The sequence below is a fragment of the Athene noctua genome, chromosome 2, assembly GCF_965140245.1.
Source record: "Athene noctua chromosome 2, bAthNoc1.hap1.1, whole genome shotgun sequence".
NCBI lineage: Eukaryota > Metazoa > Chordata > Aves > Strigiformes > Strigidae > Athene > Athene noctua.
The window spans coordinates 74,754,133-74,826,221 of NC_134038.1; positions in this window are offsets into that span (position 1 = coordinate 74,754,133).

The following is a 72,089-nucleotide window of genomic DNA, read 5'->3' on the forward strand; positions in this document are numbered from 1 at the left end:
GGACTCCATTAAAACCCTCTGGGGACATCAGCCACTGCCCCAGCGATGCTGCACCAGGGCCGGTCTCCAGTTCCCTGCAGCCCTGCCCTGCCCAGCCATGGGCACCACTGAGGCAGGCCCACTGGTGGGCCCACATTTCAGCCTGATCTTGGCCCAACCCTGTCACCAGGGAGAAAAAGAGATAGAGAGCTCTGCAGCTGACGCAACTTCAGGAAAGGCAGGAAACTCAGACTCACAGGGAAGCACTGGCCCATCAGAGAAGACAGTCTCCTCTACAGTGCTAATGGCAAATTCTGTCCAACAGCCAACATCTGTTTCCCATGAGTGAAAAGGGGTCATGGTCACAGTAGTGAAGAGTATTTTATGTTCTGGTTCCTCCCTTGTGTGTTGTTTCTTAAAGACAAACAGGTCAGGTGGACTGCTGTAGGCAGAGGCAGAGATTGCTGCTCCCATGGGAGCAACCAAGCATGTAAAGGCAAAAGAACATTCCAGGAATGGTCTAAAGGGGATGCAATCCTTTTCCCAAGGGATCAAAGGACTACCAAGGGATTTTGTGGGGTTTGGTGCCACTCAGAAAACTATTAAGTAGACTGAAATTGTTCCTGGAAGCAAAGACATACCTTCATTGACACAATGAATTGGTTATAAAACATTCTTAATTCTACTCCATGTGACATAATCATTTTGAAATTTCTCTGTTTAAAAGTGAAATACTTTATTTATATTTCAATCAGTCCAGTCTTTTTCTAAGTTTAAAGGCCTTGTGCTCTTTTGGAGGGGTTTTTTGGTATGAAAAGTCCTAGAAATATCTACCTCAAAGCTTTGACTGACTAAAACATCCTGTCAAAGTTACCAAGGCAGAAAAGGAGTTTTGACCTAAGTGCAAGACTACTGGGAATGAACCTGACTAATTTTTGCCCTTTTACTTGAAATGTAGTGGCACAGGAGGGGGTGACTTCCTCTGGATCAGAACCAAGGTATAGGTGCTACATACTCTTGACACATTCTTCCCAGAAAAAATTCTAAAGCGCAAAGAACTTTTTTTAAAAAAAAAAAAAAATCCAATTTTGCACCATTTCTTTTTTCTGCCTTTGCTAATTTTGCAATATGTTCCTTGTTTTCTCCTAATATTTCCCATGTCTTCTGTTTCAGAAGTCTATGCATAGGTCACTTCTTCTTTAGGTATATGAACAGCTACTCATTAACATCTTCTGTCTCTGGTGATCCTAATGGGCCAATGGGTTATTTCCTCTTATATACACTCTTAGGAAAAGTAGATTCCATCTACTGTCCATCACTGTCACAATGGTGAAGGTCCCAGTGGGACTCCTAATTTTTGCTAATGTTTTCTTCTTCCTCCTGGCTAGGTGGTTGCACCTTTTTATTGGATTTTTGGGAGTGGCAGATTTTAAGAGACATCTATATTTTGGAGAATGCAGAAGGACAACAGACTTTCCAGGAGATATCTTAGAAGGTTCCTAGACTGAAACTTCTGCCACTGAAGTGTGAGATCTCCAGAGGCCTGAAGTCTTAGAGGTACCTGTAGTAACTGCAGTCGAAGGACTCATTTTCAGATGTCTGGAGGCATGTGTCAGAAATGAGGAGTGAGTGTGAAGGAAGATGATTGAAGTCTCTTGTGAAGAGAAAAATTAATTTTCAGTTAGTGTTCAGGAATGCAGAGGAGGTACATAGGGGAGTGTGTATGTGGAGAAGGACAGGTGGGACACACTATCTGCTGAATCCAGTCAATTTCAAATACTTGTCGCAAAAGCAGAGGAGTTAGCTGTTGGACGGTTTGTTTTGGCTGAGGCATCAGCAGAAGCTGAGCTGGTACATGATTTTGGTGCTGGGAACAGGCCCTGGAAACTTGTCAAGAGCATTGATGAATCCTGCATTATTGTTACAGATGGCCATCAGATTCATTGCATAGACCTTCTGTCAGCTGACACTACAATGTTCCATTAGCTACCCGCAGCCTTCTAGAAATTCTGTCTTTTCAGACAAATTCACATCTGGTCCAGCTCTCAGCTTTCTGATCTGTGAGGAAAATAATGACCATCTCTGTTCAGTTGCAAACTACCTTCATGAATTTGCACAGGGTCTGCTTTGTGTGGACTGGCTGCCCATGCATGGAGAGAAGTTAGTGGGTCTTCAAGAGGTATATTTACATGTTTTGCATGGTTTCTGCACCAATGAAGACATACCAAAGCAATAGTACTGTAAAGCTTTGGATTTGGGACAGTATTTCTTGCTGCTGGCTTCATCTAGGAAGCTGAAGCACTGTCAGAGGGATGCGGTTCCTAGGACAAGGTAGCTTCTGCCTAACCATGCCCCTGCACATCTACTTATGAAAAGCCATATTCTTGACTGGCAACTTGCCCCAGTGACTAAGGCAGGCACTCAAGCCAACAGTCTTGAGTCTCCCCTCCTTCCCATATGTTCTTGGCTCCTCCCTGATCTCTAGCCTATGCTCCAGCTTTCTCCTGCATCTCCACACTTGCTGACTCTTAATTCTAATGTCCCTGTCCCTCATTCTGATCATCTAGTCTCATTTTAACACTTGTTATAATCTTAATATCTATTGGAAAACACACTGGAGACTCTCTCAAGGACAAGAACAAGTGACAAGGGACTGAAAGTTTTTATATAGAGAGGTGTTATCCAGGAGCCTTGGGTTGGGTTTTACTGAATGAGATTAGATTTGGCTGCCTGATTTATTTGGTCAAGGAATTAGGCTTCTGTCATAATTCTGTTGTAGCACTGAAATGGGGTTTGGGTAAAGTTTCAGAGGGGAAGACCTCTGCATCTGTGAGAGAAATAGCTTTAAGTTCTTATAAAATGAATAAAGAAAGAAGATCTAGCTCCTAACTAGGCAAATAAATTAGGGATATGAAGCTGACCAATAAAGTTTAAAGTTATATAGGTTTTTCAACAGTTTGTGGAAGATGTATGTCTCTGAACTCTAGATCTGTTCTTTGAATATATACCTAATGAACTAATTAAGTCAAGTAATTAATTTAACTACAACTCAATTCTACCATATCCTTAGATATTAAGAGTACTTTCTCCAACTGATACAGGATCTCTTGGTAATTACTGAGAAGTGTTGTAGTTTAAGCCCAGAGGGCAACTGAGCACCACACAGCGGCTCAATCACTGCTTCCCCCTCAGGAGTGGGGAGAAGAAAATACATCAAAAGGCCTGGGAATCGAGATAAGGACAGGGAGTCATGATTCACCAGTTATGGGCATGAACAAAAGACAGACTCCATTGGGGAAGAAGAACATCAATTTAATTTGTTGGAAATATATGACACACCTGACAATTTATTTTATTCCTGAGACTCCAAAAGAGTCTAAACTCCACTTCTTACACAAATGGAACAAATGCAAGATACAGCTAACATGTAGTCCTACCAAAAAGATAAGTTCAAGGTCTATCTCTATAAAAAGAGAGAATTCTCTTAGGTTTGGTTCTTAATGTACAATCAAAGTGTGTTCGGTTTTTTTGGTATTTTGTGGTTTTTTTTTTTTTGTTTTTTTTTGTTTTAAAAAAAATAAGGAAAAAAGAGACAAAACCAAGCAGTTAGACTTAGGTCATACGGTAGGTTTTGATTCCTTTTTATTTCCTTTAGATTTTCTTAGCTGTGCCAAAAATGGTTGAATAATTTCCCTAAATGATATTGTCTTAATGATGAACTGTTATATAATGTTACTTCTCACTAATGAGTTTAAAATATGAAATTTTCTGGAGCTGAATGGTATATACATCCTCTGATGTAACTTCAGCAATGACTCCTAACCTTTAAAGCCAGGAAATCATGCAGTGAGTGGAAGCTCCCATATTCTCTTCAATTTAAGTAATTTGACTGTAAGTTTGGTTATTACAAGATCTTATTTGGTGTATTACAGACCTGCCTCTAGGATCAGCCATGTTGCCACAGGCTTCCTACATTTTTATTTAGGATGGGTGAATCTTGGTGGCCATGGCATTTTTCTAGCATCACCTTGTCAGGAGACTATGACCAGTGCATCATTAGAACCTCAAAGAGTTAATATATATTATTGTCTGCAAACAAGGCTTCTTATAAATACCAAATTGTCAAAGTGCCACAACTCTCTCCTATTGTACTAAGTCTGTGGTTTAGATTTGTCAGAAATGGCTTATCTGCAAACATAGCCTGTACCAAGATATTTTACCCACTCAGCTGTAGATAATTATATTTAGTGGAAAGAATAGTGTTTGGAACAGCATTTTTTGCAAGCACCTTATTTTCATAAATTTCTGCTCTCTGATATTATTGCTTAGTCCTTGAAATCAAACAATGAGAAGCTTGAGAGGCCAAGTCAAAACAAATATGTGATGACAGAATATTAGTGTCTGTCAGTGTACACAAGTGAGATGGAAAATCAGAAAGCTGAGAACTTCAAGAGACAAGTAAAGTCTATGGAATAAAGGACACATTCAGAGTCTACTGTCGTTGTCTTTAGAAAGTTGTGTAGATCTTGGAAATGACAGGAAAAACAATGTGATGATGTTTTCTTATTTAATAATCAGTATATGTGTTTGACATAAATGAGTTATGTCGCTATGCAAAAGGCTGTGTAGCTAGCCTTTTGCTAAAATGTCTGTGGCCATCATATTATAAAACTCAAAAGTTTTATAATAGCTTTTCTTCTGACCTTCCATTTATTTGGTTACTCATCCACTGTTCGGCCTAGTTTTGCCAAATAAGTCTTGCAGATATTCCACAATGACCAATGTAATTACTATATATCTATATAGATAGAGATCTGTCTCTTGCCTTTAAAAGGATGGTTCAGTGAAAGAAGGAAATCTCTTATCTAACCAGCTGCCAAAACTTTTTTGTTTAAACTCCATTTGTATTGCACTGATATGAATCTGGATTTCTGTTGGGGTTAGCTTCTTTACCCGGAGAGGTCAGATTGTGACTCTTCAAACATAAGATAGCAATTTAATCTATTGATGAACTAACTGCTTGGTTTTCAATATACATTTTTAACATTCATTTAAGGATGATCAAAATCACATCTGAATTTATTTTAAAGACCCTGTGTATATATTTGCTACTTTAAAAAATAGATGCAGTATTTGAAGTCTGTCAGCTGATGATGCTTGAATGTAACTGCGTGTTATGCAACAAAACACCAAATATGCAGTGCACATGGAATTTTATGACAGTCTGTAACAAAACATCATTCTTTTGGTGAACTTAAAAAAATTCATTGCAAAAATACATTGCCATTGAAGTGACTTTCAATTCTATCACACAACTTCAAAGACAAGTCTAACTGGAGGATATATTTGACTGTACAGTAAGGAAGAATAGATATGGTAAAATAAACAAGACTTGTCACATTATATTTTCCACAAATAAATCACAATAATGAAGGCTTTTCTTTCCTGTTCTCACACCCAGGAAAAGGTTCACTTGGAGAGGTATTCATCAACAGTGAATGCCTAAATAACTATATAAATGCATAAACATTTTCTTTTTGATCTGTGTAAGATCAAGGAGGATTTTCCATACCTGCTGTAGCTACTTTCACTCTTAATAAAACTCTCTGACTCACTGTTGTTGTGGAAAGAGTAAATGTTCAGGACATGATTTTGGCTAATAGGCTTAGAAAGTGTTCTGTTTCTCTGATAAAATAGAGCTGGATGATTCTACTCATTTTGTACTTATGCAGCAGTAGGTAAGCTCTGTAATAGTTGGTAAGATATCTTTACTCTAAGCTAATGGGTATGAGTTTTATGGTCACCTTTTCCTCTATGTTTAAATCATAGTCTGCAGTAAGACATTAATATGACTTGCATTGTGTTCCTTCTGGATTTTTAGCTGTAAAACCATTTGTATTTTATTTGAAAAGTTATTTTTCAGGGTGCAGTCGAGCCACAATGTACTGCGGTTAACCTAATTCTACTCTCACCCACACCATCCCCCCTGAGCCAAAGAAAAATTTCAATATTTTGTGTCTTCTCTTAGATAATATTTCTAGTCATGAATATTAGTGCATGTTATATCAGTTAATAAGTCAAAGATCTCTGATACAATGGGATCCATGAGATGACCTTACTCCATATTTTCTACAAGACTCAATTTAAACATGCTTCTATTTTTTGACAAACATCTAAATTCAGCTGAGATAGGAACTTGTCAAAGGATTTACTATATAAATATGTTAATCCTGGGCAATTAATCTAATTTTCTGTAGGTGGCATGGTGACTCTTCCCTTTGGTCAGGCACCATACTAATAGAACTAGCTGCCCTAGCCCTTCAGCAATGAATGCAGCTCAAGGAAGTGAGAGTCAAAGTTAAGGGAGATATTCTGGGCTAAATGTATAATGGTTTCAGGGAAATTAAAAACATTATAAAGTATGTCCCCACATGAGTAAATATATTTGCATCGGCTGCTTTTCCGGACTTATTCTCTTAGAAATCTTATTTGATCTTAAAAAAAAAAAAAAAAAAAGTAATTGAAAAATATACAACTATTGGATTCTATTATTATAGTCATTTCCTCATTTTGGCCTAATCAGGATGAGAGTAAAAAGTGTATATCTCATTTTTGCAGTCTGACAAAACAAAGTGTAGTGATAGATCCCAGAAGAGCTTCATATATTTGAAATTGCTAAAAATACAATTTTTAGCAGTAAGCATGGGTCTGGATTTTTTTTGTTTGAAATTTTGAGGTGGCTTATGCACTTTGTGGGGTTGCTTAAATGGAAGAAGACAGAGCTTAAGTATTTACTTAATAGAAATCATAATTTCTTGAGTACACAGGTATCATTTAGTCAGTATTACTCTCTCCTTGAATAGAGCTCTGGAAACTACAGAACCTGCAAATACTTTATGATTTCTGTTGCTGCTTAACTATACTAATGGTAAGCATCCTGGATGATGGTTTAAAAATAAGCATCTTTACTTCTACAGATTCTAGTTTATTCAAGAAGTGATTTTAAATTCAAATAGAACCATCTATTTTACTAGGAGAGGTAAAGGATGATCAGTTCGTAACAGTGCATCGGTACACAAGTCACAGATCTGTATTGCCCAAGAGGAAGACCATCAGAGTTAGCAGCAAAAAGAGTCATAAATTAGATCTGAGCAAAGCAACTTCAATCTGTGAAAGTCACAGAAGTTTCAGAGCAATTCTGTATGTTGTCAGGCACAGCAACAGCGCCAGAAGTGCTCTGCCACTGCTGCTGATACAGCATCTCAGCAACAACACATTGCTTTCTTTAGTTTCCAAATATATTTATGGGAGAGCCCTGGAAGCCCCATGACTGCCAATGTGATGTTCCTGCAGTAATAGCAATGTCCTCATATTTACAGAAGAGATCCACCTAATGTTTTCCCGGTGGTAACTGTATAGTATGGCAATCTATTAAATCAGCTATTCCTTTCAGCTAACATATTTCAACCTCTGTTGAACCAGGGATGAGATAACTGATGGAATAGAGAAAGGTACTTGCAGAAGAAAGTCAAGAAAAGGAGCATTCACAGCAAGGGTGAGGATCTGTATACAGTAACAGACAGAATTGAAGAGACAGCAGTAGGTTAACTGTTCAATATTATACCTCATGTTAGTACTGTGGAAAATAGAGTCATGGAATAACAGAACAGAAATAATTATAATCACCCATAAGATACAGAAACTCCAGCTATTGCACTACCAGAAAAGAGAACTTGGAGGAATTATTTTTTTTAAATTACTTTTTATTATTAATCCTGTATTGATGAAGATTGCTAATGTAAAGTATTAGCTGTGGAAAACATACAGAAAGTGTGAAATTACTGATTTTAAGTAAAATTTCACTTAAATATTAAACGTTTAAAAAGATTAGTCAACTATACAGCTATTGTCATTGCTTAGATGAAGAGCATATGTTAGAATAATTAAATTAATGTTTGATTAAAATCAGTTATAGCAAGGACAGGCATTCCATGTTGGAAGAATAGTTAACATCACATTTGTTTACAGCTCCAGGTTACTGTATGTGGGGAAAATCATCTTCACTGAGTTACTGTATTTATGATAGTTTATGTAAGTGATAGCCTCTTAGCGCTACGCCAACAACAGCTTTATGATGATTTATATAATTGTTGAAGTCAGAATCTTTTCTGGCCTCATAGTGATTTCAATCCCACCTTCAATTAGAAGATTTCTGAAGACTGTGCTTGTCTTTTCTCTTGTTTTAAGGAATAAAGAGAGAGAAAATAACAAAACTTAAAGATGACCTTCTGGATGGAGAACAAATTTGATTTTCCTTCCTTTTTAAACCATAGTGGAGTGAAAAAAAAACTTGAAACTTTAGCAGTGGTGTAAATTGAAACTGTCTTTGACCAGCTTCTGTGATAATCAAATAGTAACAGGGTAGACACACTACAGCTTTAGAAACAAGTGACAAAACACCAGCATTTAGAAACTGCTAGACTTTTATTAAATCCTGGGTACCACATCAATAACATGAAGGAATGCTATGTTAGATTATTGGGAAGGGGAAACAGAAATGTGGTAAAATAAAAAAATAAAAAATTCTACCAGAAATATAATTGTTCATCTGCATAGATGACAGAACAGACTCAGCCAAGGGATGCATTTGTTCTCAGGTCTGGTTCTTCATTAAACACAGGAAGTACTGCTGTCTTTCTACACTGCTTGTGACAAAACTCTGTTGATACAGTGGCCATTACCTTAGGTATTCCCTTGTAAGAGGGCGTAAGCTATGGGTGGCTTTGCAGTAGTACATTTTAACAGATGCAGAAGTGGCTATCTTCAGTCACCTGTAACTGCACGTGATAGCTACTTTTTATAGGTATAACATCTTGCCAGTATACGTTAACTTCCTAAACTATTTATCAGCCTCAGATATTCTGGTAATGTCGGTGCTAGTCTTTCGTCATTGCCCTGATGTAAACACTGTATTTGAACTCCCCAAAAGCTGCAGGTTGGGTTCCTTATTTTAGTTTGCCGATTTCAGTCTCTTAATTTCTGCATGAACCACACAGGGCTTTTCATAAACTTACTAGCCTCAAATTAAGTACAGGTAGAATCTGAGTTGGTTTTTGTTTGGGGTTTTTTTTATTGTTTGGTTTGGTTTTTGGTTTGAAGGGGAAAGAAAATTGCTTTTCTTTTTGTCTTGAGAACATAGTCTAATGATTAATAATCATATTGTATATCTCATTCACTCTTATTGTTGTGTATCCTTCTGATGATTGTCCATATGATTCAATATTTCCCTTTCTTCTCTGGTACTCACTTCACGAGATATTTATAGTTAGGAACAGGTCCTCTTTCAGCTTTCCTCCAACTAGTTTAAACAAGCTAAACCCTTCTAATCTCTTCCTGAAAGTCAATGAATAGTATATATATGTTTATACGTCCTATAGAAATAATAGAGATGCTTGAAATCTATCTAGATTTTCAAATTGTATGAGTTAATTTTAATATTTCCTGCTTTGTAATATGAAAAAAAAAAAATTATTTGTGTTCTCTGTTGACTTTTTTTTTTTTTTAAATTCTTTTTTTGGAGGGATTCAGTATGTCTTTCCCCCTGGAATTCAGGCAACGTTGTAAGACAAATAAACAAAACAAACCTTTTAAAAATATTGAAATTCAAACAAATGTACATGGATGATTTCTGCTGGATCAGAGGAAAACAATTTGCAGTGCATGAGTTACCAAGCTAGTGAAGAAAGTCTTTCACTAGTATTGGGATATGAATTACAAATTATTTGTATCTTTTCAAATATGTGTAATAAAAATTATCCTTGAATTTTGCTTGGAGCTTTCATATTCCTGGCACAGGGCTTGTCCAGCTAGTGTTGTAATAAAAAGGAAAGTCTATTAGTATTTTTCTTACAACTGAAGATCAATTGCTAATTACTAAAGATTACACTATCATCTACCTTAATTGCCATATTGATTTTTTTGAGAGATACTTAATAAGAAATATAAATGTGTAGGTTATCTAAATAAGTGTTTGCACTCCCAAACCAGCAATTCCCAGATGCTAGTGTCTAATAATTGTAACCATTAATCTAGATTCCCTGTGAAATCACCACAGTAATAAGTTTAATTTTAACTGTCTCAGAGAAGATGAAGGCAATGCAACAGTGCACTCAAAATGACTCTTACTGCTAACATTTGAAAGCATTTTCATTTTTAGTTCTTCAAATGTATTAGCTGCTACTATTTTTAAAGATGCACACTGGATTAGAAATATCTAATACTTGCTAGAAGTAGGACAGCACCTATGTTCTTCCACAGAATTTGATTTGCTTATTATCTGTGGAGTAGTGTAGCTCAGCCTAACCATCCCAATCTGCTTTCAGATATAGAATTCAGATGAAAACATTTTTAAGTCCTTAATCTACTTTGATAGAGGAATACTCCTTGTTTAGAAATAGCATTTCTCCTCTAACATGTCAATAGGGAAGTACATATATTAGAAACTGATCCCTTCAAATTTCTGTTTGACCCTAATTTAAAGTAGGGTAGCACTAAAGTAAATGCTGCACAAAATATCTAGCCACAAATGGCACTGTCCCAGAGAACTGTCACTTTATGGTCCGTGCAATATATTTGTATCTTTTAAAAAAATCCTGTCTCTACAGAGTCTCAATGCTTCCAACAGGTGTTCAATAAAATGGTGAATATCAATAAGAAGTGTATGCTAGAACCTCACTATTTCAGTATTCTCTAATTTAGGTGACTCAGCTGACCATTAAATTGCCTTTGTCTCTGTTGCTATTGTAAGACTATTTATTGGGAACACTTTAAATATATGTGAAGTTATACTTAACTTTTCCTTTTGTCTTATACTAAAGTAGTTATTTTTCAGTAGAAAAACTCTTTCAGTAATAAAGAAAAAAACCCCAAACGACTACGAACTATCATATTGGGATGATACAAGTGTAATTAATCTAAAAAATGGTACAAATGCAAAGGATTTAGAGTAATGTGGTTTAAACACAATGTTTTTGTGTTTGGAGACAGAAAGTTGCATTTTCTTAACCTTTTTTGTATTACTGTATAAGAAAAAGTTTGTGAGACTGAATATATCTGTATTCTCTTTGTGATTTCTTTTTGTAATATGGATTTATATGATTGCCTAAGCACTTTGAGCTTAAGGTATATACGAAAGCATAGATAAGTACAAAACATTAAGTAAGACTCCATTTGTTTTCCTAGTAACCCCTTAATGAAAGATAGGTTTGCCTCACCATATACTGTGGAAGTGTTAATAACATAAGCAAAATGTAAAAAATAAAGAGAATGTTAGCATATCCCTTGATAACTAACACCAGTCAGGATGTAGTCTCTTGCCAACAATGTGTCAAGGAGTTCACATGCTCATTAAATCATATAAATGAGTAGGTTGAAAAATGGTGTGGTGTTTGGTTGTTTGTTTTGTTTTGTTTTACAGAGTAGAATCAAATAAAAAGGAATAGATTTTTTTGGTGTAAAGCTTTCAAACAGCTCTGCAAGTACTTGGATTTTTATGTGTCATTATAATTCCACTGGGAGCTATAGTTTGTGTATCTCCTTGTTCAGTTCTCTCCTATAGTCCTGGTTTTCCATGCTATACCACAGCACATCTGTCCATGAAGGGAGGCAATAATTCAAATGCCACAGTGTGTCATGAAAAACAATTATTTGATTCAGTGCAAAGAAAAGATGGCAATATGGTTTGTGGCACTCCCAGAAAGTAAGGAAATGAGCACTAGAGAATATCTGCAAGTTTAAGATTTCAGGATAATGTCCGTGTTTTCCATGGAAAGAAGACAGTGATCCACACCAGTAAAAGCAACTGTTAGAAAGCCTGCTTTTGTATGGAGGAAGAAAACACCAAGCCAAACCCAAGAAAACCTGACAAGGCTCATGAAAAAATTCAGTCGATCCTAGAAAACAAAGAGGACACTTGACCATTCACTGTTTTCTGGGAATAAAAACAGTTCATTTTCTCAGTTCCGTGTTAAACAGTTTGATTGACCATGGCATAAAAACATCAAGTCAACAGCAGGACACTTACAGAAAACACACTCTTAAGCTGCGATTACTGCATAAGTAAAGAAGGTGCTGTATTTCTACATCAGGCTCAGAACAACCTTGGGGGTGGTGAGAGGGAAGCTGCCCATCCCAGAGAATTCAGTCATTTGAGTAGACAGGAAGAAAATCAATCAAAACAAAGAAGATACTGCTGGTTTACTGTTTATATGGGATTTTATTCTCACTTTTTTTTTAGGTAAGATTACTTTGTTATAAGGTTTATGAAACAGATACAGATAAAACCTTTTGCATTCATGTGAGTTATACAACAGAAAGTTAAAGATGCTATTAGCGGCTTCTAACACTTCAGTTAAATTAAGAAACTTCTTTCTATTATAGCAACATATTCAGGACATGACCTACTACAAAGACTCAAAACATTAAATGTAATTCTTCTTACTTATACTTGGGTAAAACTGTCAATTTGGGCCATTGCTAATAAAAGCAAAATTTACACATTAATTGCATGGCTGTCAGACTTACCATGTCAGAGAATAGTTTGCTTGCCACTGAAAAACATGGACTTGAGAATATACCTATATAAGAACCAAACAGTTCTCATTTTGTGTGTTGATCAAAAGTGTCATAACACCAAGCCTGTAAGAATTTGGTATTTCTTGTTTCTAGTAAATTTAAATTATCTCCCATGGGAGCACCACGTGTCTCTTATGAGAAACAAAACTCCCACTTCCTGCAGATGAGGACAGAATCCAGCTTCCTGTGACAGATGACCAGCTTTTTTAGCATCACATTTTATTTTGGAGTCTTATTTGAGACGTGTCTTGAACCTGTTATCACTGAAGCCAGCTCCATTTTTTTTAATAGCCTTAAAGAAAACCTGATTCTTCTACTGATTTACCAATTCCCATGCCTTTTGGATAGCAGGCAGGCTGCAGCTCTGTCTCAGTTCAGTTTTCTTTTTTGTTTAATGACTAGCATGCTTTTTACTTCTTAGAAAATTGATCTTAGTCCAATCAAGCATGAGAGTAGAACAGCTTCTCTGTGCAATCTACCAACAAACTATTAAGGCTACTTTAAAAAAAAGGATAAATAATATCTTGCCTGGCTCTCTTACTCCATGATCAAACAATGATAAAAAGAATTTCATTTACAGGCTCCTTAAAGCAAGAAACCCAGCTCCCTGTCCATGGAACGTAAGTCAAAATTTGGTGAATATACTCATCAGCACTTTGGACTGTCGGTGATCAGGTGTCTAGGGAGCACTCTAGGGCTGTAATAGAGGAATGTTGAACGTTCTGAAAATAGTAGGTAATGTAAGTTATAGCAATAATATTTGCAGGGAGAATGACAAGCATGTAACTAACATATTAAATATATTTGAAAAAGATTCTACAGTATGCTGAACTAAATCTTGCCTACCAAAAAGCAGGCTTCTTCCTGTTTTGTTTCTTCATTTGTCTTTAAATGCCTGGGGCAATTAAACCTTTTTCTAAAACCTGTTTGAACAGTCTACATAAAACAATGACAACCAAAAACATAACTGAATTCTGAACAATGGAATAGTATCTGTTCATGCTTTTTTTTCCTATATTTTTCTTTTATTATATTTTTCCTACACAGAAAAGAGTGAGTTGTAATTATCTGTCTTGGCTGGACAGGAGTGCACAAAATCTTGAGTAAGGCTGTTTAACTTATTCTGCCATATGTGTGTTTTTCAAAGCAGAAAATAACACCAGTACGCCAGGAGAAGATTTTTTTATCTTGACTTTTATTTTACTTTTGTTCTATGTTAAAAGTAGATTCTGGGGAGTGTCCTACACCACATATCAAGAATTAAATAAATAACTGATGTTATAGACAAAAAGAGCTGACTAGCTTATCCCCTTGTGGAAAAGACACTAAGCAGGACTTAAAGTAGCTTTAAAAACTCACTGCACTCACTTACTAAAGGGGATAAAGCACTTGCTAGGGGCAGCAGCTTCTCAGAAAGGTTCTGCTTTACCAGTAATAACAGAATTCTTGAATGATAGCTGTGTAATTCTTGGATGTTACCTGGGTGGAATGTAGGAAAGATGTTGGAGGTTGGAACCCCATGTTTTCTTCCTGCCAGAGATGTTGAGAAGCTGCTGTAACTTTACACATGAAGGTATCTAGAAAAACAGAGTGAATGGGTGAAGAATTCAGATGGAAACTACAATCAGGAAGAACCAATGTCTGACTTAAAAAAATGTTTAGATTCTTTCTTTTGTTTCTTAGCAATGTAAAAGAGTTACATGCGTTCCACCAAATTAGTAGAGGGTTTCATCCTTTATACTGTGCTTGTATTTCTATTAATAGCAATATCAAGAATTATTGCAATATCAATTACCTTACTATCATTCTAATAGTTATGGCAGTCAGCGAAAACATTTTATGATGGAACAGCTTATCCTCTGCGTTGGAACCTGTATGACTTGCTTATCCTGGCATCTGTTATTAAAATAACTAGGTTAGTTAAATGGAATTCTTAGTTTTCTGTCTACAGTTATGGACTACAGTCTTGTTGTGGTAAGCTCTCTCTACACAACTTGAATGTAAATAGAAACAAAGCCACTCTTTCTAATGCAGCCCGCCCCCCCCCCCCCCCCCCCAATTGTTGCTGATTGATTGTTAGTGCATGCTTAAATATTGCCACCTGTTTCAAATTTTGCCATGCACTGTCAAAAAAAACCCATAGTTTTTGAAATTTTTGTTTTCATCCATCTGCTTGTCTCTTGTAGTCAACAAATATTTTAAATCTTAAAGGTGCAGTTTGTTTTCCTTTCAAAGGTACCTCAGGAATCACAGCCAGAACACATAAATGTCCAGACTATATCATCAAGAAGCTGGGTGCAAAGTGTGGTATTTCTGACCAAAGGCGACCTATGCTTGTGTGAGTGAAGCAGAGGAACTTTCTTGCCAAAGCCTTAGCTTTTCAGTATGGGTGACAGCACTGGCAAATGTTCTAGACTCACGTGCTGTGTGGGTAAGGAGCATGGACTGCCGCCGCTATGACTTTTCATTCAGAAGTCTTTACCTGACATTCTTGACCTTGTTCAGTATTACTGTTAGGCACTTTGTTGTTTGAATCTACCCCTGACAGTTTGTGAGTAAATGGTGCTTATAGAGCTTCTTAAAGGCTCTAGCTCCTAGAATTATTTTCTATCCTAGGGGCAGAGCAGTGCTCAGTGACAGATCTGAGATACCGAGAGGAATATAGAAGATCAGAAAATCCTGAAAGCAACATCAAATGGTGTTAACACAGTAACAAAACATTATCTCATACATTACAAACAAAAATGACTTTTTAAAAATCTCAAGTATCAAAAAAAGCAAAAATTGTAGTCAATAGTAACTCAGAACACTTTGTAATTAATCATCTTTTTCAGTGGTCTGTACTGTGATACAGCTATGGGCCCTGTTAAAACATTATTGAAATGGTTTAGAAACTGAACTGATAGCAGCTGATAACATTTCTTTTTAAAAGATGGATTCCAGAATTACCTAATTGAAAAGGTTTCTAAATTCAAGTCACTCATAAGGTATGTAAAGACAATGTGAAAAACAGTACGTGTATATTCTATGCTACATTTTGTTGCTGATTCTAAAACAGTAACTCCATACTACTAACATTTCTGGTGTTCTACTTGTTTTATCTGAATTGATAGCAGTGCCTTTGAATTAATTTATGAGTATTGTTGAGAGTGAATTCATCACCTTGATAACATTAAATTTATTTGGACATTCAGTAGAAAAGTTGTTTAAAGTTAATATCCCTTGAATAATTTGCTAGGGCAAGTCTTAGATGATATAGCATATCAGAAGTCATAGCTAGAAAGTATCTTTGCTTTTTCTTTATGATGTGTGCAAACTAGAACTGTGTCAAATTACTTGCCAGAGAGTAATTTCTCCATGAGACTTCCTAAGGACACCCAGGTAGTAAAGTTGTCATCTCTCTTATTTATTGATAAGTTTAGTAATGCCTCTAGCAAGAATTAAACATACTTCTCAAAAATCTTTGTGACCCACATCTTATTCCAATAAAAGAACATCTCAAACGCCACTGAAAATCATATAGCTCATTGAATTGCCTATCCTATTTTGTAAAGATCCCTTGAGATCTCCTGATTTTGATTTCCAGACCTTCCATATAAAGCAGGGTGTGATGTGCTGTCAAACATCTCAGCTCCATTGTATGAGTTTCTAATCTTTCAAATATTTACTAGGCAGATACAGACTTGATCCAAAGGAGGGCATTAGTGTACCAGCACTGGTAACAACAATGCCCAACTTCCAGGCTCCAAAATCAGAAGTAGTTGTGATGGTCTGATGTAACTATAGTTAATGTCTCAGCCATATGATAAAGAACTTTGGCAAAGGAAATGGTTTCTATGGAAACACCAGGCCTGTGCAGGTAATAGCAGGGAGGCACTGTAAGAGGAGAGGATCCTGTAGAGGTGGGACCACATTTTTTTGGAGGCTGAACCTCCCTACTGTTTTGCCAATTATCAGGCCTAGCATAAAGGACACAGACAGCACAAAGACAAACCAATAACCAGATGGTATTTGACACAAAAGAGTCAGTACACAGGTGAGCACTGAGGGTACAAACAAGTCAGTCAGCTTATACATAATTGACATCGATCCCACTGACCCCAACAATGACACCACATGACCAACAATGGGTGGAATAAACAGTGAAATACAGTCTCCCATAGAAAGGATAGTAGACAACCAGGTCAACCAGCCAAATATACAAGACCAAGGAAGCCACATAATGAATCCCTACAGAACCCATGTTTACAAGAACCAGATGTGACCAGAACCCAATTCTAGGAGGTCCTTTCCCAACAAGAAATTCTGCAAAGTGCATCCACCCCACAAACAGACACTCCTCTCTTCCTGCAAGGGGTCCCAGCTTTTATCCCTAAGTGGGACACCTGACCTTTGGTTACTTAATGCAGACGCCTGGGGCTCATTTACCTCATGGCTCTCCCTGCCAGGCCACCGCACCCTGGAGGGAAGCCTAAAGGCAAACTCACCCCCCCTTTGTGAAGGGCTGTGGGAATCACCCACATGTCAACCTTAATTTGGGGCTTGGGGTTGAAACCCTATCAATTCACCTACCTTGAGTGACTCTGTGAAGAACCAGTAGAGAAGCCACTTTCATGATGCATGTGACAAAAGGAAAGGTCAAATAACAGTCACACCTGCAGAGATGTGGGAGTAACTCCCCAATGACCCCCAAGCCCTCTGACTCATTTCCAGAAGAATCTGAAGTTACAAACTGCACGTGTACCAAAGCAAGGAGAGTTCTAGAATCATAGACTGCACATGATGCCTATTTAGCCTAATGAGTTCAAGTGTCCACCTGGAAGAGGAGCAAGGTATTATAAAAGGACACAAGTCAAAGCCCTGGGTGCCTGTGCTGCACCAGAAATGGACTTCTAAGCTGGCTGGACCCATGATGGAACCACAACTGGTGAAATCTCTCTTCTTATCTTTCTGTCTTACTCTCTTTTTTCCCTTTTATCTCTATTTCTTATTCTGTATGCAGATACGGCAAGGCTTGTTTGGCCATGTTTAAGGCTTCTTTAGGTATGTTATAAGATCTGCCACTAGTCAGTGTAAGTTTAATGCTTGTTGCAGATGTTGCAAAGATTACTGACAAAATTTCATGCTAATTATCTGTTATGAGCAAATAAAAATGGAGTTTTGTGAATTGAAGAATTCTTTGTGTTGTTTCACCTTAATCCTGACATGGGAATCAGCAAATCTGAATTGTCATCCTGAGAAATTGGGACATGACAGCAGTGCACTAGAAATAAGTCTGTATGCAGTTGACCTAACAAGGTTTTTTCATTTGCTGAGGAGCAGTCTCATCATAGCACAGCTCTGGGACTTTAGGAGCTAGCTTGTAGATTTCTACATTATGTTCCATTTGAAAATAAAAAGCTCTGTTGGGAATGGACTAGCATGTAAGCTAAGCACTGAAAAATCAGAAGTGTCTCCATGGAGAAACAAAAGGGGAGAAGACAGCCAATACAGTGGTTGAAAAATCTGACAAGTTTAAAATTTCTTTTACTGTATATGATGTATTTTTGTCGAACATCTGAAAATATAATAGATTTTACATACTAAAGGCTCTTGGGATTAATAAAACAGAAAGCAGAATCCACAGTATATTGCACTTCTAACAAAAGTTCCTAACCAAGAAGGTTGCGGTGTACAAAAAAATGAAAGACATTTTCAGTAAGAGTATATTATATCTGGTCAGTGTGTTCAGTTCACCAAACCATGTTTGTATTCCTTTATAAAATCAAGGTGTCTTTTGTTGTCATACCCTACTTCTACTCCCTATGCAGACTCTTCTTTACATGAGTTAAACCAAACATGTAACAATAAACAAAGATGTTATACTGGATAGTTCAGAAATTGCTGTCATTTATTTCCTTTTCGTTTGTTTCCTGCAGTTTCCCAGCTCATTTCCAACTGGATGTCTACATCCACAGGGAAGTGTTTCAGGCTTATATTTGCCTTTGACATTCTATTTACAGCAGAAAACCAAGGCAGAACGAGGCTGATAATAATGGTTAGGTTTTTTTTTTTTTAAAAAAAAAAGGCCTAAGAGTTAGGTGACTCGGACATTATCTGCTAGCGATCTTCACTGATCAGATAGATAAATGAGCCAATATTCCCTATTTTAGGTTGAAACAGTATTCAGCAGGCATGGAAAATCTGAGAAGGTATCTTGCAAGTTAGAATAAAATAGTGAATACCAAAACTGACAAGAAATTTTCAGCATAGCTTTAAGTCTGAGATTAATTTATATAAAGACAAACTGATGGTAAAGCGGGACCTCATAGTCAGGAAAGCTGCCCTCTTTAGAGTTTAACGAACAAAAGAGCAACATTTTCTAACAGTTGAATTGATGCAGAATTGAATGGGCCAGATTTTTACATCCTTCTTTAATCAAGTGGTTACCTACTGTTTTTCATGTCACTATGAGTGTTAGTATTTAGAAATTCCAGTAAAATATTTTTCAGAATGGAATCTTATTCCTGTGCACTTAGAAAAAGACTTAAGCCTACACTTAAATTATGTATAATTTATTACTTTGTGAATTAAGTTTATGTAGGTTTAGCCATCTTGGAATCAGACTTAGGATCTAGTGCCTCTTTAAAGCCAAACTTAAATTATTCTTCATTTTAAATGCTATATTACTCTGCAAGTTCTAACATATTTATTCACTGATGGAAAAGAGATCTAACAGGCAAAGAGTATAATTGTTAGAAAAGTGTGAAGCTGCAATTATATCTATCCATTAATTTTATATATATATATTAAAGGAAAATCTCAATTTACACATATATGCCTAAGTATAAGAATGGCTGTACGATACTGGGGGATACTAACAGTTCACCTTGTATCTTACAGATGAGCTTCCTCCATTCTGTCTTTCCAGTGCCTGATCAGTTTGTGCACTTCTACAGCCAGAAATAGTATTTTTGGATTTCCCTAAATACAACAAAATAAAATGTTAGAGTTGAATCATGTAATATCTTTGCTCTTCCCCCTCTTTTATTTCAGTGTGTTTTACAGATAAATATAAGCAAAAGGGCGCAGTTATGACAGGTCCTCCCAATAACAGCACTTTCAGAAAAATTATCTGGCTCTATATGACAGGAACCTCACCTCCAAATTTCTTTATTCTACTACAATTAAAGCATTATTCAACAGAATGCTCTGGACACATGAGTACACAGTTTCAGCAAAATTTATTTTACAGCCAAATTTGATTTTATCAATTAAGGACAAAAAAGTTTTGGAAAAGAATAAGAGTTAATGTAAAAATTTCCTACGAGAGAAAGAAACGAGGTTATCCTACCAGTGGTCAGCTCCTGGCATTCTGCAATTAATCATGTTCTCATAGGAGTGCAGGTATGCTTTACATGTCCTTTCCTTACCCATCCCTTGCTCTAAAAGGGGCAGGGATGATGGGATAAGGTTTTTTTAATACTTGTCACTTGTCCAGCTGCTTCACTCAGTTCTTTCCCGAGCTGCAGCAGTTAAGAAAGCACTGTGGTATAATAAATCATAAAGATGACTCCTGGAGTAGCTCCAAGCCCAGATGCTATTCAGTTTTTGGATGCTGGAATGATTTTAGTTTGGACTAAAATTGGGATACTTAGTTAAATAGAAGACAAGTGTGAACAGTGAGTTTCAGCCTAATGTCTGCAGTGAAGAGCAGAGCTAAGAGTAGCGCAGATCAGCAAATTTAATGACATAATGTGCTTTTTTTTTAATTGTGTAAATCCACTGTAAAATGACCAAGACACATATTATTTGGAACACAAAAGGGATTTGGTGGCAGAATATTTAGGCTAGTACTCAAACCATGTCACAAGCTAGCCCGGCTGTACTGTGATAACAGGCTTACAGGCACTTGAAGGATGGCCACCTAATGCCAGCAGATGGAAGGTTAGCTTCTTTTGCTTAACCCCGATTTTTTTTTTACAGTGTTCAACATTATCATCTCAGTGGTCCCATTTGGTAGAGGTGTTGAATTTCCAGACATGGACACTAGACAGTTTAAGTTACCCACACAGAAATATATTCACAAGGAATGACGGGAAGTTATATCACTGTCACTAGGACCTTTACTTAAGACTTCTCAAAAACATCTGTTCTCACACTAGCCCTGCCAATATCTTTGTTGATTGAAGAAACTAGTGATATGGCATGGATTCTGGTATGAACAGTTTAGGGATGACATCTTCTGTGTATTACATCCAAAATGATTGATTGCTCAAGCAAGACTGGTTCCTGGATGAGGAGCATCAAGCTGAATATTAAGTCAATACTCAGTCCAAGAAGCACATAGTTCATGACCACGAAGATGAGCTTCTTCAAAAAAGGTAAGTCCTTTAGGGGCTACCTTGAATGACAGTGGCCTGAGCAAATACAAGAAAAGAAAACTATCAAAAATTTGAGGTGCTATCCAAAGCATACTGTTATTTTGTTTTCTTTAAACCTTTGGCATGTATTTCTTTGTGTTTTGGAGGTTATACCTGTGTACATCTATTTATGGAAAAATAAAATCTTGGGCAAAGAAATAGAATAAGAAAGAATTACTTATGACAAAACTTAGCTAGATCACTTAGTGAATAACAGTGCTAATATATTATGGGAAAAGTCAATAGAAGAACCAGAATAGAACAGATAATATTTTTTTTAAAGACTGAATAATTCTATGGTTAATAGGAGCATTTATAGCAATTCAGGCAAATAAAATCACAGAATCAAAGAATGATCTAGGTTGGAAAGGACCTAGGAGATCATCTAGTCCAACCATTAACCTAACACTGAGAGTTCCCAACTACACCATATCCCTCAGCACTATGTTGACCCGAGTCTTAAACACCTCCAGGGATGGGGACTCCACCACCTCCCTGAACAGCCCATTCCAATGCCTAACAACCCGTTCTGTAAAGAAATGCTTCTTCATATCTAGTCTAAACCTTTCCTGGTGCAGCTTGAGGCCATTACCTCTTGTCCTATTGCTTATTACTTGGTTAAAGAGGCTCATCCCCAGCTCTCTGCAACCTCCTTTCAGGTAGCTGTAGAGGGCAATGAGGTCTCCCCTCAGCCTCCTCTTCTCCAGACTAAACACCCCCAGTTCCCTCAGCCGCTCCTCGTACGACCTGTGCTCCAGACCCTGCACCAGCTTCGTTGCCCTTCTCTGGACACGCTCGAGTCATTCAATGTCCTTTTTGTAGTGAGGGGCCCAAAACTGAACACAGGAATCGAGGGGCGGCCTCACCAGTGCCGAGTCCAGGGGTCAGATCCCTTCCCTGTCCCTGCTGGCCACGCTATTGCTGACACAAGCCAGGATGCCATTGGCCTTCTTGGCCACCCGGGCACACTGCTGGCTCCTGTTCATCGGGCTGTCAATCAACACCCCCAGGTCCCTCTCTGACTGGCAGCTCTCCAGCCACTCCTCCCCAAGCCTGTAGCGCTGCTGGGGGTTGTTGTGGCCCAAGGGCAGCCCCCGGCATTTGGCCTTATGGAAACTCCTCCAGTTGGCCTCAGCCCATGGCTCCAGCCTGTCCAGGTCTCTCTGCAGAGCCTCCCTACCCTCGAGCAGATCAACACTCCCACCCAACCTGGTGTCATCTGCAAACTGACTGAGGGTGCCCTCGATCCCCTCCTCTAGATCATCAATAAAGATGTTAAACAGGAGTGGCCCCAAAACCGAGCCCTGGGGGACACCACTCGTGACCGGCCGCCAAATGGATTTAACTCTCTTCACCACAACTCTCTGGGCCCGCCCATCCAGACAGTTTTTTACCCAGCAAAGCGTGTGCCCATCCAAGCCTCGAGCAGCCAGTTTTGCCAGGAGAAAGCTGTGGGAAAAGGTGTCAAAGGCCTTGCTAAATTCAAGATAGACATCATCCACAGCCTTTCCCTCATCCACTAAACAGGTCACCCTGCTGTAGAAGGAGATCAGGTTTGTCAGGCAGGACCTGCCTTTCATAAACCCATGCTGACTGGGCCTGATCACCTGGTTGTCCCCCACGTGTTGTATGATGTTGCTCAGGATGAGCTGCTCCATCAGCTTCCTGGGCACCGAAGTCAAGCTGACAGGCCTGTAACTTCCCGGATCATCCTTCTGACCCTTCTTATATATGGGCGTTACGTTGACCAATTTCCAATCTGTTGGGACCTCCCCAGTCAGCCAGGACTGATGGTAAATGATGGAAAGTGGCTTGGCGAGCACCCCAGCCAGCTCCTTTAGCACCCTCGGATGTATCCTGTCCGGTCCCATAGACTTGCGTATGTCTGTGTCATGCAGTAGGTCACTGACTGTCTCCTGGATTGCAGGGGAGTCGTTCTCCCAGTCTCTGTCTTCTGGCTGTGGAGGCTGGATTTCATCAGTACAACTAGTCTTGTTATTAAAGACTGAGGCAAAGAAGGCATTAAGCACCTCAGCCTTCTCCTCATTGCTTGTTACCATGTTTTCTCCTGCATCTAGCAGGGAATGAAGACTCTTCCTGTTTTTTCTTTTGCTACTGACATAGAAACTTTTCTTGTTTTCCTTGATTGCTGAAGCCAAATTAATTTCCAGCTGGGCTTTAGACCTCCTGATTTCCACCCTGCAGAGCCTCACAGCATCTTTGTAATCACTGTGAGTGGCTAGCCCCTTCTTCCAAAGGCTGTAATCCCCCCTTTTCTCCCTGAAATATTTATTCATCAATGATAACAGGAAAAAAGCCTCACTAGTTCCATGTTTCATTTCTTTATATAGTTCCATCATTATCTAAATATTTTGTATTTTTTGTTTTGATACTTTTTAAGATCTTATGATTGTTTTATATCTATCATTTAATCCAACAGAAGATAGGTCAAAATCAAAATGTAACATTTAGACATGGGTACTTCATGAGTCACTGAACCAGCTAATTGAATCTGAAAATAAAAGGAAGGTCCTACAGAATAGATGCTATTGCTGTCCTGAAGACGAGAGAGCTTGTATTAACATTTTCTAAGCTTATCTGAAGAAATACAAATAAGTCAAAACATTTTAGACTCTTATTTAGTTCTATTATTTCTGTGAGTATCTGTGATTTAAGGCACTGTTTCCTCTATATTTTTACTGTGTATTGATGAGAGAAAACTAATATGAAGACAGTGCTGCCAATATCTAATTATCAATCTAAGAAGAAAATATGTGTGACTTAGAGGGCACTGATATTCTGCAACCTTTATGAAAACAAAATACTAGTAACGAGTGTGACTCAACTGTAACTTCTGGGATAGATCTCACCACTAGCAATACCTCTGCTCCTGCCCTAAGTGGCTTACGTTGGAATAGGTCATGGTGGCCCGACTGGAGTCCCACCACCCCATGAATAGACACAGAAATGAACTGCAGTGGGAGAAATTTCACCCTGCTCTGACATAGAAGGAGATAAATCCCAGTTCTGTTAAAGTAAGGTGATACATAGTTCATACTGATTTCAGTAAATGTTCAGATCCTGAGTACTTTTCAGGACTGGATCTATTTGTTTTGATCTTCCTCTTCACACTTATCTTCCTTAGTACAAGGGGCAGTAGACAGAGAGCCAGAACACTTTCCATTTTGTATTCTCATGTCCTCTCTTCCTTCACATTTTCTCTCAGCTAGGAGCAGTGTTTGTTGAGTGTAATATTTCCACCCATCCCTGTTCCTGAGCTCATATAAGCAGAGAAGCAAATGCCTCAGCTCTCACATGTCTCCATGAAGGCAATTAAATCACATTCATTTTATTACCAAGGGTGAAGCTTTCTTTTTTTTTTTTTTTTTTTTTTTTTACTAGGGACATTTTTTGGCAAGATGAAAACTGTATCTTTTGCAACTTTATATATGAAGTTATGTGTTCATATATCTATATATATATATATACACACACTTGTTGGGTTAAAGAGTAATGAAACCTCTATATGGTGGCAGGGAGATCCAAGAGAAAAGAAAAAGTAAAAAATGACACAAACTCAGTGCCATTGTGTCTTAATAAAGGTGGTTATCTCTCAGACAAAATGTAACACATTGTAGAAATGAATAATGTCAAGATGAGACATGCCCATTTTAAAAAGTGCAGTTATTTTTAGCTCTGACACCAGCTATTCATTTTACAGCAAGTATCTGAACTCAGCTGAATGAAGAAAGTTATAAACACTTTGCTCTCTCAAGTTTTCAAAAGAAGCTTAAATAGGCATATTGCCTCCACTTGCTGCTGTCAGATTACCTGTGGGGCTGAGGAGCATGGGCAGTAACAGGCATAAAAATCAGGTGAGTAAGATAGAATGGTAAGAGCGTAGGGTCTGTCCTCAGCAAAACCAGCAGCGTGATACTACTGATACCATTTCTTTGATGAGTGTCGAAAGCCAGAGGCATGGGGAAGAAAGAAGCTAGAAACAGGCAAACAACTCGGTAATGGAGACATAGTGAAATAAAAAAGAGAAAGTGGACAAAGCAAATAAAGGTGTTTCCTAGATCTTAATGGCACATTTTGCACAGTGCTTTACAGTCCAAGATCTCCTTTGCAGACAGATGTGTCACAGTGATGGCCCAATGTAACCAAGATGTATGGCTTCTTCAGATGCCAACAATGGACACAGAAGGAGGGTAGCAGGGTCGGCCCAGAGCCTGGACCACCAGGCAAGTGTGGGATGATGAGGCATGCCTGAGGTCAGGCCAGGAACACGAGTCAGGATCAGGTGTTTTCCCCTCAGCCCTTGCAGTCTCTCCCTGACTGAGTCTTGCAGTTCACTCTTAAAGAGCTCTTATTAAAAACCCCAAACCTCATTTTTTTAATTTCAAAAAACTGGGTGTCAATGTCAGCTCTTAAGTTCTTCAGGCTACTTCAGTATTTTGTTCTCCATGTTAGAGTAGAAAAAAAAAAAAAGGAAACTGCCAATAAAACCCCTTGGAGTTTGAGCATTTGGGTTGGAACTGCACTAAAGTGATTCAGTCTTTGAAACACTCTAGGGAAATAAAAATTACATAGACAAAACATATTCCTTCCCACATATATAACTAACTGTTTTACACTCAGAAAGAAGATATAGTAACATGTCAAAACTACTTCCTGATCAACAAGCAGTTTAATGATCACTTTGGCAATCGAATATCTTTCCCTATGTACTATGGTAGAAATTAATGAAATAAAATTTTAAATAACTTCTATATCATTTTCCAAAATATAAAAAATCAGTAGTTGTTCTATATTCTGTGTTCCAAAGAGGAAATACCTTGATTTGCTTACAAGTTTTTGCAAATCACAAAATTTGTTGTTCAGAAGCCTGAAAGACATATTAACAAGTATAAATATTAATTAGTTTTCTGTTGAACTGTATTTCTCCTAGAATACCTTCTCTCAGACTTCTCTGACAGAGCAGGAAAAGGAGGAACAGACTTTCTTCATTTCATTGGGAACTTTGTGTTGGGTTTGTGTGTGTGTGGCAAGGGGTTTTGGTATGAGGGGAGGCGGTTACAGCAGTGGCCCCTGTGAGAAGGTTCTCGAAGAACCCTTGGTTCCAAGTTGGATCTTCTTCTGTCCAAGGCCCAGCCAATGAGTGACAGTTGCTGCATCTCTGTGATAATGTATTTAAGAAGGAGAATCTAGCAAGAGGAGTAGGAGTTATGAGGGAGATATTTATGCAAACAGTCAGGTCAGTAGAAGAAAGGAAAAGGAGGAAGAGGGGGGAGGTGCACTGTGGTGAGAGGTCAGGCTGTGCCCCTGCAGCCCATGGAGATCAACAATGGAGCAGATGCTCACATGCAGCTTGTGGAGGACCCCACACCAGAGCAGGTGACTGTGCCCAAAGAAGGCCGGGACTCTGAGGGAAGCCTGCGTTGGAGCAGTTCATCGCTGGGAGGACTGCAGCCCATGGGAGGGACCCACACTGGAGCAGTTTGGGAAGAGCTGTGGCCCTGTGGGAAGGACTGATATTTAAGAAAGTTTGTGAAGGACTGTTTCATGTGAAAGGGACCTGATACTGGAGCAGAGGAAAAGTGTGAGGAGTCCTCCCCTTGAGGAGGACCAAGTGGCAGAAACAGCAAGTGATGAACTGACTGCAACCCCTATCCCCTTACCCCCCTGCACCTCTGAGTGAGAGAAGGCAGAGAAATTGGGAGCAAAGTTGACTCCTGGAAGAAGGGAGGTTTTTTTAAGATGTGGTTATATTTTGCACAGGCCTATTCTGATTGGTAAATTAAGTGGTGTTTGTGGTTGTTTTCAAATTAAATTGATTTTTCTGTTTCTTCCCCTAAGGAATCTGCTTTTTTTTCCTGTGACCATAATGGTTGAGTCATCCCTTCCTGTCTTGTCCCTGAGACTTTTATTATATTTTCCTTTCCCCATGCCTGAGGGGGGAGTGAGTGAGCAGCTGCGTGATGCTCAGTTGCAATCTGGGCTCAAACCAGGGCAACCTGATCCTGCAAATCATTGAAGCACATAGGTGGGTCCAGAGAGATTTTAACTGCATGCCCAAAGCTGAGCATTTCCTTAAGACCTTGTTTAAGCCAGCATGATCTGATTTCCAAATACCAATCACATGCTGTTTTTCTCTGAGTTCATAGGAAACTCATATTTCATAGAGGGCAGAATATGTCATCAAGCATTCCCCCTTTATGCTAGAAGGATGTATAATGATCAGAAATGCTTCTCTGTTTAAAGTCTATTTTTGTCTGCCTCACTTTTTTATACTGCATGCACACTGTGCTCTTATAAAACCTGTTGTGTTCATCTATAGGATCAATATTCTTAAAGAAAAAAGACCCTGCTACCCTAGGGAGACTAAACCAAGTGTAGTAAAAAAAAAATACATCAAGAACTGAGGTGACTGGGAATCTCTGTGAGAAGGTAATCTTTATGCCTGATTGATTCAACTTTTCCCTGATTTAATTATGGACATTCTGAAAAGGTACAAGCAGAACATTATCTGGGCAAAGTTCAGATCAGAAGTTGCAAGAAGTCCAAGTATAGGACAATTGATGTATATTTTACATCATACTTTGGGTATGGAAATATTCCTCTATTTGTTCTGGAATACTGTTCCCAACACAATTAATTCAGGAAGGAAATAAAGGGAGACAGAAAAATAATCCCTCATATTAATTTAATGCCATGATATCTACTGTCAGAAGTATCCAGACTTCCAAACATCCTGGTCAAAGAGAGTTCAAGAATGTAAATGAGTAAAGAACAGAGGAATTTAACACAATGTTTGTCTTTCATTGAGATTCCTGCTCACTGGGACACTCAGAAACCAGGTTTAGATCTAACGGAGCAATGTCCAGCATCAAAAAAACAATAAATTACTGTTAGCAAGACATACTGTTGCTCATTCACCTGGACTTCCCAGGCATGCAGCAGACATGCCCCTTTGGGCCACCTGGACTCGTGTGTTGAGTTCCCTGCTAGTAACCAGAGCACACATGCAGCTTGTGTACCCTATGTATATGCTCGATCCATGTGTTAGCTTGACTTCTGCCTACCTTTATCTATGTTCTGTATGTTCTGACAATTCAGTCACATTATCGTCCCTTAAACTCTCTGGAGAGACCTATAAGGAGCATTCATTGGACATGAATAATTTACACTGCAAATGACCACATTAACTCTTTATGTAAAATCCAGGGACAGTGTGGAAGTAATCCAAAAATACCATAAAGATCTTTAAGAGCAGTAAAATAAGAGCTAGACATTTGCTGCTTGCTTCTTCAGGTTGACTGATACAAATATCCAGTCATTATCAATGCTCCCTCCAGTTTCCACAAATCAGAAAATGGCTTGTCAGAAAACAGCACATAGTATATGCTGTTACATTGTACTTGTAAGTATGCTGTGGTAGATATGGTCTCAAAGCTAAATTCTGTAATGGTTGCTTGGAGAATAGTCACATATATTTTTAGCAAGACTTTTTCCTGAGGAAGACTTTCATAACTAGGTCCTAACTGTCTAACTATGATCATTGTGTTTGAGAGACTCTGAGTCAATGAAGCAATCGACCCTTTCAATTCCTCTGTGATGCAGGGAAGAACAATGCCAAGAATTAGTAGATGAAGTATTTTTTCTGATAGTTGAAGTCCAAATATTTGGTATAGGAAGCTCAGTGATTCTAAATTATTTCTTTGGCAAATAAACCTGTTATATATATATATATATATATATATATATATATATATAATTTTTTTTTTTTTTTCACATTTAGATATGTTGATACCCTGGAGAAGCAACCTTGAAATTGAGCCCAGTTACATATTAACTTAATTCCCTGATAGATTATATGCCACTGCGGTAGGTTTAAAATATCCAAGAGCAGGGCCAGATGGGGTTGAAAAAGCAAAAACTCACTTGGAAGCATTGCTTGCCTTTGCTGAGCTGTTTTGGGGCACAGTGTTGCAAAATCAGGGTGTAATTAAACTTGTTTGGACAAATAGAATACTTTGTCTCTTTTTGCCCTGAGGTAAAGATGAAGATTTCAACCTCAGCAAGAGCTGAGTTAATAAGGAGTGTGCTCACTCTCTGTGTTCCTGGAGGCATTTCATCCTCCACTCAAGCACTTTCCATTTCATTTTATTCATGTCAGTGCCAAACTACTTAATGTCAGGGAGTTCAGCCAGAGATTCTGGAGCTAGGGAAACATGGCTCAGACTCCTGCTGCAAATACAGCTCTTTATAGTATTACTGCCACTGGTGCTCAAGTGCCACATCACTAGTGGCTTGGACACTTGAATGTAAAGAGATTCGCTTGTTACCTCTCACAAAAGCTGTAGATTTCCCTCTTTTATTCCAGAGCACCATAGATCTAATGACCTCAAAATCAGCAGATCCTATTGTAAAATCTGTGAACAGGTAAATTTCTGAAAAGTTACTTGGTGGGCATCCTGCTGAATATCTATGTTAGATTGATGCCTTACATCTTAACAGTGCCAAATACTTTAAAGCAAAGGTTTAATCAAAACAAGCTTTATCAGACAAGACTCAAAAATATGTTGTGGTTTTCCCTTTAGAGTTTAAAGGTCTGTAAAATCTAGGGAATCATCATACAACCAAAGTCAGTATGTCCTGATCTTGTGATATTAACCGATTAATATAGCTCTTCTTTCTGCTTAGAAAACTATGCTAATGTTTTCAATTTGACATTGATTTACAGACTCAGCAAGCATTGAAATGACAATGAACTGCACATTCCTTTCTTAGTCATATTGGTACTTTCTACAGATTCAGAAAACTATATTTTGTTGTACATCCATTGTAATATACATGTTCATAACTGTACAATAGAGCAACATGCTTTAAAAAAAAGACAGAGACTGACTCCCTAAGCTGGTGATAATTGCCACATTCTGCCTCTTACTATTATAGCACCATTAATTTACAAAGTTTTTCAAAATTTCTGTAGCACAAGAGGTAAGAAAAAAATATTCAGGTTTGAACTGGTGGATAATACAGTCATGACATAATGTGTAATATGATTCCCCCAGGCTTGGGGCTACAGACAAAAATAGGAAACACTGAGAAAAGGAGGATGTTTAAAGCTGTAATATAATCAAAGTGGAATTTGAATGCTGCATGTATTTTGCTTGAGATTGGACAAATACTAACAAAGGGGATGACGTGTTTTTTCAAGTCTCATGTTTCTTAAATAAAAAGTACCACTCCGCAGATATCAGGACACAAAGACTTTTGGTTGTTAATCTTTCCAAGGTAAATTAAATATAATGGGTTCAGTAACTTTCTTGCTATGGTCTTCCCCAATCCTTTTTCTTAAGACATATCAAAATGTTAAAGAACTCTGTCCAGCAAAGACCTAATTCTGTATGGCCCAAACATATGCACTGATAACTTGAATATTTCTAGCTCAAAGGTCACTTGAGCACACTAACAGAGTATGACAGATGATGCTTTTAAAGTTGACAAAAAATTATATTCAGCAATGGAGATGAATAAAAGAATGACAATTCCTAGGATTTTACAAAGTCCTGTTTTCAATTTCCCATCACACCCTTAGATCATAATCTCTTGTAGCATTATCTTCAGTTTTCCACCTTAGGAAGTAAAAAAAAAAAATAAATCTATTTTCTGTGCTATGTTTAGCAACACTCAGTGTTACACCACACCAACGAGTCTCTTTCTGCCCAGTCTACAGAGGCCAGGCAAATGCTTTCTGACTCTTAGTCTGACTCAAACTGCAGATAAAGTTTACAGCCATCAGGGATTAGGCAAATATTGGTCTTCTCCTGCTTATGTGCCTATCCTGATCCCTGATTCTGAGAAAATCAGTTTAATAACCTGACAGTTGGCTGAAATTTTAATTTAGTTCAGCAGCTTGAGAACTGATTGCCTGTGTTGTATGACAAAGACCAACAGCTTTTCCTGCTATTTTTTATGCGACCTTGTCATATATTCATTTTTAGAAACTTAATTCTAAACTTCAGCGCATTTGAAAGTTGTCAGCCCCTTGTACTTCCCTGTAAGAAAAATAAAAATAATGGCCAAAGAACGTTGAAAACAGGTGCCATCAATGCAAACAAGCAAACAAATTTTGTTATCCAATGTATGGAAGGATTTTCATCAGCACAAATGGTCTTGAAAACAAAATATAATTACTTCAGTAGTGTATTCATGAGAGGCTGTTATTTTGATACATCTTAGCACTTGTCAGCCTCCATATGTGTATTTTGTTTATTTTTAATTCCTTTTTAATCAGTTTGGTACCAAACTGCAGGAATTTTAAGTTGATGCTGAATGTGTGTCTTTTGTTTTGAGAGCCCACTGTTCACAAACACATAGGAAAAGTCCTATGAAACCCACTGTAAGGAATACATTATTACCCTCATTAAGCAATACCCTTCAGAAATATTGCTCTTTGCCAAGTACCTGCATGAGTTCCAGCATCTTAACCCCCAACACATAACAATGGCTCTTCTTCCCCTCTAGAGCGTAGCTGCACAGTGCTTTGGATAGAGTCAGCAAGCTTCAGCATTGCTCTGGGGGAAAACCCCTGGAGAAAGTTAAACACTAGTTAGAAAGTGTAAAAAAAAAAAAAAAAATCACTCATGTCAAAGCAATGAAGTTCAGTCTGTTTCTTAACAGTCAATACAAGTGCGCCAAAGACATCTGAAGGTAAAACTGGAGTCACAAATGCTTTTGGGAAAAATTTTCAATTTTAGAGGGAAAACAGGAAAACAGTGATATAGAAAAGGTCCCTGGTTTTGCTGCAGTTTATCACTTGGCCTGTAAAGGCAGTCTTAACACTCATGGAAACTTCGCCCACCCTAGACCTGTTGATTAAGTGTTAAGGAGTCCTCTTGCAAGCTGCAAAGTTTCAGCCTTGAAGACTGCCAACCATAGGTGTCCTGAATGCTCTCAGCCCACCTGTCGGTTGGCAATTAATGCTGAGAGATTGATAATGTTTACACCCAGACAGTCTATCAGAAATTTATAATACCCAACCATCATAAATTCGAAAGTCATTTTAATCTTGATGAATATATATATATATATATATATATTCTGATGGGTGATTATTTTGTCTGAATATTACTGACCAACTCTAAGGTTTAAATAAACGAGTGTTAAATCAGAACTGGAAATTTATAAGTTATTAAAGTTGGGTTGTACAAGTTAAAATTGCTTCAGAAAATTATAACTCAACTTAAACCAATATAGCAACAAGTGGTTATAGCCAAGACAACAGAGCCATGCCTTCAAGTTGAGATCAACCACCTCAAATCTGTAGCTCACTTTATGGATGAGCGCACATTAAGTTTGACTAGATGGGCTGGCAGTATTTTAATAGGAACCTTCTGTTTGCCCTTCTTTTTTTTTTTTTTTTTTAACAGAACATCATAGAATATTCACTTAAAAGTAGATGCTATGAACTGTATATAACAGGTATTTTTAAATATTTATGTCCTTGCAGGAAGGGAAAAAACAAAACAAAACAAAACAAACAAACAAACAAAAAACCAAACCCAAAAAAACAAAACCAGCAAAGGTTGCAGAACTTGGAATCAACTAAATCAATTTTGTGCTATCTGGAAGCAGCTTCTTTCACAGCTGGACCCAGACCTCACTTTGGCTGCTGAAGGGGCCATTTCAACCAAGAACTTTTGCTGTGAAGAACCAAGTGGCATCAGCTTTTTGTTTGTTTGCTTGTTTTTGCCCAACTGGTTTTCATAATGCAAGATTGAAATTTTGGTAATTTGTACATCCATATGGACACTAACTTTGAACATTGGCATGGTATTTCTGGAAAGTCAAATCTTGAACACTAGGCTTAAATTCTGTAAGAACTAGAATTTTTCTTTTGTGGGAACACAAGTTGTCTTAATGCTCTCATTTAAGTTCAAGAGCAGGTTAAATGAATAGAATTAATTCATATGTCACCATTTAGGTCTATGAGACTGAGATATACAAGACCTGACATACTGGAAGAGACCAAAAATTCAGCTAGTTCAGTAACCCATCTCTGGTTGAAATCAGTAGCAGTTGCTTAGGGAAAGAGTAGAAGACACCAGGTTTGTGAACAGTAATCCTTTCTCTGGTTAAATATTCCCAGTTTTTGGCAGTGATTTAGGGACTTCCTGAGCCAGAGATTACATGCAGATCAGAAAGTTTAACAGACATGAATGGACCTGTTTTTCATCCATTTGTCTAATCCCTTTTAATCCCATTTACAATTCTGGTTTCCAAAATCTGCTCATGCAGTGAGTTCTACCATTAGTGTGTTATCAAAAGTACTTCTCTTTTGCATCAATTTAAATATTTTGACTGATAATATTACTGGCTTCTCACAAGTACTTGTGTGGGAAGGAAGGACAAATATTATATCTCTGTATGAGAGTTTTTCCCTCTTGCAAACGGCTAATGATTTTGTAGACCTCTATCCTATCTGTCTTAATTTTTCTTTTCCAGGCTAAAAATCTCACTCTATTGCATATTAATGGATGTTGTTTCATATAGCTAAATATCCTCTCTTTCTCTTTATAGATTTGGTTAATTTGTTCTTTTTTAATTATGAGGAGGGATGAGAACTACATAGTGCATTAATGATGCAGTCTCATCATGTATTTACCCATCAGAATTATATTCTGTTTCCTTTTTATTACTTTCCAAATAATTCCTGATATAGTCTGTCATTGCCATTTTGACTGTCACTGATCCAATGAATTAAAAATCTCTCCTAAACTGAATTTAAGTTCATTTTTACATTTTTCTCTGTGCATCCAAAGCATTAAATACATTTCAGTCTGACTTAAGGGGCATGTACACACCTTATCATTAATGACAAATACAAATTATACTCTGTAATTTTGGTATCAATAAATGTGTCTTAAATATATCTAAATTATTCTAAACATAAAATTTCTGCAAGGATATTAAATATAGGATATATTTATGAAATAACAGAATTAATAAACTGTAAATTAGATTTATATGCTATAAGAATTTTATTTAGAAAGTCCTGGAAGTATATGCCCCAAACAACATGCAGCGTTTAGAACAGGATAGTTTGAGTTGGAAGGGATCTCCAAAGATCATCTAGTCCAATCCCCCTGCAATGAGCAGAGACATCTTTACAAGATCAGGTTGCTCAAAGCCCCGTCCAACCTGACCTTGAACGTTTCCAGGGAGGGGGCATCTGCTCTCTGGGCAACCTGTTCCAGTGTTTCACCACCCTCATCATAAAAAATTTCTTCCTTATATCTAGTCTATATCTACCCTCTTTTCATTTAAAACCATTACCCGTTGTTCTATCACAACAGACCCTATTAAAAAGTTTGTCCCCATCTTTTTTATAAGCCCACTTTAATTATTGAAAGACTGCAATAAGGTTGTCTCCAAAGCCTTCTCTTATCCAGGCTGAACAACCCCAACTCTTCATAGGAGAGGTGTTTCATCACTCTGATCTTTACTGTGACCCTCCTTTGGACCTGCTCCAACATGTCCATGTCTTTCCTGTGCAGAGGGCCCCAGAGCTGGATGCAGTACTGCAGGCAGGGTTTCACCAGATCTTTCAAAATCTGTTTTCTGAAATAAACTTCTTATTGTCTCCTATTAAGACTCTTTCACTGCTGTGAAATAGCTTTTAAAACCTTTTAGTGTTGTTTAATATAATGAAATGCTGTCTGTATGCTGATTATATTACTTCAATGTACTTTTCTGCTGAGTCACAGTAGCATATTCTAAGATATAAAGTCCAGTTGAGAGGATTTTACAGGGCCTAGGAAGATTTAGTTGTGTGTCATTGTTGCAGGAATTTGCTAGATAGTTTTGCAGTTCTCCAAATATCTGCAATAATTCAGATTCAATAAGATGGAGTGCAACAAACTACTGACATCTCTTTTACAAAAAGAAAGAGGCAATAAGAGATACGACAGATAAGGTAGCATCAGTAAACAGACTGACCACAAAAGGACCACAGTTAGTAAGGATCCTTCAGCTTATTGATGTATACCATACTTACTGTAAGTGTAGGAATGCTGTATGGAAATGGGAGCTGGGAAGGGCTTGGAAAAGAACAGTCTAATCAGTTTAGGCCACGGCTTGTCCAAGGAGACTGAGTACTGAGACATATTTTGTGATTTAATAGTAATGTACTGGTTTAGCCCAGAGTAAGTACACTGAAGAGATTCAGCATGCTTCTCTGCAGTTGTTCTTCATCCAATTAGGTGTACTCTGCAAGTCAGCCACATATGAGGGGACATATATTTCTTTCTATATGGTTTAACAGAGAATTCACAAATCGACAGTTTCGAACTTTTCCAACATTTTTTGCAAAAAAAATTTGTAAAATAATTGGTGGAAATTCAGAATGCTTTGATGTCCTAAAGTGTTTACTTTTAATTGTCCATGTTTTACTTTTTTAATTGTCCATGATTTCTCTAAGCAATTTAATGAAAATAACTTTGTGTTCTGAAATCGAGTTGTTGCACTGAAAAGTCAGGAGTTAAAGCATAACTTTCTGTGATATATAAGAGATTAAAAAGAAACCCAAAAAACCCCATCAAACAAATTTATACTGATTGTCCCAATCCAATATTGGGGAGGGTTCTTAAATGATCCCAAGAGCAAGATTAAGACACAACCAAGGTCAGATGCCGTACAACCTCGTGAACTTCATTTTCCATGACAACTGATAACAGAGATAGGACAGAGAGAAAAAGAAAGGAAAAGTCAGAATCCCTAAGCAAGCAAACGGTAGAGATGCAGCAAGATTAATTACCACCACCACGAATCAATCGATGTACCGTTGGCTTGGTCTCGTTGCAGGTGATGGTGCTCCAAGCTCTAAACTCTGCCAAAGTCCCAGCTCTGAGGAAGGATGAACAAAATAAAGAAGGACAACAAGAGTGATAACAAGAGGGAGAACAAGAGGGATACTGAGAGAGTACGCAGTCCTTTTATTGCCCCAGTCCCCATGATTTCTTCAAAAAGTCCACCCATTTTCACGGAGCTCATTGTCATATGTGCTGCCCCGCGTTCCTCCATGCGTGCATGTCCAGGTGTTCATGGTGGTCATGCCAGTGGGGGGTCGACCTGCAGTGCCTTCAGCCTCTGCACATCTTCCTCACCCTGTTTTCCTCTTTACCCAGCTTTCGCGCAGCTGCAGCTTTGGTAGGCACTGCCAAGGATGTTGTTGTTTCAGCTTCGGGCAGATGTCGTGGTTTCGTCGGGGACAATTTGTCTCCTTCAGAGCGTACTCCTCCATGGTGACAGGATGCTGATGCCAGGACGTGGTCCTCGTGCAGCAGCAATGTTGAGACAAACACAGTCCAACACAGTCCCTTACACTGATGTGAAGGCAAATGACTAATCTTTTTTAGATCAGCACACATTGAAGTATCTTTTGTAACTTCAATCTTAATGCTGTTCTTTAACACAATGAAATGTAAGAAAATCAAATAGACCAACAAACTGATCCATTGCCTTTTCAGTGCGGGGTAAACTTTCCCAAAACTCTGATCATGCAAATGTTAAAGACCTTTTTTGACTGCACAGTTCAATCTACAGAAAGGGTGATGAGAACTCAGGTAAGCAAGGGAAAAGAATGAGTTATTTGGACTCCTCTGGTGCAAAGGAGTGAGGTTTTACAACAAACAGATGTTGCTGATTTGGGAGAGTGAGCTGAAGAATATGACCTTTTGGAAGTCTTAAGACTGCATGTGCTACTCCTGTGGAAAAAAAAAAAAAAACATGGTAAATTGTTCTTTCCCTGGTTGTCACACCCACAGAAGGGGTGATGGACTGGCAGGTGAGAGAGAGCAGGCAGCTACTGTAGCTGCAGGTGGAATATCTTTCATCAGATAACTTGTAGTACTTTTATAGTCAGCCTGATATCTCACATTGGTGTTTTTAGACTCCTGGTGAAATGATGTAGAAAATGCTGTGCTACAGAATTAATGCCCTGGGTTGGGCTATTATCAGGAACTGCAGTAGGCTGTGTCTTGTTAAGTCTGCACAGAAACAACAGTGTTACCACAAAAGGTCTACTAGGAATTCATGCAAGTAGATAAATGCAGTTTTAGACCTCTTGATAAGTTCTTCTCCTTGCAACTGCAAATATCAGGGAAGATTGAATGAAACCAGATGACTTTGGAAATAAAGGTGTTTGAAAGCTGTCCCCCATATTTGAATTTTTTTTATTATTTTTTATTTTTTATTGTGTACTGTTACTGAAATATCAACAATAACAGCTCTCCATGTAAGATTTAACTCTGTACCTCTGTGGTCATACCTATTACTGTTCTTCACCGGAATAGTGTTTCTTACATGACCACCTTCCCTCTACTGAGAAGTGTGGGAGATCAGAGTCGAGATGAGCTTTCTCTCTTCCATTTCAGTGGTGTTATTAACTTCTCAAATGGTATTAAATTAGAGTTAAATTAACCTTGGGGTCACTAAGCTGGGAATGTCTAAAAGGTAGTTTGTTAAGATTCTGAAGCTCATCTCTAGTGTAGTAGTATTTTGTCTGGTATTGTGAAGACTTGGAATTGTATCATTTATCACCAGTGTATAGTTAAACAATAGAAGTGTTATCCCTTTGATAACAAAGGAAATGTTAAAATGTCCTCTTTGGTCTTTCTTAACTTATTTTTTTCTATTATTTTTTTCCATTCCTTCTTCTCACCCCGCTTCTCCACCAAACTGGGCTACTGAGATAACAGTGTGTTTAAAATAAGCACAGCATCCTCTATGAATTTTCATTACTGTGATCAGTTTAAGCCATGACAATACCAGGTGCTAGATGAAAAATCACTGGCAAAGTTGATTTTTTTTTTTTCCATTTCTTTGTTTTTCTACTGTTTGCTTCTTAAATGAAGGCAATGAGAACCATACAGGGACTGTCTTAAAATTGGCAAACTTGATTTAAAAACCACAGTGTGTAATGCCTCACTTCCCAAGAGGCAAAAAGAATCCATATTGTACAATTAAGATGTGTTATTACTTTGTTGTTGCCTCCTACCTCTTCTCTCCTTCCTCCCTGTTCTTCCTCTTCTTTTTCATTATGTCTTACTACAGTAGTAGTTAGAGCATGCTTTGACTTAATGCAGAAAAATGAATATTTTTTTCTCCAACTTTATGTTACTTCTTCAGCGTTCAAATTATTTGTTCTTGTTAATTTTAGCAAGAAACCCATTTGTCACCAATAGTTCTTCATGCTTGTATATTTTTTTCAGCCTATCTTTGAATTAAAAAGGCAGTCATTCAGTCATTTTTAAAGCTGACCCTGCAATAACTATATAAGAAGATATCGTGTTTTCATACTTGAAGCTTCCTTTAAAGGGAAGAGATTCAGAGCTGTTGGTTCAGCTTGTGTTTTCACTCCTGTGGGCCTTTAAGGAATGACTGACAGATCCAGCAAAACTGTACATACAACTGACTTTTGTAAGACATATACCTAAGTAGTCAGTCTAATATCCTTGTACTTAAGATGCCTCTGAATAGAGCACTGATCCTTAAACTATGTTAATGTTTCAGGGAAAATAATGTAATCTTAGGAAAACACAAATTTTAACAGTGTGTCCTAGGAATGCAGCCTGAGGAAGCTAGGGAATGAGTATTACTAAAAAAGGTATAGCTCCTCATTATTCTCTTTCAGTACTAATGGTAACAAATAGTCATCATAATATTGTGTTTGAAGGGATAGAAAAATTTTATAGTATGAATTCAATATGAAACTGTGGACTTCTTCAGATAGCAACAAGCATAATAAGACATTTAACTGGGGACATGCTGTCTGAACTGTGATTGGGTGGGAGAACTTACCTATTTATAGTGCTGTGCTCTTTCCTGTGGGAGAAGAGAGTAGAATAGATTCATTTAAAGAAGAAAAATGCATAAATATAAACCAAGTAGCAATTATTATAATGTTTTTCCAGGTTATTTTGTAAAACTGGATTGGTTATCCTATACAAAATAGGAAAAGGGAAGAAAACTCTATGCCTGTTGTATGTGTGATTTGGGGTTTTTTTCTTCTCCAGGATTTTGCATGAACAAAATGGAAATATTCTTTCTTGCATGTTCTGTATAGAAAAGTAATTATTTTTTTTCTGAAGCTTCACTGGAACATTGGGGGGGGGGGGGGGTTGTGTTGTGTTTTTTTTGTTTTGTTTTGGGTTTTTTTGTATGTGTTTTTATTTTGTGTGGTGGGGTTTTTTTTTGTTTGTTTTTGTTTTTTAAGAAATGCAAGGAATCTTCAGCAGTTAAATTAATTTCAAAAGGAAATGCACAATGTATGAGTGAATTCATTCGATCTGAAAGTCAGGACCTCTGCAAGCCACATCCTTAAACAGAACACATGCTCATCCAAAGTGCACACAAGTAATTAAACTCAACCCTAATTTTCTTAAATGTAATTGAATTTCATGGTGTGTGGAGTATTGTGGTATTACCTACCAGGGGTTTCAATAAGCTTTGCCAGCATTAGAGACAGCATGTTTATAGCATCACAGTGGGAAGTTTAAAAAGTCACAGATTCCCTAAATACTAAAACATATAACGAGCTTTTATTTTGTTTCTTTTGAACAGTCAATTCACATCTCTACACAAATCCCCTTGATGCAGTTATGCTTTTTTCCGTATCTGCTGTTTGCTAAAGGGAAAAAAGTGACAATCTTACTTCTGTGGAGTGGCATTCTGCTTACAACTGGTCTCATCAGCAGGTGAGAGTTCTTTATGGATTTAACTGTCCTTTCTTCTCGTGAGTCTCTGGATTTGTAACTGTTCCTCAAGATCCATTTAAAAGTTGACCATTTTGCAGCTTAGACCATATAAATGAACTCTTCTTTCGGATGAAAAAAAAAACATGCAAAGGACTGTTTCGTCCTTTGTTTTTACCAGATACTTTTATAAACTGTAAGGCTTAAAAATGCTGTGACACAAAATACATGTGCTTGGGAGTGTGTTTATTTGTTGCAATGTATTTAAGATGTTGTATTCTCCATGGTTCTTTTAATTTCCTTTCCCCCCCACACACACTATGGTAGACTGTGGTAGTCATACTTCAGGAGTACAGTCTCACCTGCTCCTCAGACTTCTCTTGAAAAATACCTTTCTGTCCTAGATATGAGAAAATACTTCCACTGCATATAGTCGACATTTTCAGGCAACATTTGCTGCAGGCTTGAATGGACGTGATTTGCACATCACAGCACATAGAAAGCCAAAAGTAACAGAATGTGAAGTATGGCAATACAGCTAATGTGCCAAACTTCATGCCCAATTCATGAATAATTCTTACACCTTTATTTATGTCCAAGTATAACAATACTATGGAAGAGATTAAGCTCTCAAAGTGGAAAAACATAGAAAAAATGGGAATATAAATTACTAAATATATCAATATTAGCAATATCTGAAATTGTAGATATTTCTACCATCTGTGAAACTCAAAGCATTACTTTCTTCAGCTAGTTCTGACTCCTTCCTAATGGTGGATTATCTGAAACTAAAGCATGACATCTGTGCAGGAAAGCACTAAGAACTGTCATCTATAAACGGCCAATGAATATTTGTTCTGAAGGCTGCTGTTGTGATGCAATGAGGTTTCACATGTGGAGGGGTTTGGGTAAATGTTTTTTGATCCTAAAGTCAGTTTCCTTCAACTAGGAATAAGTATTAATAAGAATGATAAAATGTAAGAAATTCTAGGCAGTTGAAGAAAATCTCCCTATACTGATATCTGTGAAAGACTGCTTGACTTTGGTTAGGTACAATAGAGGAATAGTACCCTCACAGTGACATTTGCAGCATGAAAATATTCTGTATGCTTCATATGGTACCTGCTTTACAGCTTGCGTAGTGATGGTTTTCCATAGGCTATGGAAAGATTTGAAAACAGGCATTTTTTGGGAGGGGAGGAGGAAAAAACAGTTCCCAAAAGAAACTCTCTTCTAGGCTAAAGCAGAGAACCTCAGTTATCAAAACAATTAAAATTCAGTTCAGTTTTCTTATGCTTTTTCATATCACTGGGAAATTTTCCCTTGTTCTGAAGGATAGTTCCCTCAGTCACTGAGTGAACTTGAGGCACTGTTCTGAAAACAGATAATCTTTATGTACAACAAGTGCCTGTAGATAAGATCAGGACTGAAGCTTCTAGAGGGAAGTCAAGAAAATTCAGAATGTACTTTTTAATACAAAAGTATACAAAGGTATAGGAATTGCAGATTACAATATTTTTTTGGTAGCTTCTCAGTCACCTTCTCGTGATTTCTGTTGTATGATAACATCAAAAACCTACAGTCCCACAACCTGTGTGTGTTGTCCAAGTGAAACAGTAATCAATATCTGCTTCAAATTTACCTGCAGGTTCATATCTACAGAAGACTTAGACTACTTTTCTCCTCTTCTTCTGTTTAAGCTATAGAACTTTTATTTTTTTCCTTCCTCTCTATTGTTAGTTTATTTAGCACTTGTTTAGGAGTTGTCCCAAGAATCGATGGCTGCTCGAGGTTTGGACAATCGCACACTTCGCTGGGTAAAAACTGGCTGGATGACCGGGCCCAAAGAGTTGTGGTAAACATAGTTAAATCCAGTTGATGGCCAATCATGAGTGGTGTCCCCCAGGGCTCGGATTTGGGCCCACTCCTGTTTAACATCTTTGTTGATGATCTAGACGAGGCGATCGAGGGCACCCTCAGTCAGTTTGCAGATGACACCAGGTTGGGTGGGAGTGTTGATCTGCTCGAGGGTAGGGAGGCTCTGAAGAGAGACCTGGACAGGCTGGAGCCATGGGCTGAGGCCAACTGGAGGAGTTTCCATTAGGCCAAATGCCGGGGGCTGCCCTTGGGCCACAACAACCCCCAGCAGCGCTACAGGCTTGGGGAGGAGTGGCTGGAGAGCTGCCAGTCAGAGAGGGACCTGGGGGTGTTGATTGACAGCCCGATGAACAGGAGCCAGCAGTGTGCCCAGGGGGCCAAGAAGGCCAATGGCATCCTGGCTTGTGTCAGCAATAGCGTGGCCAGCAGGGACAGGGAAGGGATCTGACCCCTGTACTCGGCACTGGTGAGGCTGCCCCTCGATTCCTGTGTTCAGTTTTGGGCCCCTCACTCCAAAAAGGACATTGAATGACTCGAGCGTGTCCAGAGAAGGGCAATGAAGCTGGTGCAGGGTCTGGAGCACAGGTCGTACGAGGAGCGGCTGAGGGAACTGGGGGTGTTTAGTCTGGAGAAGAGGAGGCTGAGGGGAGACCTCATTGCCCTCTACAGCTACCTGAAAGGAGGTTGCAGAGAGCTGGGGATGAGCCTCTTTAGCCTAGTAGAAAGTGACAGGACAAGAGGCAATGGCCTCAAGTTGCACCAGGGAAAGTTTAGACTAGATATGAAGAAGCATTTCTTTACAGAACGGGTTGCTGGGCTTTGGAATGGGCTGCCCAGGGAGGTGGTGGAGTTCCCATCCCTGGAGGTGTTTAAGACTCAGGTCAACATAGTGCTGAGGGATATTCTGTAGGTGGGAACTGTGCTAGGTGAACAGTTGGACTAGATGATCTCAAGGGTCCTTTCCAACCTAGATGATTCTGTGATTCTGTGAATTTGTTCATGAAGCATTTTTTATCTCTTGTATCAGAGCACAGATACCTAAATACTCTACTGGGAAATTCCCTCATACAGCCGTACTCAGGATAGGGGCTTTTTTATTGCTTCTCCTTCAGAATGATCATTACTTTTTAAAAAAATACCCTTTTGCCTCTAGAATAAACACATTAGTCTCAGCCTTATAGATAAAGGGAAAATATTTCATATGGAGGAGTGAAAATTTGGAATTGTAAAAATAATAATGGTTAGTAATCATAAAATAGTACAAACTTTTTTAAAAGGTTTAGGTGTTTGAAATTAAATAACTATGTTTAACAGCAACATTATTTCCTTAAGGTTTTAACACTCACAAAAAGAATGAATGCATGGCGATCAAAATGAAATTGGTGTTTCTGCACTTAAATATCTTTGAAACATACCTTATGAGTTTGAATAAACATTATGAGTTACACTGGACAGTAATGTATAAATCAGAACCACACATCCTATCAAACCTAATGGGAAATCTTGCAGATATAAACCTATGTAATAACTCAAATACTTACAGGTTCAATTCTTCCATAAATTATATGTTTAAATTATGTGCCCTGTTGAGAAGAAGAAACTGGTTTAACTGTAGTTACTTCTGTGGATATCAAAATTTTGTAACACAGACTGGGAAAAAAAATTATATCAGCTTTTACTTTATTTAAAAAGAAGATTTTAATGTGCATTATATTAATTGAAGGCAGGCAAATGTGTGATGTGGTGTGGGTTTTGTTGGTTTTTTGGTTTTTTTTTTTTTTGGGGGGGGGGGGGAGGGGGGGGAAGAGTTTGGAGGGGAGCAACTATTTCAACTTCCTGATAAATTGAAGAAATTATGTGATGTTGATTATATATGCCTGTTAAAGATTAAAGAACCTTTCAGATAACTTAGTTTGCTGTTCAAAATCAAGACAGTAACAATCAGTAACAGCAGGAGTATATTCTTAGTACTATGCACTGCAATTCCCCAACTGGAGTGTGCATTTCTGTGCAGCAATAGGAGTCACACAGTGAGAAAAGTAACAGTTGCACTGAAAGCTTCAGAATTAAATTACATTTTTGTTTGAAGTGATAACACTTTATATAACATGTAGGGCATGCTTAAGGTAGCAAGGCAAGTTTGTTAATACAAATTGGGAAACTTAAAAGTGATGACTCTTTCAAAAAAAGAGAATAACTGCCTACAATCCCTAATGCAAAAGACCAATGAAAAATTTCAGGAATGAAAGTCAACATAGTTCTACCAAAATGAGTTCAAGTCATTAACAAAATAATAGAGAGTAATGTGCCTAAGAAATTCTCCCAAGACTTTCAAAAAGAAATCAAAGCTAACAAACATGTATACCCTGACCATCTTATCCTAATTAAATGTTCCATAAAAGATACTGTGATTATATGGTATTTTTAAATTTAAATATTTCCAGGTCTCATACTAGTACTAATGAAATAATCATTACAACACCCAGGCAAATTAAATACTGCTCAGAGAAACTCAAACATAACCTGGTTAAAGGCAATCCATTCCAAGACACTGCTAATATTCAAAACCTCATTTTGATCCCACACTTGAGACAGTTACTATGTCCTGTGGGGATCTGGAAAAGAGATTCAGAATTATCAAGTGTGTTTTTAAAAGATTTGGGAGCAAAACTATTGAAGTAACTTAAGAACCTTGACTTATACAAACCTTTTCCAAAAGCAACTTACATGCTTGTGAATCAGTCTCCTGAAATGACTTCTTGGTACAAAGTTCAGAAATAGCAATATGTAACATAATACATATTCCTCCATAATAAACTTTCTCCAAAATTAAGAAAAAGCACTGTGCTGCTTGTCTACATCCCAGGCTAATACATTGTGTAATCTTTTCTCAGTGTCTACCTCTTCTAAGCCATAAACAGGAACTGACCAAAACATGAAGCATAAAGAAAATATCTTTTTCACAAAGGAGGCATGTCCACCATGAGATTCTTTCTTGTACAGTATACACTTATATTGCTGTAATGGATTTTTTTTTCCTTTCTTGAACTCCACTGTTAGAGCTGGTTCTCTCTATTGCTGGATGTGCTCTGACTGGTAACATTGCCATTTGTTGCCATGGAAATTGATGCCAGAGGTTGCAAGGCTAGTGAGGAGTGTGCTGGGTAAATCACTTAACAGAACATGACATTGTCAGAAATCTATTATCCTTCATTTATAGCAGTTTAATTTTCTCTCTTACTTTTCTGGGCTGCTACCACTTACTGATTAATAGCCCTGGTACAATGGGTATCTTTTTTGTATTGTGAACCTTTATCTCTGTATTACCAATATGCTTGTTACCCAAGTTTAAAATAAGAAGACATTACAAGGAATAGGCTCCCATCCTCTGACACTTCATGAGTATTTTATCAGCTTAATTTTCTTAGAAATGCATAGGAAGTTGGTAGATGTACTGCAGAAGAGTAGGTAACTAATGTGTTGTTTATGCCATGTAAACTAAGTTAAGCTATGGTAGTGATAGAGAAATTTAATTCAAATATTCATTTGACTTTTAATTTCATGTATAATACCAAAAAGAAGGCCAAAGGTTAGTGATAATGGTGTATGGTACCAGGGAAAAAAAAGTATGAATTTTTAAGTTCAACAGACAAAATTATAAATGCTATATGAAGATGCATCCTTTCTACTGTAAAGTGGAAAAAATCTGAACTGGAGAAACAACAGATATGAGGAATTTTAATAACATTTGTACTTTAGTTGTTGGGAGAAGAATCAAACTTTTTTTTCTAGCAGAAGCTAGAAAGCTGTCCTTAGATGTGAGAGAGATCTGAGAAGGGTTCTTAATGAACCAGGAGCTTTTCTTTTTGCTCCCCTCCTTGTTCATGCTTCCATCTTCAAGGTGATGTTCTCAGTAGGGAAAAGTGCTGGAGTAACAGTAATATGAGCTCTGATGTGCTTCACAGCTAAGGATCTGACCACTATTAACCTTTTGACTTCAAAACAAAAAGTGACTACACTGTCAACTAGCAAGTACAAAGGCATGGCATTAGCCCTAGAACTGAATTTTCTGGACTTATAAAAAATTATAGGGAAATACTTGCACAGTATATTGGTAAGCATTTATATGTTGCTTCTAGGTACGAAGCAGTAACTATTATAGCTGCAGTAGTTGACCACTATATCATGTGCAATAAAACCTTTTTTAAAAAAATTTGCATGGTAATTCCTGTTCAGTATTTCTTTATGGTATATATCAACTTTATATCAATCTCCTAATATCATGAGTACAGAGCTCATTAATCACAATATACATAGAAATACTGCTTCAGGCTTAAAGTTCGTTTAGTTCAATATCCTGCCTTGAACCTTGAGATTTGAAGGAATTAAGGGTATACTGGGAGATAAAATAAACATTTTGTCTTATTCTAATTACCTGATAGAGAAGGTCCTAAGACTTGAAAAATATTTATTATCCTTTCATAAATGCTTCTGCCCCCAATTACCCCAAATCTGGCTATTACTTAAATTTAAATTGAACTAAACAATTTTTGCTGAAAAATGTTTTTGGGATTAATGAAGGGAACTTGATAAAATAATTATTCTCCAGCAAATAGATTTGATAAAATGAATCAATGAAAAATATTTTAGCAAGATAGTACATTTCAGCTCTTGAAATACTTTATGTTTTCAACTAAAATCAGTTATCTGAGACAAGATTTATAACAACTTAATGAAGTAACCATAAAAATAAAGTGAATGAAATATTCTCTCTTGAAAGTTTTGCTTAATAAAGATCCCAAATTAAGTAATACCTACAGTTTTGCCCTCAATATAGGCTGAGACTAGATTGATAATGCAGGAAGTAATCAAATATCTAGTTCTTCCCTATGCTGTTTCTAAAACAAACAATAAAAAAAACATCTTAGACATTTAGTATTTGAATTACCAACCTTCTACTTTTCTTGGATGTGTGTTTGCTCTGCTGTTAAAGAGAAAAGAAAACAGAGGCCTTGATTTACCTTATAAGTGTCATGGGATGCTTCCTTTTTATGAGAAATATTGATTGCCAATCAAGACCTTTTTTGTTAATTCAGTTCAAGAAAACAAGAAAGAAAACATTACTAAAATCAAACAGATTACAATATAGCTATAAAAGCAAAGAAACAAATGAGTCCTGAAAGAATGATAAAGTGAAAGATGGGATGATTAGCAGTGGTCAGGTGGATGGGCTGCTTATCTTAGTTGTTTGTGGGAGTGGGCATTAGAGTTCTGTTTTCCTGTAGACTTAACTTGAAGGTGAGTTTTAGTGGTAAAAACTGGAAGGAATCACTGATGTATCTTTGTAAGGATAACTCCCAAGCATGTATTGAAAATTAAAAATGGAGGATGGAGTTTTATTATAGCATTTTGTTAGGGAAGATGTCAACTAAAATTTGCCAAGAATTTTGCCTGGATCCCTGCTTTGTTCTAGAATAAAAGGGAAAGAGTAGATGTTAGCAAAGCTACGGCTGAAACAGTGTTGCGCAATGAGAAATAAGGGTGAAAGTGGCAATGATGTTGAAGAATGAAACTTGTGGAGATTCATCTACTGCAGCAGCTGCCAGTCTTCTTTGCTCGTCACTGAGCAGTGTTGTCTGCCACTCCTCCAAAACCTTAGTAATTCTGCTGAAAGATGAGGTTTTGACTGGTGGTTTATAGAAATTTATTGGAAGAATTAACTTCCACATCAAGAACATGCATTTTTGCGACCTGTTGTAGTTGCAATGAAGATTGTTAGTTCCTGTTCAATAGAAACAGAAGTATAAATTAAAAAAGTAACTGATGAGTTACCTGGGTATTCAGGACTCCAGACTAAAAGGTTGTCTCTCTTTATCTTTCCAGTATAGATAAATATCCCAAATGATTGTTTATTTTTCAAGATAGAACTCAATTGCAAAATCAGTTTCCAGCTCTGTTCTGCCTCAAAGCTTGGAAGTTCTGGTTTTCCAATGTTTTGGTGTACTTGCTTTTCCAGTGTTTTGGTACAATTGCATTTCCATATGTTCTGTCTTCCCTCGTGAAAGTGTGAATCCAAACAGCAAAAACAAATTTAACACACTGAAGAATGAGGTTTCAGTGTAGTTGTATCTGTATAGCATTATACATTTGCGGTTAAATCAGTAGTTGGGGGTGGCTTCCTTCAAGAAAATATCTTTGTTCTTATGTAAAGCAGTGCTTTCCTACTATAAAATTGTGGTATATGTCAGAAGTAACTGGCTTTCTGAAGACTTGGCAAATGGGAGAATGAGTGATCTTGAAGAAAAATGAAAGAAAATGAAAGAGGCTTGGATTTGATTATTTTTATTTTTTTTATTTTTTTTTTCCAGCACATCTCAGATGTTAGACCTTCATGCATTATCTTTGTAATTTTAAGAAGTAGGATCCTATGTGTTCTTATTTACTTACTAAGTTTGTCTTAAAGATTTTCAGCCCATCTTGATTACATGTCTATACATATTTTCTTTGAGCTCATTATTGAGAATAGTTTTGGGTTTTCCACTGAAAGTTTAGGACTTTTGTGTGTTGTTTCTTTCTGTAGGACTTTACTTCTTTTAGGATAGGCTTTTACTTGAACAAAATTTAAGGTTGAAATGCAAGAATTCTGTGGTGTTTTGGTTGTTTTTTTGTTTGTTTTTTTTTTTCACATGAGTGAACAGAACACAGCCTACAGTTTCTATGAGGTGGCACACTTCAGTGCTATTAAGTCAAAGGCAAATATTTCATTATGAAAATACCTGACTGAGTGGCTTCCACCCTTCACCTTTTAAAATTATCTACTTCTGACCAGCTTTATTGATGGCAGGAGAGTCTTTATTTCTGTGTTTTGTGAGTAGTCTCTCTTCTGGGAGCTCTCTTCTGAGAGGTCTCTCAATAATAAAACAATGAATCATAGTGTTTACTAGAAGGGAAAAAAATGGTATTTGGTGGACTTTGAAATTTGTCTCCATACATTCTTTTCAAAGTGAACCCTGTAAGAACATAAACACATCTGGTACATTCTCAATATAGCTTTAGTATATGCATCCAGTTTGTTTTCTCATACTAATTCTATTCTTTTCCTTTTGTTCCATTCATTTTTGGAACTCTGAGGATGAAGATCAGTCTTCTGTTCTATCAAGAATAAAAAATATTTTCACAAATTGTATCAACAACAGGTGTTTATACCATAAACATTTCAGAATCAATATATTTCTTATTTTCTTTTGTGGGTGTGGTGCTTTTGTGATGTCGTTTTGGTTGTTTTTTACATTCTTTCCAGAGTTTGGGGATTTTTTTTGCTTTTTTGTTTTTGATATACATGTCAGCATTTCCAAGTGAGACACACTTTCCATTTTCAAAAAGCAGTTTAAACAGAATTCATTAAGTGCTCTATGAAACGTGCCACTTTACAATAGGCAGTAATTGAAATGACTGCATTTGATATCAGAAATATAAAGATATTACTGTTAATTCTCTTGGTCTCCATGTATATTAAATCAGGTTGAGGGGTAAACCCTTGAGATACGGTGTTACTTTTATATAGGGTACTAAGTTATTTTTATTATTTCTTAAATAAGCTATATGCGAATAAAATAATGCTCAGTATTGCAACTTTATTCCTTGTTTTATAACACTAAAAGAACATGTGTACTCTCTCTTGAAAAATTTATCCATGGATTGTTATACTGTGGACATACAGCTGTAAGGACATAAAAAGAATGAGCCATTCTATCCAGGTAGAGGAGCCCCAGAAAAGCCAAAGATAACTGATCTCACATAGCATAAAAATGATCAAGGTGCTGGGAAAATTGACTTAGGAGGAAACGCTGAAGTAGCTAAATATGAATGAGGGCTTGTCTGAGGGATGACTAACAGAGAAGATCAGGACCAGAAACATCTGAGAAACATAAACATTATGTGTGGAGAGGAATTATGTAGTGCTTTTTTTTTTTTTTCCCCTCCCAGAGGCATAACTAAGAGCAATGAGATAAAACTGAGATTGCATCATAGACTCCAAAATAACTTTAAGAAAAAATGTGGAATTTCATTGTATATGATATATAATTAGCAGATTAAAGAAAATAATTCTTCTTTAAAGCAGTGCTGTAGAGAAGTAATCCTATATGTGAGAGACGATCAGAAGCAGAACAGATCTTTTATATTCACTTGGAGTTACCACTCTATATGTATTTGATAAATGCAATTCTGAAAACTTACTATCATGTAAGAACTGTTTCCAAATGAGGAAATTCAAGTGCTCATTGTTGTCAAAGAACAGATAAAGTGGTGTCTGGGAAACCTGTTTTGATTTGATTAAGACTAATTGTAAAGAGGAACTGAGTGAAGCACTGTCTTATATAGTGAAATTTTTTGGTGTTTGTACAGCATTTCTAAAACATGTAAAAACCTACATAGTCATTGGTATTTAATTTATTATTTTAATTTTACTTAGGACAGGGGAGGTTTTTATGCTTGCTGTGGTTCCTAAATTTGAAATTTTGATAACACCTAATTTTCATAACTTTTGTAGCCGTTTTCTGGAATATATTAGTAAGATTGGCTGGAAATTCTCCTGCAATTTTTTTCCTTCCCACCTTTGTCAAAGTTTAAATTGGAAAGTTTAACAGAAATTTTCAGGGGAAGGAAGCTCAAAATACTTTGCTGATACCATGTCCATTTAAAATACATATGAAAACATGGTCTTGAACAATTCATAAAAGAGATAAAAGTCAAAATAAAACTGAATTGCTTAAATTTACTGAAACAAAAACTTTCAGACACTCTGAATATTTTGCTGTAATTTTTTACCCCTCAAGCATATATGGCTTCTTCTGATACATTCTGTTGTCCTAGTCTGTGATGTCAGAGTATGCAAGATTGTGAACATGGTGTGCTTTAGGCATGAGTGTATGCAGAAATAGTTCAAACAGTTTTCTGTACGATGGGATATGGATTGTCTAATAATGGCTTTCCCTCCTCCACCACCTTTTTGAACTCAAATATGTGTACAAGTGTTTGGGGGTATGTTGGAGTGGTGGCGAATAAATATTTGAAACTTTAAAAGATTTCTTCAGACTGACAACTGCAAGGCTGTTATCTGTAATTTCTGGATGGTAAATTTTGCTTAGCCTGGAGTAATTCAGTTTAATTGACACTGTCCCCAATAATAAATTGGTTTTGGACTTGTTATATAGAGACTGTTTACACTAGACTGATATAGAAATCTTACTGAATTTATTTTGGAAAGTTCAAAGCCTAAGAAATGCTTTCAGACTCCTTTCATTGTAACAAGGAAAGGAAAACATTGTGTTTCCATGCTGCACAGTTCCTAGTTCACATTTACTCTGGATGAGTTTACTAGTGCTGACCATACACAGCTGTTGTAGCTCCTGAAGGGCATTTTGGGATTGATTAACCATCTGCTGGTTCTCACTGTAACAGCTCAGTGACAACAGCATGAGGGAATTTGTTTTAGATAATCTGCAAAAACGTGGGCAGTAAAAATATTCTTTCTCCAGCAGCTGCTCTGATTGGTATTCTCGCTACTGCCATTCTTTAATAGAATTTGGATTCGATCTGATCTTTGCAAGTTTATCTATATTGGTTCTGTGTAGAACACCTAATTTGCATCTTTAAATAAAGGGCTCTTAACTTTCTGCAGTGTCAGAATTTATTGCTTCTTTAGGCAGTATTATCAACACAAGTACTGATTAAACTGTGTTACATATTAATACAAGGAAAATGTATATTTTGAACTTAGTAGGATATGTGTAAAGTTGGCATTTCATAATTTAATGGATAAGCCCAAGTCTGAAACTGCAAGGAGGTCTTTTAACTGAAGCAGATTCAAAGTGATAATTTGGAAGTAAAAGAAAACAGCACCCAAAGATAACTGGTGTTTTACCAGATAACTGGGAAACAAATAATTCTCATGGTTGCTATTCCAAATAAGATAACTATCCATTCTAAATGAGAGCTGGACATATGGTGCAAAGTTTCTCATGCTGAGTGGAAAAGAGCTGGCCAAAATCAGCAACGTGTTACAAAGCTAGAAATATGTTCATTTTTTGCAAATGTGTTTTGACCATCCACTCTCTATTTAAGAAGCATAACATTTTGGCAGGAATCATGAAAGGTGAAACAATATTTTTAAATGCACTTCACTCATCCTCGTATATATATATATGTATTTCAGAATCATAAAAATAAGTATGACTATACAGAAATAAACAGCTTGTGTTGGGGGAAAGGTTAGTGATGACTGTATACTAAGTACTGTATCTAACAGTATATAAGATTAACTTTTCTAAAATAAATATTTACATGAACTGAGAAGTATGATCTTTAACTTCTGGCATTTATTATTCAAAATAAGGCATTTAGACACGCCTATAGAGATTGCATAAAATCCATATGGCATAAGAGAATTTTGAAACAAGCTCACCAAGCTCTCAGTTCAGTGAAGTATTAATTAAAATCCATGGCTTTTCTTATTGCATTTGATGCTGTTAATAGCACTCTGTCACCAGCCTCTTCCAGCCTCTCAGATAATAACAAAAAATATCATTACATTTTAATACATTTAGGGCTTCTCTGTTCATATGCCATCTTGCTTACTACGATGCTGTGTGTCTACAAACACATGTTAAATATCTTGGCATGAATTGGGAGCTGGGTGTCTAACAGGAGATGGAATGGCACAGTTCTATTTTATTGAAATGGTGTTTGGAATGGATGGGGTAAGTGAGCGTTAAGAAAATTATTCTCCTGTAGCTGGGTTTTTGCCAGGGATTTTGTTATGTCACAGTGTGATCCAGTCTGAAATGTGACTGTACCTTATGATAAACTACAGTATACATTTGGAAAAGAGCAATGGCAATAATGGTTCTGTCAGTTTATTCCAACACTGTTTCTTTGTAGAGTCAGGGAGTGACTCTACTTCCTGATTTGTTGCATGTCTTCATGAGAAGCAAATCATCTTTTGCCTGACTTATTCTCATAGAGGTGGTGCAAATTTACTAACAAACCCAAACCATATTTGCTTACTTCTAACAAGCTTAACTTTCTCTTTGCATTTCGTTTTCTTAAGTATATTTTCCAAAGTGAAATTCTCTTGCTAGATATTCAAAAAGTGGTGGGTTTTGGTTGCCCCATTACAAGTGCTGCTTAGCTTGATTTAAACTCTAGTAAAGACTAGTTGTAAAGAACAGTTCTTTTTTGTCACTTGTGTTCATGCCACCAAGATATCCCAGCTGCTTCAATAAGACTCCATGTAGTTGCATAGCCATCCATACAGTTTGTAGGCCATGAAAAATGACTGCAATCTCACAGTCTAACTTCTTTCACGACATAGTCAAAGCTGAGAGAAGGGTACAAATATCTGTCATTTAGAATCATAGAATATCTCAGATTGGAAGGGACCCAAAAGGATCATTGAGTCCAACTCCCTGCTCCTTGCAGGACTGCCTGAATCTAAACTATCTGACTAAGAGCATTGTCCAGATGCTCCTTGAACTCTGCTAGATTTGATTCCATGACCAGTTCCTTGGGGCAACGGTTCCAGTGACTGATCACCCTCTCAGTGAAGATCCTTTTCCTAATCTCCAATCTGAACTTCCCCTAACACAGCTTCATGCCATTTCTTCATGTCTTGTCACGGGTCACCAGAGAGAGAAGATAAGCATCTTCCTCCTCCGCTGCCCCACTTGAGAAGTTGTAGACTGTGATGAGGTCACCCCTCTGCTTTCTCTTCTAGCTGAGCAAACCAAATGACTTCAGTTACTCTTCATAAGCCTTGCCCTCATGGCCTTTCACAATCTTTGTCACTGTCTTCTGGACACACTCTAATAGTTTGATGTCCTTCTTATATGGAGGTGCCCAAAAGTGCACACAGTATTTAAGATGGGGCTGCCGCAGTGCAGTGTAGAGTAGGACAATCACCTGTCTTGACTGGCAGGCTATGCTGTGCTCGATACACCCCAGGACATGGTTGACCCTGTTGGCTGCCAGGACACACCGTTTCATATTCATATTCAACTTGCCATCAACCCAAACCCTCGGATGTCTTTCTATGTGGCTAGTCTCCAGTCTCTCATCCCCCAATTTGTACATGTAGCCAGGATTACCCTGTCATAGTGTATTCTTGTTTACTTTCACATGGTTGGTGATTGCCCAGCTCTCTATCCAGATCTCTCTGTAAGACCTCTCTATCCTTGAGATGGACTATTTTGTTCATCGCTGTTTGGTTCCACTTTGTAATAGTACCTTTAATTTTTATTTTTAAACTTAATTTTAATTTTAATTTTAATTTAATTATTTTTCTTTAAACCATCTAACTCTCCATATAGAAGTAATATCTTTTTTCAGTTTTTTCTTCCCTCAGTTGCATTACATCTCAGTTTTAAACCTGTAGAAGGTTCCATGTTGGGAGATAATGGACATGTGAGCAATCCTACACATGTGCACGCTCGGCAAGGACATAGAACAAAGAACTCAGCAACCAACTCCAGGAGATGGGTTGGGCGGAGAAAGACATTTGAGTGATCCAATCAGGAGATGGCTTGAAGCGCGTGGACAAGGCTAACTGTCCAATCATAAGGATTGCACCACGTACCGTTCGCGTGCACAGGAGAAACCTATAAAAGGGCTTGCCTACCTTCAATAAATGGGCATTGCTTGACCATATTGGTCGTGTGCGTGTCCATATCTCCTGCAGTTCCATAGCTGTTTTGGAGGGAGAAATGGTACATTTTGTGAAACTTGATAATTTTTTTTGTCATTTGAGTGATAGTAGCCTATCAAGATAGTTTGGCTTTATAATATTCTGCTGAACTTGCTTTTGGGAAATGATGTGTTTTGATCCTAAAATTCTGTTTTCTTGTGTGAAATGTGTTTATAGCAATGAGATTTTTGGTATAGTAAATATTTAAAACAAAGTAGCTCCAGGTTCTCCAGAAAGCTAAGAAATAACCACTATGCTGTTATATAATTTGATTTTTTCCCCTTCTCTCTTTTCAGTAGTGCAAATGTGACAGAAAAAAATGTAATAATTAAAAAGCTTGTAAGTGATATTTAATATACTGGAATTGATACAAATGGTCCCTGATTTGAATGTATATTTTTAAAATAGAAGTGTGTGTATTGATTTTTGTTTTTCTTGTTGAGGGTATAAAAGGTTTTGAAAGTGGCAGTGGTAAAGGTTACATTCACTGAAGAAAGATCACCCCTACAGTTTGGGAGTTTTTGCTGAAAAGAGATTTTGCTACTGGAATTAGACATGGCAAATTTTCAGAGTTTAGTGGTTTAGTTTCAAAATATAAATGACTAGCTCAGAAGCAGCCAATAAACTCTAGGCTTCAATTTTTCTCAGTGCTGGAGACTGAAATACACATCTTACACGGCTGACTTTTGTTAAGCTGTGGTAGCGTAAAAGTGTTTCTTCTCAGCAAAACTGTGTTCAATAAGATAATACCGCACAGAATACTGCTATAAATTCTTTCTTCCAAAAATTACTGAGAGTTGATCTAATTTGGCATTCTCTGAAAATAGTGAAAGCTTTTCAATAAGAATGGGGTTAGCTGTATATAAAATAACTTTGAAAATCCCTATAGTTTCTCTTACATAGATTTAACTGTTTCAGTACTTGAGAGGGAATGTGAAATTAAAATACAGTATTTTTGTATTGGTGAAGCTGTATGCAAGCAAGAGGTTTTATGTGTTAACACTCAAATGATATTGGTTGTCTTATGTTTTTCTCAAGTTCTACATGTAAAACAGTTATATAAGGATAAATGCTTCTTAACTGGGCCTTTAAGGAAGCAATTAATAGCAAATGTGCTGTTCCATGACCTGCGTCTAATTCAGCAAAAGGTTTTTCATAAGTGTCCTCAGAATTTAGCCACAAGGAACAATATACTTGCATTTGGTTTATTATTTGTAAATACTAAAAACTGGTGTCCAGATCACACTTGCACATACTTACAGAATAATACTTGCATCCAAAGTATATCTAAACCGTTCTAAATGTTCTCTGCCACTTGCTTTCCTCTCTCTACATGCATATTTCTTCAAAGCCAATCCCTTTTTCTAAGTTTTCTAAATTCATCAACAGTCTGATGCTCCAGGAGTACAGGCCTTTGCCATGCTGCAGTCATGTCCAAGCTGAGCTCATCAGCTCTCTTGCAGTTTCTAATGGCAATTGGCTTTTTGGAGTTTCATAAACACATTGGCTTAGTTAATATATAAGTTTCTGAAGTAGGAGATTCAGTCTGATGGAACCACTAAATAACTGTATGGCCTTCTGAGGGTTATCTTTGTCTGGGGAAACAAAGTCCAGTTCTCTCTTACCATTGGCCTGATCATTCATCTCTGCTTAATTCCCAGAAATATGGTCTGGTTCAGTAACCCAGTCTTGATTAACATGATATCCTTTTGAAAGTTTCAGTTGCCTTTGGTTGTCTTCTTTTCTTAATTTCCTGCAGAGAATCTTCTCACAGAACTCCACAGAAACCACTCTGGGTGGCAGTCTGGAGCATTCATTAATTTTTTTCTGACCCATTGTGCTAGCAACAGCCACTTCTCTGTGCAGGAGCAGAGTTTGAATAAAGAACACACTGAAATGAATGGTCATTTATTAACTTATTAGAGAGTGGACCTAAAAAATAAAGCCATATAGAGTTCTCATTGCTGTGCTCAGTTTGTCATATATTATTGTCCTGGTTTCAGCTGGGATAGAATTAATTTTCTTCCTGATAGCTGACATAGTGCTGTATTTTAGATTTAGGGTGAGAATAATGTTGGTAACACATCGATATTTTAGTTGTTGCTAAGCAATGTTTATACTAAGTCAAGGACTTGTCTGCCTCTCACCCCACCCCACCAGCGAGTAGGCTGGGGGTGCACAAGAAGTTGGGAGGGGACACAGCCAGGACAGCTGACCCCAACTGACCAAAGGGATATCCCATAACATATGACATCATGCTCAGCATATAAACTAGGGAGAAGGCTGCTTGTGGGCCACTGCCTGGGAACAGGCTGGGTATCCATTGGATGATGGTGAGCAATTGTGTTGTGCATCACTTATTTTGTATATTCTAATTCTTTTATAATTATTATTTTTATTATTATTTTCTCTTTCTTTTCTGCCCTATTAAATTTTCTTTATCTCAACCCACAAATTTTACTTTTTTTTCCTAACTGTCTGCTCCATACCACTGCAGGTGGGGAGTGACCTGTGTGGTGTTTAGCTGCCTGACAGGTTAAACGCCAACAATTATTACATCATCTGAAGCAAAACAGCCCTGGGGTTTCTGTTAAGGTTTTAGCCATAATACGCCAAATAGAGCATAATGATGGGGTTTCATGTCATGTCTTTTGACTCATGTCAGGTCTTTGTGCCCTAGCATATAAGATCTGTTTTCTTTCTCTCTCCCACCTCAATAAATGACCTGAACAGGGGTTGACAGAGGAAAGGAAATGACAGAGGGTTGCAAATCTCTGCAGGATATCAGAGTCTGTGTCCAGCAGTCCACACCTGACAAAGCAGTTGTGCTGTATGAGAGAAGCTTTAGAGTTAGTACATGCAAACAGAAAGTGTTATTAAAGAAGGCCACCAAATATAAATGCAGATATTTAAAAAGTTAAATATAGGTGTTACAATGCTGAACAAAGTAAACTTCAGGAACAGGAACCAAGGGTAGTGGTAGTTTTTATTCCTCTTATCTAGTAAAATGCTTTGCTTTCTCATTATCAATGCAGGTTTCCATGAAATAAAATCAGATCCAACCTTTTAACTCCCTTAAAAGTCATTTTTAGGCAAATGTTCAAGCTCAGTTTCAAGGGATCAGCAGGATTTCTAGCATCAAGTATCCCCTCTGACGTGTTCAGCATACCAACTAAGATGTGTCAAAAGATGTGTCTTTCCCCCTTCCCCTTTTTCCTTCATGTCACTTTTTGGCAATGAGTAAAGAACACTTTTGAGTGTTTTCCCTTCTTTATTATGCATTCCTTCAGGATGATGTTTTCTGGATTTGTTCCTACTTTGATGTAGTAGTCTGAAATCCTGAATTTTACTTTCTTTTTTTTTCCTAAAGACTAAATACACTTCTTACTAGAGATTTGATCCATTCTAGCCTCTCTTGGATTTTTGTTAAGATATATCTGCAGGTGTTCAGAGACTCAGCTCCTGTTAGTACCAAGAATTTTTCACCCATTTTATTGCCCAACTATTCAGTATTGAGGAAGACTGTTGAAAATCTTTGCAGATAGTTTCCAATTGTTTTTTTCAAGGTAGTCAAAACCTTAGAAAACTTCAGCAGCTCAGTGGTCACCTTTGTCTTACATTTCACATAGTTCAAATATGCTGAACAGCTCAAATCCCAGTACAAATTTCCATGGTATTTAGAAGCAATCCCCTGTTAAATGCATTCGGGTTTACGTGTTCCTCATGACTTCCAGCACATGATCAGTCATGTGAAGATTCACTATGCTTTTCAATGTCATTTTGACTTCTACATCCTTTCAGTGTTTGCAGCCACCTTATATATATTTGTTCCAGCATAGACAGTTATAGAAAGATCCAAATAAATTGTGAACTTGAATTTTCTTTTCAATAACTTCCAGTTCCAATACTTTTTTTTTTTTTTATTTCATTGTGGAACAAGTGTCAATTAGTCACACTTCTCACAGGCATCTTTATTTACATTTCAGCAGGTTATTGAGCAGTTATCTAACAGAGACTTGCTATAATTCTTACCATATTTTAAAGAGAATTCCTTGTCATAAAAGAAACAACCACCCTTTCCTGAAACAATTTAAAAGACTCAGAAGAGGAGTTGCCCCCATTCTTTGCCCATTAGTAAAAAATATTTTAAAATACACTCTTCTTGTAGAGCCTTTATAGTACATTAATTGAGCTGTGTTTAAGCTATGGTCAGCTCTGAAACTGTAGGATTAGGAGCAACAGTTCAATTAATTTTCTCTCTGTAGTGTTTTGTGCAGCAAAAGGTAAATTCCTGCTTTCAGAGGAAAAATAGGTAAGTTTTTCTTGCCACATTAATTGTGGGAAAATGTAATGTAGTTTTAAATATCATTTCATAAAAAAAGAAATGCCTTTAAACTTTACTTTCAGACAATTTAGAACACACTTGCTTCTATTCCAGAGCATTTTCCATCTTTCTCACTTTTTATTACAAGAAACTGAGGTGTCATAACTGACATAAAATAAAAGCTGTAATTATGACAAATAGTGATTGATATAATGCTGTATGCTTTCTTAGCAGAACAAGTAATTTTGAATTTCAAGACAGGCAGTATTCTCTGTTTTGCCTCTCAGATGAAAGTAATGCTTTAGTCATGTTTCCTTTATATCTGATATTTTTTACCTTTCTAGGTAGCTAGAGCAATAGAAAATTTAATCCCACATAAGACACTGATTCTCTAGAAATCAATTGCTTCAATGACTGTACTGACTTCTTAAGAAGAAGGTAAATATTTTTTATACTTTTTGGAAATGTGCAAGATGTTATGTTTGAATGCTACTATTCCTATGGTGATACAAGCAGATGTCTATTATGCCTTTTCCCCCCTTACCTTTAAAGAAATAGAGTCAGTGTACATATTCTTCAGGAATAATAAAAAGGCTGAGATCCTTCAGTTTTGTCTATACGAAGATTCAGGGACTCTTGAAGTTATTACACGATCACATTTTTATTTCTTGATCACACTTACTTATATGTTAAATATGCTTGAAATATCTTGCATAAAAGGTTCACCACATAGATAAAATTATTAAAAAAATAATTACTCTAATGAATGGAAAATGTGCTATTTTAACTTCACAGAAAGGGTAGCTACTAAAAACATATTTAAGTATTAGATATGCATAACTCAGTCATAAATGGCCAAATAATATTGTAGACTTTCAACATATATGCATTGCTACATACAATGATAAAACATGCATAGGTTTCACAGCAACCACCTAGAAGTAAAAGACTTCAGTGCTGACATGAAAAATTATTTCAGATGTTTCATAGGAACTGATTATATGTGTACCACTCTCAACCTCTGGTCAATGTAATCCCAATTATCTTGCTTTTGCTCATATAATCTAGATTGCCTCTAGATTTTGAATAATGCTTTTCCTTGTTTGTTGTAGCATAGGAGTCTATGAGTAGGTAGCTACCAGTGTTAGCTGATGTATATGGAGACCTAATTTACAAGGCAACATTTTTGGTACTAGCCCAACAGACTGTGGGTTTGCTGAGACTTGAGATGCTTTATTTTACTCCTGCATACTTGTCCCGATCTGATGTCGGTGAGGGTTCTTACATGATCCCAGGAGAGAAATGAAGACACAAACAAGGTCAGATGCCGTACAACCTCGTGAACTTTATTTTCCACGACAACTTATAACAGCGATAGGACAGAGAGAAAAAGAAAGGAAAAGTCAGAATCCCTAAGCAAGCAAACGGTAGAGATGCAGCAAGATTAATTACCACCACCACAAATCTAGCGATGTGCCATTGGCTCGGTCTCAGTGCAGGTGATGGTGCTCCAAGCTCTAAGCTCTGCCAAAATCCAGGCTCTGAGGACGGATGACCAAATTCAAGAAGGACCACAAGAGTGAAGTATGCAGTCCTTTTATTGCCCCAGTCCCCACGATTTCTCCAAATCACAGAACTCATTGTAATACGTGCCGCCCCATGTTCCTCCATGCGCGCATGCTCAGGTGTTCATGGTGGTCGTACCAGCGGGGGGGTTGACCTGCGGTGCCTTCTCCACCCAGCTCGTGCTCAGGTGCAGCTTTGGTAGGCACTTCCAAGGATGCTGTTGTTTTAGCTTCGGGCAGATGTCATGGTCTCGTCGGGGACAATTTGTCTCCTTCAGAGCGTACTCCTCCACGGTGACAGGATGCTGAGGCCAGGACATGGTACTCATGCAGCAGCAATGTTGAGACAAACACAGTCCAACACAGTCCCTTACAATACTACATGTGTATCTTTTTTATTTTACTGAGCAAGAAAACATCTAAGAGCATGAACTTGTTAGTTGTTGTGCCTAAGCAATAACCATAGTCTATTCATATAGTCTAATAAACACACAATTCTCATTTGGCTAACATCCCCATTGGTTCAGTGGTGTGTCTTTCCCAAAGTACAGGTGCTTATCTCACTTTTCAGATTTAATCTGATACTCTTGATCTTTGGGCTTCTCCTCTCTCTCATGGTGGCACACACACTTGCAAACTGTTCTTAAGTAAATACATACAAGTTTGTTTTTCCAAACTGAAAAAGGGTAAACCTTTGACAAAATTATTACATTGTTTCCAAAGTATTTCAAGCAGTGACAGTTTAAAAACATTTATAAGCACAAAATTGTCCTGTAGGTAAGCTTTCTTACAGGATAAAAAGCTTTCTAAGGAGAAGTCATGTATTATAAATGTAAAATATCAGATTTGGACAGGCTGTGATAATTTAAATTCCAATGTTTAATCTAATAACGCAATATTTACCTAAGTAAAACATGCAGTGGTTATACAGAATTGTCTTTTTTTCATAGAAAATACCGACTAGATAAATATATGAAAGATAAGGGACAACTGAGAAATCTATGCATGTAAGCTACTAGCTTTGATATGGGAAATCTCTATTTTTAATGTCACAATGAATATATAAATATATATTTAACTTTAAACAATTATTTTTTTTTCTTCTAAAGAAGTGATGATTTCTTTATGTTTTACTATGGTTTTCAACTGGTTTCTGTCAATTTTAGATATGAATAAGTCATATCTTCTCAACATTGCTAGAGGTGGAATTGTGCAAATAATTTCATTAGTTATGGCTAATGCAAAGCCAAACTTAGTGCAACCACAACTTCGAAAACTTGTTTAAATAAATGAAGACTAATGGAGAAATAATAGAGAGAAAAGAATGTTAATTATTTGTGCTGCCACAGCAAATAGGAGCTCTAATATGATACGAAGACTTCTGCATGCCAGATGTCATGCGAAACCAAAAATGGCACAGTCCCTGTCCTAAGCATTTAGAGTCCAAATATGAAACTCAGGACAGAACACATAAGGTCAGAAAAATGGGATAAGTACTACAGAAAACTGAGTTACGTTAGTAAGACTGGCAATGGTCAAAGCATGTCATCACTGTGGATAATTAGAAAAATCATTGAATATACAATGTTATTTCTGATGCGTAATGTAAAACGCTTTTTTTTTTTTTTTCTTAATTAAATTCTCAAGTACATGCACTGTCAGTGTTGTTGACATATGAAGTCTGAATTAGATGTTGTTTGAGTAAGGAAACTATCTCACCGTTTATGTTATTTCTCTCATGATTTATGAACTGTCACAGAAACTGTTAATCTTCAAAAAAAAACCTCCAAGAAAATTGAAAAATTATATAAAAAGCTTGTCCAATATCCCTTTCTCCAATAAGATTCTTCAATTACTAATGCCAGGTGTCCAGATACGATACCACTGCAATGAATAATGTGTAAAAGGCCTAAACTAAAAGTTCCTTTTATATAACTGGGTAATTTCTCAGAGAGATCTGTGAAAGTTAGGTGTTTAGGTCACTTTTCCTTTATGACCGTCTTTGAACACAGCTAGTCCCAACATGTACTTCATAAATTTTACTCCCCACCCTCATATGAACAATGAAGATATTAGAGTACACTATATTTATCCCTCTTTCTATTGCCACAACTGGTAAATTAGATCCTTAATAAGTTTAAATAAAATTTGAAAATCATGCTGATTAGGTAGTTAGGGAAAAAAAAAAAAAAAGAAAAAGACAATGATAATACGAATCACTTTTGAAAACTTAGTTATGTGTCTCTAACTTTCAGTAACCAGAGGGACCAAGTTTACATTAACAGAATGTACTATGAATGTATGGACCTTTCATGTATCATTACACTTTTTGCACATACATAGCTGAAATCATTCCTATAGTCAATGAATGCTGTAGGCAGATAACTAATACATATTTATTGGCAGAGGTACAGATAATTTCCTAGTACTATCTTCATTAGAGAGAGATTTAATAACATTAGTAATCATGCATGACAAACCTAAAATAAGCCCCCAAAATGCAAATATACAGACAGAAGATTTCTAGAGGTTAAATTGATCAATGAGGACATATTAGAATAGACATCAAAGTTGGGGGTAGCAGCATAATGCATTAGAAGATAAATTTTCCCTACAGAGCATAATTTTGACTGTGTAATGGTTCAGCAAGCAGGCTTACTGAAGCAAACACAATGCATTATTAAGGAACATTTAGATGGTATTAAGTAGGTAAATATTCCATTTACAGAATGACTAAGCCTAGTTAGAGTACATGACCTTTATTAGAAAACTTCAAAACACTTCCTCATACATTTCTAGAACTGGATGAACTTAATTTGGAAAACCAAGGAGAATTTGTACAAGACAAATTTTTCTTTCGTCCTCCACCCCGAAAGAGGATAAAATGCCACAATCTTTATTTTTCTTTGTAAATTTTTATTGATATGCCTCGGGGACTCTGGATATTACAGTGTATTTTCAGCCCAAATGAAATCTAAAAGTATCTGATTTGTGAACTCCCATTGTACTTTGTAAGTCAAATTTAACTGTCTTTGTACTGACCATATTTGATATAAACTGCAATTTTTCTCTGTATACCATAAACAGTAGATAAACTGTGCTTGAGGGTTTTATGACATTTAACCATGTAATTAACTTTATCATAATTATAAAACTTGTATAACTAATGCATGTGCAGTGCAGTCTTTATTTCATAAATAATTGTCTGGGCAAAAATTCTCTCTCTCTTGTGTGTTTTTACATGTAGCAACTGAGAATATCACTTTTCTTTTTTGGTTTCTTTTTTCTGTCTGTTTGAGGTTTTTTTCCCCTATTTAAAAAAAAAAAAAAACAACAAAAAACAACCAAAACCCAAACCAAACCCCCCCCCCCCCAAAAAAAAAAACCAACCCACAACCCACAAAAAACACCCAAAACCAAAAGCTGAAAGGGATTCTGAAGTAATCTGTGAAGAAAAAAACACCTCCCACCCAAAACATGTCAAAGAAAATCTAAGTCTAACCAACGCCCTTGGAACTCTTCTATGCATTATTACAAATAACCAATATGTGTATAATACAAGGTTTTTCTTCTTGGTATACTGAAGAACTTTGAAGTAATAGCATTTTCAAAGTTAGGTAAATGTTTATATAATAATGATAACTAGACAATATTTGAATCAGTGTAAGTCTTCTGTGTCACTGTATGTATGTGCATATATATTCTCTTTCTCTCTGCATATATATATACCTACAAGATACTGTACTCCCCCTGATGAGAAATGGGAGACTTGTCCACAACCGACATGGAGAAAGCTAAGGTATTCAATGACTTTTTGTCCTGGTCTTCACTGCTAAGTGCTCCAGTCACACCACTCAAGATGCAGAGAGTAAAGGCAGGGACTGGGAGAAGGAAGAACCACCCACTGTAGGAGAAGATCAGATTTGAGACCATCTAAGGAACCCGAGGGTGCACAGATCCATGGGACCTGATGAGATGCATCCATCGGTCCTGAGGAAACTGGTGGATGAAGTGGCTAAGCCACTCTATCATATTTTCACCAGCAGACTAGTGAAGTCCCTGCTGACTGGAAAAGGAAACATAACCCCCATTTTTAAAAAGGGAAAAAAAGAAGACCTGCAAAATTACAGACCAGTCAGTCTCACCTCTGTGTCTGGCACTATCATGGAGACGATCCTCCTGGAAACTATACTAGGACCCATGGAAGATAAGGACGTGATTGGTGACAGCCAGCATGGCTTCACTAAGGGCAAATCATGCCTTACAAATTCGGTGGTCTTCTATGATGGGGTTACAGCGCTGGCAGATAAAGGAAGAGCAACTGACATCATCTACCTGGAATTGTGTAAAGCATTTGACACTGTCCCACACAACATCCTTGTCTCTAAATTGGAGAGACATGGATTTAATGGATACACCATTCAGTGAATAAGGAATTGGCTGGATAGTCACACTCAAAAAGTTGTGGTCTACAGCAAGATGTCCAGGAGGTGAGCAAGGATGACTGGTGTTTCTCAAGAGTCCGTACTGGGACTAGTAATATTTAATATCTTTGTCCGGGACATGGACAGTGGGATTGAGTGCACCCTCAACAAGTTTTCTGACAACACTAAGCTGTGTGGTACTGTCAACATGCTGGAGGGAAGGGATGTGCCATCCAGAGAGACCTTGACAGTCTTGAAAGGTGAGCCCATACAAACCTCATGAAGTTCCACAAGGCCAAGTGCAAGGTCCTGCACATGGGTCAAGGCAATCCCAAACAGAGATATAGTTTGAGTGATGAGTAGATTAAGAGCAGACCTGCAGAGAAGGATTTAGAGATATTAGAGGGTAGAAAACTGACTATGAGCCAGCAACGTGTGCTCGCAGCCCAGAAAGACAATGGTATCTTGGGCTGCATTAAGAGAAGCGTGGTCAGCAGGTCCAGGGAGGTGATTCTTCCTTTCTGGTCTGCTCTCGTGAGACCCCACCTGGAGAACTGTGTTCAGCTCTGGGGCCCCCAACATAACAAGGGTATAGACCTGCTCTAACATCTGCTGAGGAGGGCCACGAAGATGATCAGGGGTCTGGAGCATCTCCCTTAGAGGACAGGCTGAGGGAGTTGGGGTTGTTCAGCCTGGAGAAAAGAAGGCTCCAGGGAGACCTTATAGCGGCCTTCCAGTACTTAAAGGGGCCTACAGGAAAGATGGGGAGGGACTCTTTATCAAGGAATACCGTGATAGGATGAGGAATAATGGTTTTAAACTGATAGAGGGTAGATTTAGATTAGAGATAAGGAAGAAATTCTTTCCTGTGAGGGTGGTGAGACACTGGAGCAGGTTGCCCAGATAAGTTGTGGCTGTCCCCTCCCTGGAAGTGTTCAAGGCTGGGTTGGACGGGGCTTTGAGCAACCTGATCCAGTGGAAGGTGTCCCTGCCCATGGAAGGGGGGTAGGAACTAAAGGATCTTTAAGGTCCCTTCCAACCCAAACCATTCTATGATTCTAAGATTCTATGATTCTATGATATATACATGCATGTATATAAAGTACATCCTATATACATATATAGAAAGGTATGTGTGTGTATATATATACAATTATGTGTGTACATATATATATTTAAGATAATGTCACAATTTCATTAAGTTATGGAAGTTCTTGATGCCATTGCATTCCAGCAAATAGGTAGCAGTGATTGAAGTCAAATGGCTCCCTAAGTAGTACCTTCTCAACTTCTGTACACTGGCCTCTTAATGCAGTAGATCACATCCTAGGAAATAGGACCTGGAACAGATATAGCAGTATTGCAGAGATGAGTTCTAATCTTTTTAAAATTGATAGAAAAATGCTAACAAGTTTGGGAGGACTGTAAAACAAAAAGTAGAGGAATGCTGTTCAGTAGAAATCGCTTTTCAGGGCAAGAAATTATTTTTCAGAAGATTTGATCTAGGAAAGTAAGTATGTTTGTGAAGAAAAATTGCAGGAAAAGAATAAACAAAAAAGTGCTTACTTTTCTAATGGATAAATATGTACTGACTTATAACACTTAATGACTCTGTAGCCATTTATTACAACTCCAGACTTCAGCTATTATAAATTGCTAATGGAACTTGTGTCATAAAAGGCTAGCATGAGACCAAAAGGCAGACATAAGACAATGTCTTCTGCATCATTAAGACTCAAGAGCCAATTACAGAGATGGAAGTGGAGAGTTTGACCATGTAGGTGCCTAAAGGCTTCTCCATACATGACAGTTTTGATATATCAATTATAAGAGTTTAAATAGCAAAAATAACAAAGCTGTGGTACAGTTGTAACTGTGTGACATCTCAGTTTAAGAAACAAAAGCCATAGCTATGCATAATATTTTTATTCCCATGTACCTTCTATATAAGAATGAAAGGTGGTGAAATGATAAAATAAATAATAAATGAATAACAAAAATTTGTACATGTCCCCTATATTTAATTTCTTAGGTTTAGACAAGAAAGTCTTAAGAGCTGGCCCTGTTTATGGTAAATACAGAATAACTTATTCAGTCAAAATAAGTAGAATTAATCATGATGTTAATTGTTTGAACAATTTGAGTGTATGGAAGACTGAACAGTTCAGAGCCAAGAGGAATAAAATGAAACATATTTATAGTTTAGAGGATCGCCCTCAACTCATGACCATTGCAACACCTCGTTCCAATTCTGCATGTGCTGAGATTAAATGGGACTTTGCAACAGTTGTCACAATTGCTCTGCCAGCAATACCACTTTTCACTGAAGAGATACTTATATCCAGGATTTGAACCATGTGTGACTCTGCATTTAAAATGTATAACATAAGTATACATAATATTTAACACAAGTGCCGTTTGTTCTGACCTCACAAAAATGATCTTTACTTGCTACCTAATCATAGATGAAGACATGTATAAGTATGGGAAAGAATGAGAAAGAGAGAAAGAAAGAGAGAAAGAAAGAAGGAGAGAGAGAGAGAAAGAGAGAAAGAAAGAGAGAGAAAGAGAGAAAGAGAGAAAGAGAGAAAGAGAGAGAGAAAGAGAGAAAGAGAGAAAGAGAGAAAGAAAGAAAGAAAGAAAGAAAGAAAGAAAGAAAGAAAGAAAGAAAGAAAGAAAGAAAGAGAAAGAAAAGGAAGGGAGGGAGGGAGGGAGGGAAATTTTTGCAAAACATGCACTTCATATTTTCTGTCTTACAATTAATGAAGCTTTTATTTCATTTTATGGTCATGAATGCAGTTTTATTTTGTATGATAAGCTTACCCGGAGAAACACGGAGAGATTTCTAATTCAGATTTCCAAGGAAACAAAATTTATATTATGACACGGATCTTAGCCTGTGTCATCTTACTCTATGCTTCATTCTCTACCTATTTCCAAAAAAGTTTGAATAAATTGACTGAGTTAAAGGAATCCCAAGAAAACCTGTGTTCATACAGGTCTGCTGAGAAGTGATAGTTGGGTAAAGATGAGACTACTGAGGTATGGCTGGGATGTGTTTTTACTATATTTTATTTAGAAGGTGCTGGGTGGCTGACCTGTATGCATACAGTTCTAGAAAAGAAGCAGCATTTGCTATCATTTCCTAGCAAAGATGAAAAAGGGACATGATGAAGAAGACACAGGACTAATATATTGACAGGGCTGGTGATTCCAGAAAACAGAATATTCGCTGAATGGAACAATTTGATTTTACTTAAGTTCCGTGTGAGTCACAAGGAAAAGGAGATGCTATTTTGTTTGGTAGTTGTAAACTTACTGGTCAGATCCTTGAAGGTGTGTGAAAGAGAAAAAATAATGAGGAATTTACCAGTTTTTAAATGTCTCTCCAACAGCTGCCAAATTGAGCTCTTGAAAGTCTAAGGCATTTGGCTTTTTAGCGCATTTGTTATATGCAAGCAGTGCATTCATTACTGGTTTTGACATTAAGTTGCATAACAACTGAATCCATCCTGAAGAAATTTTGTCAAAAACATAATTATATAAAATAATTGAACCAGCAGGTATCCTATATTCTTTCTGACTGCATATAAAAGAAACATACAGTGTGTTTTGTAAAAATAATTTACTAACCACACAATTTTCTGACAAGACTGGGGGCTGTAAAAATAAACTAATAAAAAAATAAGCTGGGAAGGAGACATTTGCATTTATAGCAATGAAGTTCTAATTTTATAATCATATTAAATCAAGACTTATGAAAATGTAATGAAGTCCAATTTACAGTTAATAGTTGTTTCATTTCTCTGAGAATAAACTTTTTCTTGCATTTCAATAAAGAACACTGATAATAAATAATTTAAGCAGCATGGTACAACAGATACTGTTATATATATTTTAAATTAAGCTGTTTAAGGAAAAAGAAAGTAATGGTTTGAAGAGCAAAGCACTTTGGGAGGAAGGAAACAGTAAAAGTAGTCTTAGAGGAAAAATAAACAAGTTTTTTAATATTTTGCAAATAAAATATAAGTTGTTCACAGTTTCATATAAGCGTTGCATTCTCTTAAATGGTGTCTGCTCTGAGGAAGCCCTGTGGCTGTATCCAGGACTGGGGCACTGTCAGGGTCTGAGGGCACTGCAGGACAGACTGTCCCTGTCTCTGACCCTGCCCATAGCCCAGGACTCCATTTCAGCCTCCCCCAGCACCATCAGTTCCTGCCCCAGTGACACCACAGCAGGGACAGTCTCCAGCTTCCCATGTCCTGGCCCATCCTTGTCCCCAAGGAGCTGCCAGACGCCCGAGTTGGGCTGCCCCAGTGGTCCCTGGCTGCCCTGGTGGCTCCTGGCTGGGGTGGTGGCATGGGCCTTGGCTACCTGACCCTGCCCCTGTATACCCTGGGGAGGCTCCAGCGCACCCAGACCCCAGCCCATGGGGAGCCACTGGGCCTTGTGGGACCCTGACAAAGTTTAGTTGACCAGAGATAAGGCAATAGCCATGGAAACTTGAATTAGAAATGACACATATCTCTGTAGATTTTCCTTCCTGCATTGTTACTAAAAATCATTATTCTATTTGCTCTAGGTGAAAAGTGAAGATATTTCTGAGGCATTTATTTTTACCAGAGCTTACCACCAGAAAAAATCTTCTATTCTTCTTATAAAGATAAGCATTTTTGGTAACATGTATTTTTGCCTGCTTCTTCCACTACTCTATTTTTTTTTTCAGTTGATAGGAGGATGGATTGATGTAGTTGCCATTGATTGGCTTTCAGAGTGGAAGCAGTGTCTAAATGACCTCAGAAATCAGGTTAAAGCATAAACTTGAAAGATGCCCTAACCACTGAAAAGATTCAAGATATCTGGAAAATTCAATTAATCCCTCATTCCATTGGAAATGCATCTTTAAAGACATTTCTTATAAATCTACCTTGCATCTGTTTCTGCACAGGGTGACATGCAGTTTGGTACATCCAATTAAAAAAAATTCTCCTTTTTGTTTCAAGACAGAAAAAGGCTGAATGGAAACATATGCACTATTTAGGCCATGCAAATCTTGGTAGTACAAATTACTTGTTTTTTTCCCTCTTCTCTGAGTTAAGCAAAAATTAAAAAAAAAAAAAAATGTAAATGGTGCTCAAAAAGGTGTTTAAAACTCTATGTGACAACATTCAAAGCCTTATGTCAGATTCTTGTAATATTTTTTTTCATCAGATTAGTTCTTAAGAGTTACAAATGTTGGTCACTGTCTCTTCAGCTGATCACATATCAGTGTATCTGGGCTCAGCCAATGCAAAATTATATGTAAAATTTCAGCTTTAAGAAGTGCAAGTGGTTTGAGAAAACAAAGCAACTGTGAAATCCAGCTGTTGTTTTCATCATCCAAAAGCAACATTGGTATTCCTGTAACCCTTTAGCAGCTCTGATATTTCAGGGCATGTGGATGTCCCAGCTTTCTATGCCTTCAAGTTGTTTGCCAGTCACACACAGGACTGTGTTTTGATCCTGACAAAATTCCTTTCTAAAGGCTAGTGTTTCTACTTAGGTGTCTCTCAAAAATAAATATATAGTCATAATCTGGGGGAGAAGGTAGACTTATGTGTGTCTGAATGCATGGCAAAAAAAAATAAATCTTTCCATCTCTAAGTCAGTCATCAGGCCAATCAGGGCAAAAATGATGTGGTTTTTTTCACGTATAACTGGAGACATTTAAACATGCCATCCTTAGCAGCACTGGACATATAGCTGGCAGAGGGAAGACCACTCTTGCAGTCTACAAAAGTGTTATATTTTCTTTATATTAAACAATTTTTGTTCCAAGCATGGAGTACATTTCTGCTGCATTCTTCAGCACCAGGCTATGGAAAACATGTTTTGATCACAGACAGTTATGGGTGTAAGGAGGTCATCAGAAAGGGAATGGCATGCTTCTATAGGTTCTTTACATGAGTTCTTCTGGTAGCAGAAATATTTTGGACTATAGAAGCTCCAGGAGAAATCATCACCTGAAAATTTATAGATATTTTTGAGGGTGACAATAAAGGTTTACATGCAGGAGGATGAGTCAAGATCTTGTGTGTCTGTGTGTCCATGATTACTGGTGGCATAGCTTGTGACTAGACTGTAGACTGTATAGATAAATCTTCAAGAAGGCAAATTCCATGCATTTTGGACCAGTTCACAATAGTAAACCTTCTTCTCCAGTTTTACTCCCCCTCTGCCCCTACACGTATCAAACTTGGTTTTGCTGAACCAAATTACTTCTGAAACTAAGGAAAGGGTGGGAATATTCTTCTGGAAGGTGAGAAAAAATGGCTTAAATATTTTCCGGCAGAGAAGAGAACTAAATCAAGTTTAATCCTGTAAGAGTTCTCCAACCATAAGATGAACAGACAAAAGAAGGCCATTACCATCTTTTCTTCCTGTGACCATTGTGGTCTGGATCAGATTCTGGTGTCCATAAAATCAGCAAAGGTTTTGCCATACTTCTGATTGGCTGGAATTAGGATGTCTGAACACTTACAGGTGAAAGAGCAATTTTTTTGACAACTGATATGAAAAACTCAGGATGAAGACAAAGGTTTAATTTCACAAACAGATCAGAATGAACTTTTACTTATGTTCCGTAACATGAGTTTGGGATCATTCCAGTCCCTCTGCAGCTCTGCTTGGCAATTCAGCTTTACAAACAGAACTTCCTTTAAAATTAAACAGCTTCACTGAGACTACTCACTGATTACAGCTGGCAAAGTTAATACTTACTTAGAAAAATATATCCTCTCATTTTCTAAAGCCAATACACCTTCCGTGCTTCTCCCTGGACATTAAGCAGGCTCTGTTAAATACTTAGTATTCATTAAGTTTAGAAACTGCTAGTAAAAATTCTCTATGCTATGCTACAGAACCCTCTCTCATCATGATCAGTCATTAATAAAATTTAAAATTCATACTGTTAAAAAAAGGAAAAAATTGTCACAAAGTTTTTTGTTCCTGATGAAAAAAGCAAGGTTCAACACAGTTTTGTAGTTATTCTCTCTTTCAGACAGACATGGCAGGGCCTTCGTCAATTAAATGGCTATGCTTGTATTAGTCTGGAAGTCTTCAGTATGCCTGTGAACCCAGTATGTTTTATCTTGGCCACCGTTTCTCAGACACCTTTGCTTCCACCTGGCAGCTTTGCACCAGAATATGAACTCTGTGTGGCTGGGGAAGGAAAAACAAGGTCTTTCCACCGAAATGAAATCCTCCAGTTGTAACAGCACCCTTCTAAACCTGCTGGTTTTAGAAATTAAACTCTGTCTTTAGAGGAATGTGTGGTGGCCCTTAAAAAGCACTCTTAATGGAGCCAGGAAAATGTGTCTTTCTCTAGCGAATATCACAACTT